The 72,089-nt window shown below is 37.4% G+C and overlaps 1 protein-coding gene across 1 annotated transcript; it reads left to right on the top strand.

Annotated features, from left to right (window-relative positions):
* The first annotated feature begins 12,936 nt into the window (after window positions 1–12,936).
* Window positions 12,937–66,219, top strand: epyc (epiphycan). Its single transcript, XM_028817382.2, has 7 exons — window positions 12,937–13,061; window positions 17,583–17,789; window positions 42,836–42,986; window positions 51,311–51,469; window positions 55,438–55,640; window positions 63,122–63,217; window positions 64,389–66,219. Exons 2-7 carry the CDS (start codon window positions 17,592–17,594, stop codon window positions 64,557–64,559), a joined length of 978 nt encoding a protein of 325 aa, XP_028673215.1. The 5' UTR covers window positions 12,937–13,061; window positions 17,583–17,591; the 3' UTR covers window positions 64,560–66,219.
* The last annotated feature ends 5,870 nt before the right edge of the window (window positions 66,220–72,089 follow it).

The raw sequence follows: 72,089 nt of genomic DNA, 5'->3' as shown, positions 1-72,089 counted from the left end.
ACAATTAAAAGAATGCAAACATATCTTCCTCTTCAAATGAGTGCTTGTCAGGAGCAGTGACTGTCACAGAGATAGAGAGAAAAGCAAACAGATCAATAGGGCTGTTTTTCTTTTAAGTATGTGAAGCACCGCGGCACAAAGCTGTTGAAGGCGGCAGCTCACACCCCCTCCGTCAGGAGCAGACAAAGTGAGACAGAGTTTGTTTTTCAATCAAAAATCAATACGTGCCCTTCGAGCTTTTAAGTATGTGAAGCTCCGTGCAGCATGTCGTTTCAGGAAGCAGCTGCACAAAAGATCACAACGTGAAGATAATCTTTCAGCATTTTTAGACGAGCGTCCGTATCGTCTAGGTGTGCGAACAGCCCCCCTGCTCAATCCCCCTACGTCAGGATCAGAGAAAGTCAGCGCAAAAGAAAGAGAAAAGTAAGCCGGGTAGCTTCTCAGCCATCTGCCAATAGCGTCCCTTGTATGAAATCAACTGGGCAAACCAACTGAGGAAGCATGTACCAGAAATTAAAAGACCCATTGTCCGCAGAAACCTGCGAAGCAGCGAAAAATCCGCGATATATATTTAAATATGCTTACATATAAAATCCGCGATGGAGTGAAGCCGCGAAGGGCGAAGCGCGATATAGCGAGGGATTACTGTACTAATATTTAAGTTTTAGCTTTTCACAGGGCCTTCATATGAGGCAAACTGATATGCTTCAAGATGGCATACTGAGGAGCTCACGGCCACTGGCTAAATGATAAAGTGACTTAGAAAGGCAATAATGACTTATAAGGTTGGTTTATTTATGTTTTGTGTTTTTTTTCCTGGTTAGGTGCGAAGACATTTGAAGACAACACCCAGATTCTACTTTTTCATGTATATAACATTCATAATTGTGTGTTTTAATTTGTTAATATTTGTATCGTTGGCAAAAACACCGTTTGACATCTTATTCTGAAAATGGTAAAAAAACATTCTCAGAACACATCTATTCCTGTCATCTGGAGACATATTAGAAAAGGGCTATCAGTCCTTAGCGATAAGTGGGGTGCTTATGTCAGGGCTATTAATTTGCAGGGATACAGACATTATTCTGTGACCCACAAGAAAAACTTTGTTGATCCAAGGAAATGATGTCTTACTCAACATATTGAGTGAGCACGGCAAACAAGTATGGACATAAAGGGGTAATCGTAGTGCAAATCTGTTAAAAGAGCACCTTGCATTCATTGAATGGACTTACTGGTTAGTCAAGAAAAAACAGAAAGGGATTCTTTCACAGCTTTTGTATTGGATATTCAGTTGATTCATACTGTATAAATAAAAAAAATGCTTATTAAAGTCAACCCACCAATAAACATTATGTTATTCATGCATCCATTTCAGGGTCCAGTGCAAACATACTTCTAGTATAATAATATAATTATTATATGGTGTATGACCCAACCTTTTCTGGAAAAGTTGAGCTTTGAAAATACATATGGAAATATTAGTGATCTATCTTCTATAATATAAAAATATTGAAAAACGCAACCCAGTATATGGTGTTTATTTTTGGTATAAGCCTGAAAACCTTCACATTTCATTTCTGTAAATGTAAATATTAAATTACTTATATGGATATAATCATGTCTCAATATGTTAGTATAATTAATGTATTTATTATTAATAAAATGTGATTTGATTGGAGTTTTGTATTTAACCCTAACCCTAATGTATTTTAAAAACAATATTTATATGTTTATTTTGTATGCTTTTTTTATACTGTATATTGTTTTTCATTAAATATTTGATTGTTAGCTTAAAATAAAATATATGGAGACAGGAAAGTGAAAATATACATTCAAGATTTAACAAAGGTGAAAGATACTTCTTTAGAGGTTATTCTTGCATAGGTATTGAATAAAAACACAGTAGCTCCATTCCGGGTAAGTACAGAATATGTACTTGGTAATTACATTCTGTTCCCAAAGGAGTTACATTTTACAAGTAGGCAGCTCCCAGGTAAGTAATGTACTGTATAATCACACCATGCTTACATTTACTTCCCAGCCTGCAAGTCCTTTCCAAGCATTAAGTAAGTACTTAAACTCTCTTCCAATCCAAGAACTTCCTGCTTATGCAGTACATTTTAGATGACTTCAGTGCCTGTCAGCAATCCTGTTGATGTCCTTTTTGAGTCTAAACACTGGAGCACATGCTTAAACCATTTTATGTTTGGAGCATCTCTGCTTGTACACCTTTACCTTTGATTACCAGCTATTGGAAAATGAATTCAACTGGATGCATATATCTACATTTGCAATAACTAACCAAACATACTTGAAAATCAGGCTTGCAGATATGTTGCTGTTGTATCAAAAAAAACCCTGAGTAATCATTTGCTCATTTCATCCTACCATTTGTAGTTGCAGTTAGAAACAGTACAGGCAGGCATTCTTAATTTTTGTTTAGTGCATCCTGAAAGATTACTGGTAGCTTAAACTGCTCCCATTTCACTAGAATTTCTGGTTTTTCTGACCACTGACATAAAATGTCATGAGATATGTAACTGTTACTTATGTTGGTAAGGTTTCTGAGAAGTCCATGTTAAATGATGGACACTCTAATGATATGTAAGGTTCTGGCTGTTTTGTATTATGTGCTTTATTAATGGCAACTTAAGAAGTGACAAAATCATAAATCCGATGGCTAGTGATTTATTATGGTCATAAATATACTTTTTCCCTGTAATATTAGCAAAAGACCTAAAGTAATTATATTATGATCACTGATCCTGCTGGTACAATTGCTCCCAAGAGATGACTTTATTGTTGAAAAATGCAAAATCTAGAGGGGCGCCTCCTTGATATATTTTATTAAAAAAAGCATTTGTCACATTCTTGTATTTGTGTTACACTATTTATTGTTGGATTTTTTTGGGCTATTAATATACCAATCCCTAACATAATATTGCCAAACGTACATCATTCAATTCAGGTTCACAGGGCTGCAGTGCCATTCCAAGCATCATCAGGTGTAAGGCAGAAAACAGCCCAGGATGGGGAGCCATTCCATTACAAGAACCACTGACAAACACACCAACACTCACTCCCAACTTACATGTCCTTGAGATGTGGGAGGAAAACCCACAAGGGAGACATGGGTAAAATGTACAAATCTCACATATATATCTCCTGACAGAATTCCAACTCGGGACACTGGATCCGTGAGGCAACAGCATCTACCACCTTTTAAAGTAGATTTTGAAAAATCATTGATAACCTATGCAGTTATTACTGTAATTCTTCACGAATTACAGTTTAAAAAAATGTTTCCATCTGGACTTATTCTTTGAAGATACTGGAAGGACAAAAAAAGAAACACGTAAAAGTCCTTACATAAATGTGTAAAAATAAGTCTGAAGGAAATCACATTTTCCAACTTTATATAGACAGTAAAAATGAAAGTAAAATAGAATCATATTTTTATTTAGACAGATAAAACACATTCCACTAATTAAACATACATTTCTGAAGACTCTTCAATAAACTCTGACAGTAATGTCAAAAACAATACTTATCATTAACTAGAAACCAAAGAGAAATAGGTTACATAGCTAATGCAATAAAAGCAGAGGAGACAGCAAACAAGCAAGTAATGTTTGGTAACCTAATCTTATTATGAAGATATACATGAATTATATTAGAAATTTTCTTGTAGATTCCAGACATGTTGTATTTTATATCTGAATACTGGACCCTGCTTCTCGCAGTCCTAACCTGACTTTTTCAAATCCCCCCTAAAAACCCCTCATTCTGTTCTGCTTTATTTCTATCTTTTCCGGGTTTCCATTTCTGGTACGATTCCATTCAATTGTTTTTGGAATATATTGGCATTTCTTGTATTTTTTTTTAGTTTGTTTATGTTGGGTTCTGTTTCCTTGTTTTGTTTATACTTTGTGTTGTTTGCAGAATTACATGTTGATAATGTCATCACTACATGCTGTGGGTGAATATTTCCATTTTACAGACATTTTTGTACAAAAAAACATTCACATGTGACGTCAAAGCTCCCAAAGTACAAAACTAATAGTTAATAATAATATTTAATTACATTTACTCTTTATAGCACTTTTTACACTACTCAAAGCACTTTACCTAGATGGAGTGGAACCACTTCAACCACCACCAATCTGTTGCACGCACCTGGATGATGCAACGGCAGCCATTATGGCACCAGTACATTCACCACACATTAGTTATTAGGTGGAAAATGAGTGAAAGACATAGCTGGCTAATTAGAGACAAGGATGATTAGTGGGCCAAAAAATTAGGCCATGGTGGGCAATTTATTCAGGAAGATGCACTGGGATCTTTAATGACCAGAAAGTGTCAGGACCTTGGTTTTACATGACATCCGAAGGCCAGTTGCTTTTTTACAGCGCAGTGTCCCTGTCACTGCCCTGGGGCATGTGATCCACACGCAGACCACAGGTTAAGCACCCCCTGCTGGCCTCACCAACACCTCTTCCATCAACAACCCATGCTATTCCTAGATGATCTACCATCTAGTGTAAGTACTGGCTGGGCCCAAACGTGATTAGCTTATGGGGGATGACCTGTACTGAAGTGCAGGTGGTATGGCTATTGAACTTGAAGTTAAATGTAATATTTGGGATGTTTGTTGTTTGGTAAAGGCCAGAGGAGAAACAGCAACTCTGTAAATAAATAACATTAAAGATTTTTTTTTATTATTTAGGGCGACCTATATTTATTTTAAAATAAAAATTTGTTTTACTTTATTCTGGGTTTATTAAGGACTTGGGCATTCTGGACTATATAGGATTGCTCAAGTGTCAGGATTTAACTTAAGCAATAATGTTTGTTTCTTTTTCTGATTTTTTTTTAATAGTTTTGATGCCAGAATAACTTTTAGTAGCAATATCATGTTTGTACCTGCATAGTGCAGGTAGTAACATCATGGCAGACAGTGGAGTGGGTATCTTTAAAATGTTTGGGTGTGAAATCAGTAGTAATTGTTTTAACACTTATACTTGTTGATATCTATAAAATATGACCACACTGGATTTAAAAACTGCCAATATTTGGAACACCATACCTGGTACTCATCATAGATTCATTGAGAGCATCCATGTTTTGTAAGACGTGTTTAATAATATATCCGTGGCTTTATTTTTTTTTCTATACAATATGGTAAGGTACCACAAAAAATTCAACAAATGCTGGATGAGGTTTGCGCCTCCAAGATTTATTTTGGGTTGTCATTCCTTATTCATGATTTATGAAGAAGAAGATGAAGAAGAATTAAAGTTAAATGGAACTGTTATGTACTAAATATCAATACCACAATATATCAAAAATAATTTAGGAAGCCGACTCACTTTCATTTCTATGGATTAATGATGTTGGTTAAGAGATTGGAGATTGATTCCTGGATACCTGGATATGTAATTGCTGCATCAATTCTCACCATATCATTTATTATCATTCAAATTATTGTGTTGCTGTAATGTATCTTAGCAATTATAATTGGCGAAAAACACAATAGCTCTTTGGACCAGAGGTGTTACAGCTCCACTCCCCCTATTAGGAATTAATAGGCCTGGCCACCCAACCCGATACAAACAGACGCAGGAAGCACACTTATAAAAGTTTTTATTTTTCTTCACTCATGGAGAACATCTTCCCCGTTCCCACGAGCCCACAACACAGTCTCAAGCACAAACACAATACACAATACTTTCTCTCTTTTCTCCTCCACTCCTCCCGGCGAGCTTTGTCTCCCTCCTTCCGACTCTGGCTTCCCGTGTAGTGTCTGCTGGCCTCTTTTATAACACCCCTGGAAGTGCTCCAGGTGCTTGATGACATATTTCCGGCAGCACTTCTGGATGTGGCGGAAGAACTGCCCATAAGGGCTCAGTGGTTGCTGCAGCATCCTCTGGGGGCACCCACGGATCCCAACACCAAACACCAACTCCCATGGAGCCCTGTGGGAGTCCTATTCACTGCTACAACCCAGGGGGACTGCCATCTAGTGCTCCGGGGGAGGTAACGCTCTGGCCATGCTTGCTCCCCTGGTCCTCCATCTGCCAAAAGACCAATATTATAACACTGATATCGGTGTACTGACTGACTAAGAGGCAGCAGTTATTACTTGAAATTGGAATCAGGAGACAGAACTTAGTTAAAAAAAATCCAAAGTCATAACCAGGGAGGATAAGAATCTAACCAAAGACCTTTATACCATTACAGTACAGATTTCACATGGGTTACACTCCAGATCATCCTGCCTAGCAATGGCATAGCAACCAAGACACAAAATGTCTCAAAATTGTTCTGGGAAAGAATGTGTTTTCAACAAAGTGCATCATAACAAAAAAATGGCAAGTGTAATCCCCAGAGAAAGTTGGAGAAATCCAGAGGAATAGTTTAATTCAATAGCACAACACAAAAGCAGACATTAAACTGCCATCTCAAAAGCTTCAATTGACTAGTGTAAAGGTTGCTCTCTGAGCAGATCAAGTTGGGAGCTCCTTCCTGTAGCAGTTTCAGATGCAATGTCTCCATCTGGGGATGTCTGTTCTTGTAAGGTTCCAGACCACGCCTTCTGGCCTTCTTTGCGTGCCGTGGGTGGGTCATGTCCCACCATTGGATGTCTTCTCAGAGCTGTGGATGAAAGAGTTAAGATGTTTAGCGACAGTTCCCCCTTTTGTCCTGGAGTATCACATATATTAGAGGAGCCATGAAGGTGATCCATAGGCACCCATGCATGGCACAAGAAATAGTTCCTAAAAAATTTTAACAAAAAACACTACGTGACATAGTTAATTTTTGCTGCTAAGAATACAACTTCATTGAGTGAGATAGGTTAAGTAAAGTTGCTTTTCAGTGGGCGATGGATGGGAGCACCACCTTTAATTTTATTTAATATGGAATAGGTTCCTTTTACAATAACCTGTTGTTTTCAGAGTTTAAGCATAGTTTTCAACTATTTGCAAAATGCCATTTGAATTGTTACTGATTTTATTTGTTGAGTGAGCCACAATTACACCCAGACAGTTGCCTCTCCTCCCATAGCAGCATAATATGATTTACTGCAAGAGTCCTTTGGATATGATGTCAACAAAGGATTTGAAAGGTGAAATTTTATCATGAAGATCCTATGTTGAACTGGGTGGGGTACTTGTTTAAGAAAGGTGAGAGGACGCTTTATTGAGAATAAGCATGGACTACATGGGAGCAAGAAGTTGAAGTAAAGTGAGAAGAGATCACCAACATATACTGCTCATTGTTATGTTTGTGTCAACCTCTGGTTACAGTATATGAAAATATGGCTATAATAGTAACGTAATCAAGTTCATAAAATAAGAAGTAAATATAAATATGGGACACTGCAAAACTGTGTAGAACAAATCCTCCATAACTGAATATCAAAGAAAACAGCTGTTCATTTGAAAATCAAAAAGGTTGTTTTCATAAAATTTTAAAGGAAAGTGGTAAAACAACCAAATAGCCACAGTTAGAAACGCTCACATTATATTTTGACAAAATAAGTAAAGGCATTTATAAGAAAAAGAAATTTTGGATTGATCAGGAATAACAAAACATATACAGTGGAACCCGGTTAACGAACTTAATCCGTTCCACGACTCTGTTCGCTAACCAAAACATTCGCTAACCAAAGCAATTTTTCCCATTGAAATTAATGTTAATATAATTAATCTGTTCCAGCTTCAGAAGTATTGTAATTTTATTTTTTTACGGGTTTTCCTGTGATGAAAAATATAGAAAAAAATGTATATATCATTAGTACAAACAAATAAACTAAATTAAATAAAACAGCACTGTATTTACCTTGTTTGTTGTAGTAGGTGGATGGTGGAGGAGGAGGAGAAGGAAGCTATTGCTTTGAAGGGGAATCCCCCTCTATAAAAACATCGGGTAACACTGATTCGGGTTTTTTTTCATGTCACGATTCCTTTTCTTTGGGCACAAAAAAGCGATCTAATGAGATTTTACTTTTTCTTTGCTGCAGAATTTTTCTAAAATGCGATATCGCATTGTCATTTATTATGTTAACTGCCCTATTAGCCACAACTTTGTTAGGGTGGTGCTTCTCAATAAATCCCTGCACATCATTCCATTTATTGCAGATTTTCTTTATCTGAGCACTGGTGGTTTCCTCCCTAACCTCCTCTTCCTCTGATGAATGCTCTTCCTGCAAGGCAACCAGCTCTTCTGTGGTTAGTTCATCTTGATGGTCCTCCATGAACTCCTCCACTTCAGCATCATTGACCTCTAATCCCAAACTCTTGCCAATGGACATGATTTCATTCACTACTTCGGCAGAGCTCTCTGCCTCGAAGTCTTGCTTTGGGACACAACTTGGCCAAAGTTTCTTCCAGGCAGATTGCAATGTGCGGAAGAGACCTCACACCCTCACACCAGACTTGTCAATGAGGTTGATGCAGTGGAGGATGTTAAAGTGCTCCTTCCAAAAAACTCGAACGGTCAAATCAGTGTCATTAGTGACCTGGAAACACCTGGAAAACAGTGCCTTGATGTATAGCTTCTTGAAATTGGAAATGACCTGCTGATCCATCGGTTGCAGTAATGGAGTAGTATTGGGTGGAAGAAATTTGACGGTAATGAAGTCATACTCAATATCCAGGTCTTCCTCCAAACCTGGTGGATGCACAGGAGCATTATCCATTAAGAGAAGACATCTAAGAGGAAGATCCTTTTCCTGAAGATAATTTTTGACAGTTGAGGCAAACACTTCTGTCGGCCAATCCATAAATAAGGTCCGAGTTACCCATGCCTTGCTATTTGCCCTCCATTGCACAGGCAGTTTAGACTTTATCACATTATTGCGCTTAAAGACGCGGGGATTTTCAGCGTGGTAGACTAAAAGTGGCTTGACCTTAAAGTCACCACTTGCATTAGCGCAAAATAAAAGTGTAAGCCTGTCCTTCATAGGCTTGTGTCCGGGTAGTGCCTTATCCTCTTGGGTGATGTAGGTTCTTCTGGGAATTTTTTTCCAGAATAACCCTGTCTCATCGCAATTAAAAACTTGATGCGAGACGTAGCCTTCATTTTCAACAAACTCCATGAATTCATCCACAAATGCTTTTGCTACTGTTTCATTTAAACTTGCAGCCTCCCCGTGCCTTATAACACTATGAATTCTACTTTGCCGGCGAAAATGATCAAAACCACCTTCTACTCGTTTTAAAGTATCGCTCGTTGGCACTTGCACTGGGTGTTTTGGTCAACAAATCACTGTGTAACTGCTTAGCCTTTTCACAAATTATTGCTTCGCTAGCTAACACTATCTCCAGCCAGCTGCTTTTCATTTATCCAAATTAACAGCAGATTTCCCACTTAATCTAGCACTTTAGACCTTTGTTTCGTTAACACAGTCACTCATTTAGCCACTTCAGCCACTTTAAATGCCTCTTTGCTCTTTAGAATTGTAGAGACTGTCAATTTTGCCATATTGTATTCCTTTCAGATGTCGGAAACATGAATGCCATTCTCGTGTTTTGCTATAATTTCTTTCTTTACTGCAACACTTAACACGTTTCCTACTGCCTCTATCACTAACACTTTTCTCTTTCTTAGGTGCCATAACGAGTAAATATGTACATAAAAAATAACATCGAAACTGAAAATATAACAAAAAAGTAACGTTAGTTACACAACACTCAGAAAAGCAGTGTTTGCAGCAAGCGCGCCAAAGCACAAATGAGCATAAACACACAAAAACCGGTCTGTGCTTGCGTTCGTTATCCAAATTTCGGTCTGTTAACCAAGACAAAAATTGTTCAAAACAAAAGTTTGTTAACCAATTTGTTCATTAAGTAGGGCGTTCCTTAACCGAGGTTCCACTGTAATTCTGACAGAAATGTTTAGAAAGGAGGAACATTTTTCTGAAACAAAGTATTTAAAAAAGAGCAAACTTTATGTAAACATTTATTTTAATCTGTTCATATTGATGCCATGTTATGAAAATGAAATATATTTAACCACTTATACACAAGATTGCTTGTGTACTTTGCAATAAACCCATAAGTCAATCAAAAAACAATAATGACATTTTTACATATTCCAAAGGTGTCTTCTTTCAAATAAATCATAAGTTTCCATGTTGTCCTCTCTCTTTCATTATTAAAATATGCAATTTGGACACATATATGTCGAGGTGAGCAGTGTGTCACAACTGAAAGAATCTGTTTTTATCAAAGATCCCACCAATGTTGAGCAACATACAATGAAAGGCTCCTTACCACTGGATAGCTGAGGTTCAGGGCATACCAATGATGTATAGTTGATCATTTATATTAGGTGCCACAGCTATGTGTAAAAGGCAGCAAATATATTGTGTGTGTAACAGCTCATCTTTACGCACTGTTACACACAAAGCTTGAGTCAGATTATTATTACAGTTTTGACTCTATTGAGAACAAGGCATTTGATAAAGGGTTTGATGTTGTGCTTGTAAGTACTGCTCATGTATGACTTTGAAGCATTAGGGCATCTAGCTTTACGGTTCAAATGCTATTGGATCAATTAACATATCTGGATGCTGTCTGCTGCACAGTCTCCCTATGTTAGTTTTCTGAGCAGTGGTCTTTCAATTTCAACTTAGAATACCAGCAATGTCTCTTAGCATACTGTTGATTACTGTTACACAGTACTTGTACCCCTTGAAGTTTCAAGTAAAGAACCCCCCCCCCCCCCATTTTGATCAAATTACAAATGGGAAATAAAATGAAAGAGTGGCCTTCAGAGGTTGAAGTGAGCGTGATTAGAACACAGCTCTGTCAATCCTTTTGAACAATTCTCACATTCTTGCAACCCAGCAACAGCCACCTGCAACCCAAAAGTGGCTAAGACACACAGGTTTGAGTGTTTGTGTGGTGTGTGTGTGACTAGCCCTGGGGTCCTGTCCACAGCTTTTCCTGCCCTTCACCCAGGGCTGCCAGCAAAGGCATTGTGTCTACTCCTATAACCCAGCACTGGAAGAAGCTGGTATGAAAATGTATGCATGTTTATTTTGGACTGAAATGCAGGAAAAAAGCAACAACAAGAAAAATAAATATAAACAAACTAAACCGTTGGGTAACTGCAACACAAGGCAGGCGTAGTTGTTTAAATTGCAGCAGAAAGAAACCAGTTTGATGTACAAAATGTATGCTTCCTCTGTATCTAGTTGTTTCAATGACTGGTATGAAAAACTATTTTGAAAGTAAAGGTTTGGATGAATACGTAAATATACATACATAGTTACAAATTGTGTACTTATTGCTTCAGAGTGATATGTACAGTACTACTACTTCTCCCGCAGATATCCCTAGCTAAGCGGAGGCAAGGTACACTCCAAAATGCAGAGGTTCACCGACTCAAACGGAGGCTCACGCGTGAGTGAGGAGGGTCCTTCCTGACATCATGCTTCCCCCTCCCCTCAGCCCGCAGCCTCTGTCTTGGATTAGCACAAATATATCACTCCTGTAACCAAACTATGATTCTTAGCGAGATGAGAGAAGTCGCAAAATAATAAAAAAAAATAAAACAGATTTAAATCTGTTAAGTAGTTCTGTCGTTCGCTAGCTAAACGGAAGTAAGGTACACGCCCTGAATCTGGCTCGCGAGTGAGGATGGCCCCACCCCTCCACCCCCTCGGCCTGCTTCATCTCTCTCGGATTCACACAAATAAATTGGTACCGCAAGCAAACTATGAAACTTAGTGCAATTAGAGATGCTGCAAAATCAACCAGAATGTTCAAGCAAATTATAAAAAAAACCCCAATCTAAATCTGTTTAGACAGACAGACATACAGACGTGGAATTTAAATATTTATATATATATATATTTTTTTTTTAAATAACAAAATAACTGCTACTACTTTTGAGAGATTGTTTAAGTGCAAAAAACTACATGTTTCAAAAATGGGGTGCAATGTTTCCAAACAGGGTTCTCCCTTGTGGCAAACAGAATAACTTTGTAAAGCTATGAGATACAGTATGACATGTAAACTTGGCAGAAGAATAGCTGAGATATTGGGGAACAAAAAAAAACCTGATTTCAGGGTTCTGCATCGTAAAATGTCTTGGTTATGTACTGTAAAATGCAATTTTTGTGGAGAAATCCTTAAAGCACCAGTTTGTTGTGTTTTATTTAGTTGTTATTGGTGTAAACAAAGGTTTTTAATGATATAAATATTTTCTTTCAAAAAATTGTAGTGTTGTACTCACTACTTTTCAGCCATTTGCAGCTTTTTGGCTACATAAGCAAAAAATAACCGTTTATTTTTAAGTATGCAATTTAAGCACAGTAATGCCAAAAACCCCAGTGGCATAAGGGGTTCATAAGTTTTATTTGAATTTAAATATAGGCAGCAATTCTTATGATATGAATGATTTTCAGTTATGTGATTTATTTATACCATTAAAGTTTCTAAATAGCAAAACTTCGAAATAAAATGTGGATGATAGTCTCTTGTTTTCAGTTTACATGAAGAATCAACTAAGATTCAACAATATATTATTTTTAATTATCTTTCCAAGCAATAGCTGTCAAAAGACTCCATTTTAAACTTGTTTTAACCTTTGTTCATGAGCTTTCACAATTTAAAGGGTTCTTTTAAAGACTATTTACATAAGGATCTATAGAAAGGCTTCATTGTTCTGTGAGCAATACTGATTTTAAATGGGATTGTGCATATGCTTCATGACAACATATTAGGGACATTCTTATTATAAACCATAAAATAAGGTACAGTCCAGTAAAGAATTAAGATTGAACTGCAATACTACAGTTTCTTTAGAGGCCTGACAGTCTATTTGTAAATGTGAGTGTGTGTGTGTGTTTTTTTTTTTTTGGTTAAAAAAAAAGCATCCATCTCCTTCCTGCATTTTAAGTCCTTCTTTCTTCACAGTAGGGCACATTTCAGGTCCACCACCCCCACACCAGACACTGAGCCCTTTACCATTGGCCAAATCAAAATACCCTGAGCTCCACAAGCCCACTATTCTGGACCAGTTGAGGAAAGTAGAAGCCAGAGGTAAGGATTTTTTTACTTTTCACATTTAATTTAGCTGAATTTTAAATTATAAATGATCTTTTCTGTGGATATTATTATTTTTTTAAAATATAATGTGGCTTTTATACCATAGGACCTGTTTTAATGATGAGACGTATCTCTAAGAATATGCTGAACATTATTAATAAAAGACGACCCAGCTTTTAAATGTTTCAGCAAAATTATGGGTGTTTGCTTGTTTTTGGAAATGTTTAGCAGAAATTTGTTCATAATAATGTTTTTTTGCCAAAATGTGTTTTAATTTCAACAAATATAGCCACATAAGAAGTGGCAAAAAATCAATCTGGTTATTATAGGGAAATACTGAAACACTATTATATAAAGGAAGGATAGCCTAGATAGTGGTTGGACAGTGTCATTTTATTACTTTTAGAAGCATGCATTTCTCTGTTTATCCATCAGGAATATTTATATTATACACACAGTATCATTAATATTCACTTCAAGGTTTAATTTAAATGCTATGATATATATATATCTCAACCATACACAGATATCACCTATATAATGAAACACAAAATTATACATGACATATATATTATACAAATTATATACATAAACGTATGTAGAGAGAAAGAGACACACACACACTCATATAGCATATATATATATAAATACATGTTCAGATATATGGTCAAACATAAATACGTATATAATATATATATTCATACACACACACATATATATAAACACACACACACATATCTAGACTGTATATTTGTTTATGCAGATTATCAAGTAGAGGTTTCATGTTTGCGTCAAATTAAAACTGCCTGTTACTTGTAGCCATCTGTGACTATCCTTGTGGGTGATATTGCATCTCATTTTATTGGGTATTTTTACAAATATTTACATTTATTTCTTGTGCAGTTGTACAAAATAAAGAGTCTGCAAAGTACTTTTCTTCTGATTGGATGTCAATACGCTATCAAGACGTTGTCAAACAAGAGGAGAAGCTTTTCACACTTTGAGAAACAAATGCAAAGTCATTTGAGAGTGAAATGCCAAAGTAAATGAAGTACACACATAATTTCCTCAAGTACAGGCGTTAATGAAAATGTAGCTGACAGTGGAATTTTACAACTCAACTAAATGAGAGCATTCCTTTAATCCACAAGATTCTTCAGATCCCTTTTTAAAAATGTAGCACTCTGTGTCCAAAATTGTCACACATGAAAATGAAGTTTACACGAGAGCAAACTACTTTGCAAATATTCAGCTAGACATTTTAGTCAGTTACCTCACATACCTTAGTAATTCATCCTACACATACAAACAAAATGTTAGTAAAATTTTAGTAATCAATGCTTCTTCTTTTTGAGTTCTTTTGAGCAAACATTTTCAGCTTCATAGCCAAATGTTTAAGTGTTTTAAGCATTCTGTCTCTCTGCATATTTTTTTTTCTCTATTAAAAGATCTTTTTGTTCAATGTTGCCAGTTTGGTTTAGGCTGTTTAACTGTCCCGTAACCTCAGTGGAATTTCGTATGTACGTGCTGGGACCTGCAGTCATAAAAGCCCTCTTTCAGTCCTTGGATAGCCAGTTTGCTTAAATGCTGTCAGCTGGATTTAGAGACTCCACTCTTTAGGATTTAAAGTGTCTCTGATTTCACATGTGGCAGAAAGGCTCGGTTTCAGTGTCTTTTTAATTCTGGCTTTAATGCTGTTGCTTTTTTTCACGTCCTACACCACTAGCATTGCTATTCCAGGCAAAAAAAAAAAGTTTCATTTTTAATTTGCAATGTATTATTTGCAACAGCATAGTGAAGATTTTGTTGCAGCAGGATGTATTAAACTGCTATTCGCTTTTACTTTGCAATGCTTTTATAACTATAGTAATGAGAAGTGACTACTACGTGTCTGAAGAAGAGGCCTGAGCTGCCTTGAAAGCTTGCATATTGTAATTTGAAATCAATTAGCCAATAAAAGGTGTCTTTTTGCTTCACTTTTCATTGCATCCATAATGGCTAACACAATACGTCATCCTACTACTACAGGTTTAGTACAGAGTCCAGAAAGTGGTGTGGCCAAGAATCAGACAGTGGATTCTTTTAGCTTGAAAACTCAGAAAGCAGGGGTCTGTCCTGGCACTAGGTCAGTGTCAGTGTCAGTCTATTGCAGCACATTCATGCAGCCTTCTAAACATATCCACACACTCAGACTGGGGAAATGCTGAGTCAATCAATTTAATCTTTGAGAAATGGTTGGAAATTGTGACAAAAAGGTATGGGAATATGCAAACTCTACAGAAAAGAAGCCCCAAGTGAGGATTCAAACTGAGAACATAATTAACCTGGACTCAATGCTATTCATTTTCTGTTTCCACAAAACTGTGACCAGAAGTGCTAACTCAGCATATACTAAGCAAACAAGTGACTTTTTAATTTTATGTAGTACCATTTCATACGAGAGTCCATTCACTTTTTAAGTGCAGTCGTTTAGTACAGTGGTTTACACAGACTTAGCGACAGTCATACACATGTCAGATGTAGAAAGTGAACTAGTAGCATTGCTTTTTTTTTTTTTTTTGTAATGGAGGCCAACAACTCGAAAGAAAGAGTGCGGTACCTCCCTGGTAACCATTTTAATATAAACATAAAAGACTTAAATCATAAGGGCGGGCATTCAGGAGCTCTGTTGGGCATTTTACGTCACCTTCTGGGTTCACCTGACTGTAAGGGGTGGAGCTTTCTCTGGGTGGCGGAGTGAGGTCAGTCATCAATTTCGGGCGTCTTTTCTTGGCTGAGGAGGAGGAAGGAGAAGATAATGTTAGCATCAGCACCCTCTCTCATCCTGGGGTGGAACTGCTTACCTCATCAGAGCCAGGAAGGTGGCCCCCAGACACACATGTATGACATGATAATTTTTACAATTTTGCAGGGTGTCACATTGAGAACCCCATTCTAGTTTTAGCATCAGCAAATGGAATGTTAATGAGTAGGTTTTCTGAACATTTTGTTTCAATTTATTTTGTTATCTTTGTGTATGCAGGAAAGAAGATAGCTGCATTCATTGAAACATTGCATTTGGTTAGGGAGCTATATATATGTTTGTACAGCTTCCTTCAAGTTGACACGTGAGGTGTGACATGTGGAATAATTTTCTCTTAGGAGTGGTCTTGTAAATTACATACAGCAATTCAGCGTTTGGTGAAAAAGTACTGTACTGTTGGTTCTGCAAACACTGCATTTAACCAATATACACTTCCATCCATACCCTTGAGTTTGTCAATGACATTCTAGATTATATGGAAAGAGGTCCACTAAGTCAGTGTGGAGATTTTCACAACAGATTTGTATTTTACAAATGCCACATCAGCTTGTACACTATGGTTTGCAGAGGTACTTTTTATGTACCTTCAATATGGATCCAGATGGTCGATAACTATAAAAACTTACGACTTGACAAAACAGCAAAATGCTGAAGTTTTTAGCAGAGAAGCTTGTTGCTGGTATCTGGAAGTTTCATGCAGGAAAATTAACTTAGGCCAAGATGCTACTGATGACAGTGCTTCGGTGCAAATCCTGGACATCCAGACTAAGAAAAATGCAAGACCTGCAATTTTCCATTGTCTCAAAGTCCAGATTCCAGCGTCACATTTCCACCGGATTTTCACTAAATAAAAATTTCTTTCACTTATTAACTTGTTTTAAATATTTCTCTCTCTCACTTTTGTGATTCTTTCAATACCAGCAGTTGAGCAACTGAAGGAAGACATCTTAATCTTGACCTTAACTCAGCCTTTCATTCCCTAAGCAAAAGGCGTTCTTGCCAGAGCACTGCTTTATTGTAACCTTTGCAATGACTAATGCTGTTAATGAGGCATTCATTTATTTTCTGACCCCTTTAATACAGTTCATGGCTGTGGTGCCTGTTGACAAAATATTTTTTGAGTCTTCACATACACCGAAAGAAAGAAACAACTGAAACTTTTGTTTTTTAAATATATGTTGAACTGACTTCTGTTTTATCCTTTTACTGTTGCAATCTCCAGTTTAAAAAAAAATTAATATGGAATGTAGTAGAACAAGCAAACTGTATGATTCAGTATAACTGATTGATCATTTACCATGTCAGTAATACTATTTAATAAGCTTGGGATGAAATGTGAGCCATAAAGGTGTTAATCATTTTACTTACTTCTTCCAATTTAGGAGATTAAGGTTTATCCCAGCAACTTGTGGCATCAGGCAAGAATCAATAGTGGATTTCATGACACTTCATTCCAGATACACCAACTCTTTTTCAAAAACTTGTTAATTTTAAGTTGCCAATCAACCCAGCATGTACATTTTTTGGGATGAAAACAGGAGTACATGAGAAAAAGCACACAGACACAGGCAAAACAAATGCCTCAAAGAACGTACACCATCTTGAACAGAGAGGCAGCAAGTTATTGAATATAACATTCTCTATTTTACAGAGTAACAGTTTCATTTCAGTGCTTAATAAAGACATCTATGTGTCTCACTCTCTCTTTTTAGGTTTTGATCATGAAAACCTTAGCAAATATTCTACTTGGATGTGTTATTCTGAAGGCAATTATTGCTGCTCCCTCAAGGCAAGGAAGACAGCTGGAAGATCTGGACACATATGATGCAGCAAACTATGATGTCGACCTAGAAAACCTTAATGTGGAGAATCAAGACATTTATGATTATGATGATGGGCTCACAATTGATGAACCCCAGGTAAATATATATAAATATATGTGAATTATTAGAGATTTTACAAGGAGCAAATAAGATTAAACAAAGTTATAGAATGTGTAATGTTGGTGCTTGCAACTTTTACCTGAAGAAAATAAATATATATGGAAAAGGTACATTGTCTAATGGACCTGACTACAAACACAGTAAAATCCCTGTGTTAAATTAACAGTTTCTAGAATGAGGCCAAAAAAACACTTGAAGTGTTAATTTAACACTAGCAGTTCTATTTAGTTAAGTACTGGTATGCACTAAATGTATTATTCAGACATTTCAAGTGTGGTTGAAACATAAGAAATTTGACAAACTAGAGGAGTCCATTCAGTCCATTAAGCTTGTTTATTTAGCTAATAGCTAAGCTTTCCCAAAATCTCATCCAGATGTTTCTTAAAGGTTGCCAAGGTTTCTGCTTCAACTCCGTGTCTCAGTAATTTGCTCCAGAGTCCCACAACTCTTTGCATAAAGAAGTGTTTCCTGGCTTCAGTGTTAAATACACTTCCCCTTAATTTCCACTGATGCCCTTGACTATGTGATTCACCCTTAAGATTAAAGCATTCTGCTGGATGTATGTAATTTATCAATGCCTTTGAGGAATTTGAAGACATGGATTAGGTCCCCATGCAGCCAACTCTGCTTGAGACCAAACAGGTTTAATATATTAATAGTCTGTCAGAGTAGAACATGTCCTTATGTCCCAGGATGCACTTGGTTGCTCTCCTTTGCACAGCTTCAAGTGCTGCTATGTCTGCTAGCTATTAGTTTTAGATACTTCCTCTTTTACATCCTCTTTGTCTAAGCTTTCATGCTGCAATCCCATCTGGTAGATTTTAGAGACAATCTATTATGTTTTTAGTCCAATAATATAGCACAAGATTTTCTTGTGACAGCTTTCAGGATAGATCTCTGCATAATAACATCTAAGGATTTTGAGAAGATATTAAGCACCTCTGGGTAGTCTGACTGTTTCAGCACATTTTATTTTTTTTCCTTATTATTTCAAAAAGCACTTATGAGTTGGTAAAGCTTTCTGGCCACTTCCCTTTTTCATACACAGTACATTACACAGCACAGTAATACAGTCTTCTGCATTTTCTCTCCAAGCACCTTTAAATGATCTGCCAGGGAAAAAGAAATCTGCTCTTTTCATCTTTTGAATGTAGATGCTTTATCAGTTCCTCAGCTTGTACTATTTTAGCTTACTTGTTATCACTTCTATTTTTTTCATGCCAATGTCATCTATTCCAGGTTTGTCATTTTGTTTTATAGTGGTACTTTTATTTTCAAGTTGAAGCTTTACTCCATATAAGTACTATTCTTTTTTAAAAATAAAGCATATTTATTTATTTACCCAGCCACAGGGGATGTACAAACCAGTATGTTTCTTCGTGCTGATCCCAAGGCCAGATAAATGGGGAGGGTTACGTCAGGAAGGGTATCCGGTGTAAAATTTTGCCAAATCAATATGCGGACAACAGTACAAATTTCCATACCAGATCGGTCGAGCACCGGGTAAACAACGACCGCCACCAGTACTGTTAGTCAACAGGGTGCTGGGTGAAATTGGGCTACTGTTGGCCGAAGAAGAAGGAGAAGAAGAGGGGGAAGTTGTGTCCGGAGGCAGGAGGAGAGGAGGAAGGTAAAGAGAGTGGAGCTGAGGGTAGGAACTTTGAAAGTTGGCAGTATGACTGGTAGGGGGAGAGAGTTAGCCGATATGATGGAGAGAAGGAAGGTTGATATATTGTGCGTGCAAGAGACTAAATGGAAAGGGAGTAAGGCCAGGTGGATCGGAGGTGGATTCAAATTCTTCTATCATGGTGTGGATAGGAGGAGAAATGGAGTAGGGATTATTCTGAAGGAACAGTATGTCAAGAGTGTTCTGGAGGTGAAAAGAGAGTCAGACAGAGTAATGATTATCCATCCATCCATTATTCAACCCGCTATATCCTAACTACAGGGTCATGGGGGTCTGCTTGAGCCAATCCCAGCCAACACAGGGCGCGAGGCCGGAAACAAACCCCGGGCAGGGTGCCAGCCCACCACAGGGTGCACACACACACACACACCCACACACCAAGCACACATTAGGGACAATTTAGAGAGTAATGATTATGAAGTTGGAAATTGGATGTGTGATGATGAATGTTGTTAGTGCATATGCCCCAGAAAGAAGATTTTTGGAATGAGTTGGATGCAGTGATGAACAGTGTACCCAAGGGACAGAAAGTGGTGATTGGAGCGGATTTCAATGGACATGTTTGTGAAGGGAACAGAGGTGATGAGGAGGTGATGGGTATGTATGGTGTCAAGGAAAGGAATGAAGAAGGTCAGAGGATAGTGGATTTCGCCAAAAGGATGGACATGGCTGTGGTGAATACGTATTTTAAGAAGAGGGAGGAACATAGGGTGACATACAAGAGTGGAGGAAGATGCACACAGGTAGATTACATCCTATGCAGAAGAGTCAATTTGAAGGAGATTGAAGACTGCAAAGTAGTGGCAGGGGAAAGTGTAGTTAAGCAGCATAGGATGGTGGTCTGTAGAATGACGTTGGAGATCAAGAAGAGGAAGAGAGTGAGGGCAGAGCCAAGGATCACATGGTGGAAGTTAAAAAAGGAAGACTGCAAGGTTGAGTTTAGGGAGAAGGTGAGAAGGTGAGACAGGCACTGGGTGGTAGTGAATACTTACCAGACAGTTGGGAAACAACAGCAGATGTAGTAAGGGTGACAGCAAGAAGGGTGCTTGGCGTGACATCTGGACAGAGGAAGGAGGAAAAGAAATCCTGGTGGTGGAATGAGGAAGTACAGGAAAGTATACAGAGGAAGATAATGGCAAAGAAGAAGTGGGATAGTCAGAGAGATGCAGAAAGTAGACAAGAGTACAAGGAGATAAGGTGCAAGGTGAAGAGAGAGGTGGCGAAGGCTAAAGAAAAAGCATATGATGAGTTGTATGAGATGTTGAACACTAAGGATGGAGTAAAGGACCTGTACCGATTGGCTAGTCAGAGGGACCGAGCTGAAAAAGCTGTGCAGTAGGTTAGGGTAGGATAGGATGAAGATGGAAACGTATTCACAAGCGAGGAGAGTGTGTTGAGCAGAAGGAAAGAGTACTTTGACAGGCTTATGAATGAATAGAACGAGAGAGAGAAGAGGTTGGAAGATGTGGAGATAGCAAATCGGGAAGGAGAAAGTAAGGACAGCTATGAAGGGGATGAAGAATGGAAAAGCCATTGGTCCAGATGACATACCTGTGGAAGCATTGAGGTATTTAGGAGAGATGGCAGTTGAGTTTTTAACCAGATTGTTTAATGGAATCTTGGAAAGTGAGAGGAGGCCTGAGGAGTGGAGAAAAAGTGTACTGGTGCTGATATTTAAGAATAAGGGGGATGTGCAGGACTGCAGTAACTACAGGGGAATAAATTGATGAGCCACAGCATGAAGTTATGGGAAACAGTAGTGGAAGCTAGGTTAAGAAGTGAGGTGATGATTAGTGAGCAGCAGTATGGTTTCATGTCAAGAAAGAGCACCACAGATGTGATGTTTGCTCTGAGGGTATTGAAGAAGTATAGAAACGGCCAGAAGGAGTTGCATTGCATCTTTGTGGACCTGGAGAAAGCATATGACAGGGTGCCTTGAGAGGAATTGTGGTATTGTATGAGGAAGTCGGGAGTTGCAGAGAAGTACGTAAGAGTTGTACAGGATATGTATGAGGGAAGTGTGACTGTGGTGAGGTCTGCGGTAAAAGTGATGCATTCAAGGTGGAGGTGGGATTACAACAAGGATCGGCTCTGAGCCCTTTCTTACAGGTCGACAAACAAGATTAGACAAGAGTTCCCGTGGACTATGATGTTTGCTGATGATATTGTGATCTGTAGCGAGAGTAGGGAGCAGGTTGAGGAGACCCTGGAGAGGTGGAGACATGCTCTAGAGAGGAGAGGAATGAAGGTCAGTAGGAACAAGGCAGAATACATGTGTGTAAATGAGAGGGAGGTTAGTGGAATGGTGAGGATGCAAGGAGTAGAGTTGGCGAAAGTGAATGAGTTTAAATACTTGGGATCAACAGTACAGAGTAATGGGGAGTGTGGAAGAGAGGTGTAAAAGAGAGTGCAGGCAGGGTGGAATGGGTGGAGAAAGGTGTCAGGAGTGATTGTGACAGACGGATATCAGCAAGAGTGAAAGGGAAGGTCTACAGGACGGTAGTGAAACCAGCTATGTTATATGGGTTGGAGACGGTGGCACTGACCAGAAAGCAGGAGACAGAGCTGGAGGTGGCAGAGTTAAAGATGCTAAGATTTGCACTGGGTGTGATGAGGATGGACAGGATTAGAAATGAGTACATTAGAGGGTCAGCTCAGGTTGGAAGGTTGTGAGACAAAGTCAGAGAGGTGTGACTGCGTTGGATTGGACATGTGCAGAGGAGAGATGCTGAGTATATTAGGAGAAGAATGCTAAGGATAGAGCTGCCAGGCAGGAGAAAAAGAGGAAGGCTTAAGAGAAGATTTGTGGATGTGGTGAGAGAGGACATGCAGGTGATGGATGTAACAGAACAAAATGCACAGGACAGAAAGATATGGAAGAAAATGATCTGCTGTGGCAACCCCTAACGGGAGCAGCCGAAAGAAGAAAATTTGTAATTTTTTTTCAGTTTATTACAGTGATCTTAAATTACACATTAAAAGAGACAAATAATCTGCTGATGGCTATACAGTCAGGAGATGTGCAAATGCTCATTTTGATGTAGCTGAGTGCTGCTTTTGCAATAGTTTGTCATGCTGTATTTCTTGAAAGTCTGAAGTCACTTTTATGTATTACTAACAATATTTTCAACCTTTTTAAGGCCCTGTTTATCTGATAGACAACAGTTTGTTGCATTGGGTTTCCATAAATCTTCTATGGTACCCATTACTCAGGTTGTGCCACCAGCTTCAGTTCTAGGGACTCTTTTTTTATATGACTTCCCTTATATAATATTATTTGTGTACATTGTTCAGACTATCCTGTTTATGCCAACTACATTCAGTTCTACATAAAAATGTTCACATTCCTCCCATGAACTCTTCTTATTGATTGCGTGTGATTGGACATCATGGCTGATATCTATTTTTTTTAATTAAGCAGGGAAAACAAGTATTGGTGCTGCAAGTATATCTCAGTTGACTAAGATCATTTTAAATTATTGGTAGATGGTATTTTTTTCTGTCCAGCTTATTTAGTTAGAAGTCTAAGAATTACATGTGATTGATTCTTCCTTGTCATTTATCTCACATGTTAACAGTCCATTGAAGATATCTTTTTTTCATCTAAGAAAAATAACCACTCTTTAGGCAGTTTTGATTTTGGCAGACGGCAAGTGTTTAATCTACACTTGTATAATATCAAGTACTGGACTCCACGCTATCAACTTCCCAACCGTGTTCAGAAGCCATTAAGAATGCAAATAAAATGTTAGTTTATATAGCACAATGTGTTGAGGACAAGTCCAAGGAGGTTATACTTAAGCTTTATAATGCACTGGTGAGGCCTCATCTGGGGTACTGTGCGCAGTTTTGGCCTCCAGGCTACAAAAAGGACATAAAAGTGTTGGAAAAGGTCCAGAGAAAAGCAACTAGGCTGATTCCAGGGCTACAGGGGATGAATTATGATTAAGATTAAAAGAGCTGGGCCTTTTTGAGTTTAAGCAAAAGAAGTTTAAGAGTTGATATGATTGAAGTGTTTAAAATTATGAATGGAATTAGTACAGTGGATCGAGACTGTTATTTTAAAATGAGTTCATCAAGAACATGGAAACACATTTGGCTACTTGTTAAGGGTAAATTTCACACAAACCTTAGGAAGTTTTTATTTACACAAAGAACAATAGACATTTGGAATAAGCTACCTGGTAGCGTGGTAGACAGTAAGACTTTAGGGACTTTCGGAAGTAGACTTAATGTTTTTTTTAGATTAATTATGTGGAAAGGACTGATGAGCTTTGTTGGGCTGAATGGCCTGTTCTCGTCTAGATTGTTCTAATGTTTTTGTATTTTAATTTTGGAGACTTTTTTCAAATGTAAAACAATGTCTCATTTAAAAAAAATGAGTTTCAATTCTTTGAAAAAACATCACAAAGAGTTAAGTTTCTGTATAGGATTTATTTTGGAAAATTTGGAAAATTACTTTTAAATACTTTTGGATGGTTTATGTCATTAACATACACTTAAATAGAAGCAGAGGTGTGGTAAGATGGACACTGCCAGAGATGAGTATGTTCCTTGTGTTATCTAGTAGTACCAGAAGAGCAGTGGTCAGGGACAAAGGTAAAAGAAGAAGGAGAACACAAAATGTGGCTGAAGAAAAACTGGACAGATAACCTAGGCAACTGCAAGTGTTTCCTGACTTTGAAGTTGGGCAAAGGACCTTAGTGTGTTAACAGTAGGATGGAAAGCTGATGGATTGGTTGCCCCAAGAAATTACAAAGACACATTTATCCTGTAAATAATTTTACATTTGGCCATTTCATACAAGAAATATCACACATGGTCTCACAGGTGGAAGAAAAAGAGGTCTGGATAGATAGACTGTATATGAGAGAGAGAGAGATTTTAAAGGAGAGAGATGGGAGTCATTTTTTTGCATACTGTGAGTTAGACATGAGGCCTTCTACTCCACCAAGTAGAGAAGGATAGTAGACCTGTACAGGTAGGGCCAAAGGGGTAGCAGGGTCTTATTTTGTTTCTCTTTACATTTGTACTTTGCGTTTTACTTGTATTGATGCATCTTTTTCATATTTTGATTAAGTGAACTACTTCTGCATTATACTAGGTAAAATGGACATTATAAGAATACTTCTCTTCCACTTAGCCTTACCAAGTATCATTACTAGTTATCATTTATATTGTAGCTATGTTTGCTCATTAAGAATTACCTATTTTTTGAAAGTCAATTTAGTAAAAAAGATACATGCTTTACTATACACCAGATGTATAGATGTGTGTAAAACTAAAATAGCACTTTATGAGCTTGCAGTGGTAAATTTTTTAGCCACATATTGCTGAGAAATGTTAACCTTTGTTAGGGTTTTGTCTCATAGTATTGAATTACTAAGAGACAAAAAAATATATAACCCATATTTTAAAGTGTAATTGGTGCCTTTTAAATCTTAATAAAAAAAAAATAAACTATTTAATATAGCTCTTTAAATACATGTTTACTGATTATTAGGTATTTTAAAGATATTTCATAGATCATAATCTGACCTAAACATCCTTTTAAAAGTTTTCTCCCCTTTTTGAAAGTTTTCATCTAGTTTTATGAAACTTCTATGTGATGACGATGGCTACAACACCAGAGAGGTATAAAAACAAACATTATAGATTACTTCCATCTCTGTCACTGCTGAGTTTGAATGTAGAACTGGTATAACACGGCTAGCGATGTCATTTTTTTTATCCCCTGACAAAAGCTCCTCCACAATTGACTGTATAGAATTCTTAACCAGCTCAACATAAAAAATATCTTTAGTTTTAAGGCTAAATACAACATCATCCTTAAGGATGTAGCTTTGGTCATTATTATTATCCCACAGTCATGATGTGATGAATATGACAATAACTTTGCAAATTTCTCCAGATCTGATCAGGAATCTCTAAACATATCCAACTCTACCTATTCAAATCAATCCTCTATTTTTAACATATTCCCTATTACTCGCCATTGTACTGGTTTTGCTATGCCTTACTCTCATCTAGAACGGCATGGATGCTGTGGAGAGAACCATAAGCTTTAAATATCAACAGCAATGACGATCTAATGTGAGCACAAAATATTAAATCACTTGATTCAGGGGCACTTGTTATTCCGAGCTTATATGGCTACTCAACAACATTCTTACTGACTGCCTTAGACAGTGGGCTGGAGATCCTGGCAGTGCCTTGAGTTGTTTTCACTCTTATGTAACAGGAAGAAAATTCTTTGTCAGTTGTTGTGATTATACTGTGCATTAGAGATCTGTGATATTATATATGATATGATATGATGTATGGGGTGTCACAAAATCTATTTAGGGCCGTTATTATTGTCAATATACATGCTTCCAATAGGTCTGATTATTTCAAAACATAAACAGCCACTTGTGCTGGCAAGTGCATGACATTACTTGATGCATGTCCTTAATTTTTTTTAGTCTGATATTTTATTTAACATACAGTGTTGCATTCATTCTTTCTGTAGTGTTCACTATACTTTTCTGTATTCATTATTTTTCTTTGTATTATACAACTGCTACTACGCTTTGGGTAAGGCCAGGTTTATTCTTCATGCAATGCGACACGTGTTCCTGCAGATGCTGCTGCTACACAAGCAGGTCACTGTGCCTTCTGTTAACCTTGCAGCTCCACTGCCTTTCTCCTGGACTTATACTGCAAATTGTTACATCGAGCAGTGCGTCACTCCAGGTTTGTGGTCACTCATCTAGAGTAATCTACTTCAGCCCCTGAGCATTGGATGCACATTCCCCTAGGGACTTCCTTCTGGCTGCCTGCCTTCTCGCTCTGTCACACCAACTCTCTCCACACCCTGCCTTCATCTCTCCATTCTTTAACCTCCATCTCCGATCTCATCTCTGTTCTTTCAATCTCTCAGTCTTTTATCCCTTTCTGTCCCATGCAGGCTCCTTATATACTCTGCTGCCTGATTGGGCATGGGTACAATAAGCTGCTCCCTCCGCAGCATCTTTGAGGCGCCTGACTGATCCACCTGCCTCCGCACGTGTATACGGAGCAGTCAGCCAGCTCAATTAACCATACAGCCAAACTCACTCACACACACCCATGCCCAACTGGTGCCTGCACTTTCTTGTTGCACGATTATTTATTTTAAAAAAGACCACTGATTTCTTAGCTGCAGACCCACTATTAGAATACTTGTACCATGCACTCTACGCATTCTTTGGAATTCTGGTGAGCAGTTGGATCCCAGATTTGGCCTTCATCCTGCCGGTTTATGATCTCTGCAGTAAAGTTCTAATTTCACTCACCTTGGTTTGCTAGAATTTGGATGCAAGGTACAGATTCTCCCCAATCCAAGTTTTGTGCTAATATTCATCAACAATGCAGTTCCACCAAAACAATAAACAGTCTAAAGAATTGGACATATGTATGGACAAACACTCTTTTCTATTCAAACCACTCTGATAACTTAGAATATGAGCATTTACATTTTGTAATATTTCAAAGATAAAGAAAACAGATTTTGTGTAGTATTGGAATGTGACATGAAAGGGTTAAACCTTTGTCAAACATAGCACTTAAAGTTTAAATTCATTGCTTTAGAATTTATCAGTATTGTGTTTTTGGGATGAATAACTACAACCACAAAAAAGAATATTTGGGTGTTTTGAAAATATTGAAATTCATTCATCTTATTAAAGCAGTTCTTAACTTAGCAATTACCAACAATAAGGACGTGAAATAGGTTAACCATACATTTTTAATAATGAAATTTATATGTTTAAGAGTAGGACCTTTAGCAGTTAAACAAAAAACTCATACTATGACTATGGAAGGGGTTACCACACGTCTGTATTGACAAAGAAACGTCCTCAACTGGCCCTTTGTCAACTGGCCCTTTGTCAATGGTGCTAGTCTCTGTGATTAAGCAAAGGTACTGTTTATAAGGTTGGGGAAACCTGCAGTCAATTGAGACTGAGGAAGAGACTTGGATAAGTCTCGAAATATTTCTCCCACTTAAAAACTTTATCCAGATGAACAGAATCAAATTTCTAGGATTTCCTTACCTGGATTATTGAGCATGCATCGAGACATAATATATGACAGTTAGCACAATTATCAGTATAAACCTATGCCCATTATAATTATTTCATTACAAAAGTCTAGTCTTTACATTGAAATTTATAAATTACTGTAAATTTTATCATATGATTGTTTGAAACTACATTTTATAAAATGTGAAAAAGCAATATGATTATAGTTCTTTTTCATAGATATCAATTCTTTCAAACAAAATTAGATTAGATTAGATATAATTTATTAAACCCAATTAGATACAATTTATTAAACTCAAGAGGAAATTCAAGCTCTATTAATAAAAAGAAAAGTCTTTTTAAGCCTTCAGAAAAAAAAATATATTTTTTGGCCTGGCGGCTTAGATAAACAATAAATGAGTAAATGTGCCTTAACTCATTGGAATTCTTTCTTTAATAATTTTGCTCTGAACAAAGAAAACTTTTTCCCAAAAAGAACGATTCATGTCAGAACAGGCTCAAATGTGTGTCGTTAAAAGGGTGATTAGGGTTTTAGTATTAACAACTGGAATTTGCAGAGAAGCTACAGCAAAACATTCTATAAATGGCAAATAATAATGCTGCTGCCCCTTGGCTATAACTAAAGAACCTTTTGACCTAAGCAATCTACCAGAACTTGACATAATAGCAACTAAGTCTACCTCAGAGCATAACTATGGGTTATTTTATTTTCAGTACTCTTTAAAAATTAGCCATAGCAAACTTATCTCTTCATACTTATTTATTTACAGTATTTCACATCACATTTTAATGATTTGCTTTAATAAACACTTCACACTTAGCTTCAATTGTCAGTCAACCACAGAAAATCTTCATAATGAGGATCATTCAAACCTAACTTAGAAAATATTATTTGAACGTGTATCTGGGTCATGGACAACATGGCGGTGCAATGATTAGCACTGCTGTTTCATTTTTCCAGTGTAGTAGATTTACATCTCACACCCAGCACTTGCCCTGTGTACATTTCATGTTTTTTCAGTGTTTTCATGGCATTTCCTTTGAGTAGGCCATTTTTTCATCCATGTGTGAGGGAGCGAGGATGTGTATGACCATGTGTGCACTGCGATAGACTGACATTTTGTCTATGGTTGCTTCCTGCTTTCCACCCAGTCCTGCCAGAATTAACTCTGAACCCTTCCCTAAATTGGATTAATTGGAGTTACAAATATATGTATATATGTATGTGTTTAAGTCATCAGTATATTAATTAGCATCTGTAAATGCAAAAATAATCACAAGACAAAACAGAGTGAATAATGAGTACAATATAAAATGGATACAATCAGAGAAAAAATTAACTGCAAACAAGCAAAAACTTGAATCATTTCTTAAAATAGTAAACTAATAATTAGTTCTTATGAAAAGAGAAATATATACAGTATAGTTACCATGAGTGTCCTTGTCTCACAAGGACCATGATGAAGTAGAAGATTCACTTTTCAGTAAAATTATTCAAGTACTTGCCAGTGGCGAGGTGTGAGTTTCTAGTGCCACCTTGTGGCCAGTCATATAAATTAACTTTTAACGCATTTAGAGGCAAGCTGAAAGTGGCACAAAAAGCACTAAAAAACAAATTATTCTTTTATTGTATATATATATATGTATATATATATATATAGTATTGGGTAGCTTAACATACTCTAAACTGCTTAATCCAATTCAGGGTCACTAGGAACTGGAACAAGGTCATACTTTTTCATAAATAAAATATCAGAAAAACTAAATTCAAAACTGTGCTTCATCTTTAAATGTTAATGTTGAGTTGTACTCTCACATGTCACAGAAATCTGGAGGTATGACTCCAAGACCAGAAGAAAGTTGTTTAAAATGTCAAATGTTGTTTTATACTCCTCCTTTTTTATATTTACTGTATTAGGTTGCTTAGGGTGAAAACTGCCTCTGGTTAATTATTTTTTAAGCTGTTAGAGTAAGTCAGTAAACAACTTTATTGCCATTACATGGCAGTTGCATAGAATTTGGTGTAGTTCTGACAAATAAAACAAAAAATTATCATTCCCCAACAGCCCACAAACACCAATTTAATACAGACATATGGTTATTAAAATATTGCTGTAGAATCTTAACATCAAGATGTAAAGTTCATACATCTCACAGCTATTTAATCCCTTTTATGATATCTGGTAATTCTGATGTTTATTGTCCTAAGCAGTTTACCAGATGGAGGAGAGTGAACAGGGAGTGGGTATGTGTGGTGGTTCATAAAAGATCTTAATGGCTTTAAAATTCAGTGTTCTAAAATTAGGTTAATCCACAAATGGGGAGGAGGCAGACAATGATTTTAGAAGCAGTGCATGCTACTCTGTCCATTTACTGACTAGCCTTTATATAATAATAATAATACATTTTATTTATATAGAGCCTTTCCCATGCTCAAGGCACTTCACAGAGTTTAAGAAAGAACGGCAGGGTATACAGTATATAGCATTGTACTAAACCAGATAAATAAATAAAGAAGAGTAAGATAGTAAATTCAGAGAAAAGCCTAACAGACAACATAATTGATGGTCTAGCACACACACACACAGGTTACATGCGCATCTTGACATAGAGGTAAACTGAAAGAGGGGTAATAAAGTCAAGTAGAGCTAAAAGCCTTCCAGAACAGATGAGTTTTGAGTTGTTTTTTAAAAGAATTCATGGAGTCAGCTGACCTGATTAATTTCGGTAGGTCATTCCAGAGTCTGGGCACTATGCAGCGGAAGGCCCTGTTACCCATAGAGTGTAGATTAGTGTGGGGTACAACAAGATTACCAGAATCAGAGGACCTTAGTGGGTGGACAGGCACATAGTGATGGAGAAGGTCACTGATGTAGTTTGGTGCAAGGTCGTTTAAGGCTGTTGTAGGTTATTAATATAATTTTATATTCGATTCTGTAAGACATAGGGAGCCAGTGAAGGCGGGGCAGGATGGGTGTGATGTGCTCGCTGCTGCTGGTGCGAGTAAGGACTCTTGCAGCTGAGTTTTGAATAAGCTGGAGCTGTGATATAAGATTAGAAGGGGCATCTGCCAGTAGGGAATTACAATAATCGATGCGGGATGTGATAAAAGCATGGACAAGTTTCTCAGCGTTAGAAAAGGAGAGGAAGGAGCGAACACGGGATATGTTACAGAGGTGAAAGTAAGAAAGTTTCTTAATGTGATTTATGTGGACGGAATAAGAAAGGGAGGAATCAAAAATGACACCAAGATTCTTTACAGTAGAGGCAGGTCTGATGAGATCACTGCCAAGATTGACAGGGAAGGAGCTCATTTTCTTAAGTTGCACTTTAGTCCCAATTTGCAGGGGTTCCGTTTTGTTGCAGTTTAATTTTAAAGAGTTCTGCTCAATCCAGGTTTTAATTTCACTGAGGCAAGTTGTGAGCTGAGAAAGCTCTGATGAAGTTACACTTTTAACATTGAAATAGAGTTGAGTGTCATCTGCATAAAAATGATAACCCAGTCCATAACTATGAATAATATGGCCAAGGGGAAGCATATAAATACAGAAGAGAAGAGGGCCGAGGACAGAGCCCTGATGGACTCCTTGTATGACTGGCACTGTGCTGGACCTGCTGTTGCCAAGACTAACAAACTCTTGCCATTCAGTCAGATAGGACTTGAACCACAGGGGGGCAGTGCCAGAGATTCCCAGCATGTTCTCCATTCTGGACAGTAGAATGTCATGTCTGACAGTGTCAAATGCTGCACTGAGGTCTAATAGAATTAATATGCTGGTTTGTCCAGAATCTGCTGCCATAAGCAAATCATTGACTGTGCTGTGCTCTGAAAACAGACTGAAAGGGTTCCATCAAACTATTAGAAGTTAAGTAATTGGTGAGTTGGGAAGCTACAACACGCTCAAGAAATTGTGACAGAAAAGGTAAGTGGGAAATAGGCCGAAAATTGTTAAGATTGTCAGCATCAAGACCAGACTTTTTAACATTGGGGTTACAGAAGCGGTTTTAAAAGTGAGCGACACAAAGCCAGTGTCAAGGGATGAGTTTATTATTGTTGTAATAGTCGGGGTTATGGCATGAAGGCAGGATTTAAGAAGTGTGGTGGGGATGGGGTCCAGTACACAATATGTAATGGAGAAAATCATATTCTTTTAACTAAGGGATTTGTAGTAATGGTTATTGTTTGTTCTAACACTCTGAATTTCTTTAATTTCTTTAACTGTTTTAGAATGAATAGCCTCTTGTGAGCTTTATTTGACCCTAATAGATGTGTTGACCTATCAGGTTAGAGTACTGGAAATGGGGGTGCCAAAGAATTTCAAAGTTTTCACTTAGAATATTAGAACAAGAACAGTCCATTAAACCCACTTTAGCTTGACAATCAACCTTCAATTGAGATCTGAAGGTCGCTAAATTCCTACTTTCTATCAGATTTGTTCTATTTAACTGTGATTCTGATTGTAAAGAAAGGCCTTGTGTCATGATCTTGTGTCCTACCTTCTTGCTAATTAACTCATTTTAAAGTAACAGTCTCAATTCGCTGTACTAACTCCATTTGTCATTTTAAAAACTTCAGTCATGTCACATCTTAATCTCTGTTTGATTAAACTGAAAAGGTTCAACTCTCTTCCCTTCAGTCTTTCTTCATGGCTCATACCTTGCAGTCTACCTGCTGTTCTCTATACTTTTTTCTAGTACTGCTGTCTTTTTTATTGCCTGAAGACCAAAGCTACAAAAATTACTCCAAATGAGGCCTCATCAGTGTGTTATAAGGCTTAAGCATAGCCTTCTTTGACTTGACTTGTATGGTACCATCCATTAGCTTTCTTTTGCTCTTCTGTGCACTGTCTTGATGTAGATAGTGATGAATCCATTATGACTCCAAGATGCTTCTCATAAGTTGTACTTTCAAATTCCAGACCTCCAATTAAGTATTCAAATATAACATTTGTACTTTGTACATGTAATACCTTACATTTTATTAAATTAATCTTTATCTGCCTCAGATCTACCCAAGACTGTACACTGTCCCAGTCTCTCTATAATCAGTCCGCTTTTTCTACATTATCTGCCAAAACACCTAGTTTGGTGTCACCTGCAGACATAATCAGGTTATTGTTTATATTCTTATCCAGATCATTGATATGTATTAAAAAGAGCACTGATCCATGAAGGACACCACATTTAACATTAACTACTCGCAGAGTTTGGGACTAATTTCATACCCTTCTAAACTCAGTGTCCTGCATTCCTTCTTTGATGCCTAGCTTTTCATGTGACACCTTATCAAAAGCATTTAAGTATCATCATATGCACCTCTCTTGCCATTTACTTTTGTTGCTTCCTCATAAAATTCCAGCATATAAGTGAAACATGAACTTCCTCACCTGAACCCATGCTGACTGTTCAGTAACATTCCTGTTCATACAATGTGATGTTCAGTCATTTCCTTAATAATTCCTTCCTTTAATTTACATATGATGCATGTTATGATGCATGTTAAGAATACTGGCCTTTAGATGTTGGGTTCAGCCCAGTAATGCTTTCTATATGATGGGATAATATTTGCAAGCTTCCAAATTTTAAGGATTTTCCCTACGTGCAGGGATTTTCAAAAAATATGTCTCATATCCCAGAGATTTCTTTCATTTCAGCCTTTTTAATCTAAGCAGCACTTCTCCCTCAACAATTTCCAGAACATTAAGAACCTCCTTTGGAAAGGCATTATATAAATAAAGTGTATCATCTTCAATATTATGATAGTCATTGTTACTTTTTAGTGGTCCTTCTGTATATTTTTTAATTCACCCTTACTTCTCCTAATACATATCACCTTCTATTTGACTGTTATTTTACTACTAAAATAATCATTTTTGTCTTTTCTGCAACATTTCTCTCTAACTGACCTTTAGAGTTCTAAATACCAATTCCTCTCATGGTATCACCCTATGGTTAGTGGTGGAGTTATTTATATATATATATATATATATATATATATATATATATATATATATATATATATATATATATTATACCTTATACAAGATTTTTTTTTATTCTTAGCTCTTTACCTATCCAAAATGGACTTTATTTTAATTTTCTATTGCCTCACAAAATGCATTTAACGCTGTTCAATTGCTCCTCGACTGTGACCACACAAATATTATGAAATGTATTTTATTATGGTCACTTGATCCTAATTGGAAGTTTGCATGTTCTCCCCGTGTCTGCGTGGGTTTCTTCCGGGTACTCCAGTTTCCTCCCACAGTCCAAAGACGTGCAGGTTAGGTGCGATCCTAAATTGTCCCTAGTGTGTGCTTGGTGTGTGTGTGCGCGCCCTGTGGTGGGCTGGCGCCCTGCCCAGGGTTTGTTTCCTGCCTTGTGCCCTGTGTTGGCTGGGATTGGCTCCAGCAGACCCTCGGGACCCTGTAGTTAGGATATAGCAGGTTGGATAATGGATGGATGGATGATCCTAATTGTTCAGTCACCTCAACTCCCTGAATTCTATCCTGATTATTTCAAAAAACTAGCCGGGTAGGCTGGCTTCTCCTCTTGTTTAGCTGGCATGACGGCAGATATGGGTGTTGTGGGTCACGGCTCTCTTTTTCGGTTGCACTTTTTTTTTTGTTTGTTTAGTATGTTTACATACAACTGTGGAAATTGCTGCTACAACCTCCATCATTTACTGGATATTGGTTTTCAGTTAAAATTTCCCATTATAGACAATTCTCATTGCCTTCACAACATTCCCACTGACCTTGCAAAACCACTGGGATCAGCAAGGATTGTTATTGAGTCTGGCAGATGCCGCAGATGGCGGAGGGGCGGAAGCAGAAGAGGGGATGCCATTCCGACCAACTTGAGAGGCTCAGGAAACAACCACATAAGCCTCCTATGCTGAGTGTGTTTCTCACCAATGCAAGATCTATACTTAGAAAATGAATGAACTGGAACTATTACTTGTTGGAAATCATTACGTTCATGACTGCTGTTTAATGATAATAACTGAAACTTGGCTTCACCAAATGATTCGGGATGCAGCAGTGCAGCTAGCCGGCCACATAAATAAGCATAGGGATAGAAACAAAAACTCTGATAAGCGCTGGGGTGGGTTCTTTGTAACTATGTGCATAATGACTGTTCAAAAAAAACAATATAATCATAGACAGCCATTGTTCTCCTGACATAAAGTTTATTTCAGTTAAGTGCCAACCATTCTTTCTTCCAAGAGAGCTACCAGTAGTAATTATCACTGCTGTTTATACACCACCCGATGCTAAAGTTAGTATACCTCTCAATCTATTAGTAAACGCCATAATCAAACACCAGGAGGTTTACCCAGGTGGCTTTCACATCATAGCAGTGGATTTTAATCAGGCAAACCTGAAGCTGGTGCTTCCTAAATTCTTTAATCATGTGAAGTGTCTGACAAGGGGTGAAAATACACTTGATCATGTCTACTCCAATATTAAACATGCATTTAGAGCCATACCTCTCCCCATTTTAGGCCTGTCAGACCACCTTCTCTGTTCCTCATTCCCGTATACATCCCAATTAGGAGAAGAGCAAAGCCACACTGCAAGTCTGTTAAACCTGACCTGAGGATGCACTCTCTATGACTGCAGGACTGTTTTGCAAATGCTGATTGGGGCATATTTGAACATAAGAACTTAACTGAATACACAGAGTCGGTTCTGTCCTATATCAAGTACTGTGGTGAAAATGTCATGGTAGAGAAGTGTATCTGTGTCTTCCCTAACCAGAATCCTTGGATGACCAGCAAGGTCAGGACCATCCTCAAAGACCGTGACTCAGCTTTCAGGTCAGATTACAGTGCTCTGTATATTGATGCTAGAGCCAAGCTGAAGAATAAAAGAGGAATAAAAGAAGCAGAGTCAATCCATAAAAGGTGGATAGTAGCCCACCTCTCAGAAAATGACCTTCAGTGTGTGTGGCAGAGAATACTGGACATCACCAACTACAGGGGCTGCGTTATAACACCTGCAGATCTGGGGGCCTCACTAGCAGAGAAGTTGAACTGCTTCTTTTCATGCGTTGAGACGGAACAACCCAGTCCCATTCTGTCGGCCCCCCTTACACACTGGTGCTCAGACACTTACTTTACTTACTTTATCACCCCCCGAGACAAGACTTCATTCCATTCTGTCTGAAGTCAACAATCATCATTCCTGTTCCCAAGAAATCATCCACTGTCAGTCTCAATGACTATCGCCCAAGAGCACTAACATCTCTTGTCATGAAGTGCTTCATGAGGTTGATTTCACACTACATCAAAGCTTGTCTCCCTCCCACTACTGATACACACCAGTCTGCTTACAGAGAGAACCGGGTCACCTGAGGATGCCACAGCCATAGCTCTCCACACTGTGCTGAGCAACTTGGAACACCGGGAGAACTATGTGGAGATACTTTTTGTTGACTATAGCTCAGCATTTAATACTGATATTCTGTATATTCTGTAGCCCTTGAATACTTTACTATTACTTGTATAAATGTTTGATTGCTTTTTTGTTGCCTCTGAAAGGAGAGCCTGCTTTGTAATTTTGTTATACATGGTATAATGACAATAAAAGCTTCTAAAATTTTAAATTTAACACAGCGATTTAAAAAGCAGTCATTGATTACACCTATAAACTCTTGTACTCAACTATTTGTAAGGTTAGACGAGTTAATATTTGGGTAAATGAAGTCCCCCATGACTATAAAATCCCCTCCACACTACTTTTTGTAACATTGCATTTTTTAAAAATGCACTTTGAAAAGATACCTGTTGAAACTATAGCACTTTGAAACTATAGTCTGTATTGGGGGTCTATACTGTATATCCCAATATCCCAACACACTCAGACTATCAGGCCTCTGTCCCTCATGCCTTCTAGTCAAATCCAGACATTATCACTCAATGTGTAGCTCATCACACAATTGAAGACGTACATTCAAATTATATTTACAATGTGTGGCAACACCCTAACCTTCATTTTTACAAATCTTTTCTATCTATATTATCCCTATCTATATTGCTTAGCCAGGTTCCTGGTATTGCTAATTATCATAAATATGTTAAGCTGCATACAACTCCAACTCACTTGTTTTACTTTTTTTGCATACTCCTAGCATTTCTGCAAACAATTTTTTAATGCATTAAAGATTTTAATTTGTCTCTTAAATAAGAAATATGGGCGTTAAAGAATTACAGAAATGTAAGGGTTATTTTTTTTAACAACAATTTGATAAAAGACTGAAGTGTAATGATACAGGGAAATATGAATAGGTACAAGCAACCCACACAAGTTTGTGCGTCTGAATATCAATCTCTTGCATTTTACCTCATTTAGTGTGAAGCGACCGTCTTCTTAATAAAACTCCCCTCTATGCAGTACCTCTCTCTGCCCTTTCTATGCCTGCAAGTGTGAAATAACTTTAAAGGGCTTGATAAAAACACGCTTTCAAAAGGCATGTGGCTTTGCCTGGAAGGGGACTGGAAATTATATAGCAATGACCTGTGAACACCCCCTGTCATTTTTACTTGAAATCACAGTTCGTGAAGCCCTGAAAGACAGCTCAAATTGTGCTTCTAATATGTAAGTTAAAGAAAAAATGAATATGTAACTCTACAAGGAAGAATCAACAAGAAGCAATATGGTCTGGTGCTTCAGAGTGTCATTCAGTTTCTCAAAATAAAAGCCTTGGACACAGAACAAAAGCACAAGTTTTAAAGATTTTCCTATTTTAAATAGTTGTAAAATGTAATTATAGGAGTCAATGGCTGCCTGTTTTGAAGGAATTATTTTCTGGTAGAGTGAAAACAGAAGGAATGCTATCACAAAAAGAATTTCCCTGGTCATGTTTTAGATAGATAGATAGATAGATAGATAGATAGATAGATAGATAGATAGATAGATAGATAGATAGATAGATAGATAGATAGATAGATAGATAGATAGATAGATAGATACTTATTCCCTAATCATATGATTTAGCATGTCTTTCATCTTTGTCTTGTGCTAAATGACCAAAAAGGTATGAGTGTCCTGGCAGCCTTACACATACTCAGCTTCAGATTACATTGCAGAGATGTCAGATTTGCAGGAATGAGGTTCAGGATTTATACGATTGCAGACCTCCAGAAGGAGGTTTTGCTTGTGAGGTTTGATCATCAATGGTTTGGACATCTGTACCAGACTTTCTGGATGGACTGGAGAGCACTATGTTAGACACATAACATGGAGCTCATATTAGATGAGAAGGAACAATACTTTGTTCCACTTTTAATTTATAATTCTAAATACTATAACATCACTTTATAAAATTTCATTTTGCAGAAGTGCATGGTAGAACACATTTTCTTTTTTTTCCAGTGCTATTCCTCTGTTTCCACAACACATGACAGTACAGGAAGTGATCATTTCTGCATTCTTTCTGTTACTTTGCTTTCTTTTGCTCACTGTGATGTGCAGTGATGGTGAAGTGAGCAATTGCAGACTTCTCCTGGAGTATTTACAGACAAACCAAAGATAGTTAAGCCCTAGTATACCTCTTGAGGGAGGAGTCCATGAAGAATTCTAGGTACATGCCCAAGTTATATCAACTGGCTTCTCTCAATCCAAATAATCAGCTCTTCTATGCCAAGGTCCTCTTGTATGGCAGATTTCTTCAAATTATGGCAGAGAGTGAGCCCAGCAATTGTCATATTTTATCCACAGTGTGTTTCCTGACTTATGTTTGTTTTCTTCGTTTATTTTTCATGTGTTTTTATATATGTATTTTTATAAGTATTGTTCTACCTATTATTTACCATTTATGCATTACATGTTCTACTGTGTCTCTTGTATTTTGTGGGTGGAACCCCAAAAGGTAGGGCTATTCCAACAGCACAGCTGAAAGACCACACTCAACCTATATATTGGATGAGGAACAGATCCTTATGTGATTCATTGATTGTTGTTTTTTGTCATTTTGATTGTGTTTTTCTATGTGTGTATTGATTTTCTTATTTCTGATTTTTTATTCTGTTTTTTCTTTTGACTGTTATGGTTTGCTTTTTTTGCCTTCTCTGAGGTGTTTCCTGAAAATATTTTTAACCCTAGGATTCTGACCTTAGCTTGCACCCAGAAAGTGTTATTTAAAAGTTTGCCATCTTTTCTGCAATGCAGATTTGTTAACACAGATGCCACCAATTAGTGGAGTAATTGTCGTTGAGATCCTAGGGAATGACGCGGTAGTGGGCAGCGTTGACATCACAGGTTCACAACAAGGACTTCCTATTTAGTTTGCAGAGAAAAAAGAAAGTTATTTGGCAAACATAGAGAGATTTTTTGTTAATATGTTTTCATGCTATGATTTTTTGACTTTGATTTAGAGGTTTGTTTTGGTTTGGACAATCATGTTGCTGACTTTCTGGTTGTAAATATCATCTGTCCCTCAGTTCATGGCTTATCTCCTGGTTATTTTCTACAGCAATTGCTGACATTCTCATTCTGGCAGTACATCAATTGTTTGAATATCTGATTGGATTTGATAGCTGTGGGTTGCCTCATTTTCTGTCTTTGCCACTTTTGTCCTTCTTTTGTCTATTTTTCAAGCAGTAGCTGAACCCAGTTTTTCAAAGAGTGGGCCTAAATTAGTCACAAGTGGGTCTAATATTGGTTTTATCACTGTTATATATGCATTCATTTCAAAAATAAAAACATTTTAGAAGTCCAGTCATTCTAATGTAAACAGCGTTTTTATTATTTTTTTTTGCATATCTAGTTTGAATGGTGTTTGTTAACGCTATTATAAATCCACTTTCAAATGGTGAAGATAAAGTGAATGCCTGTATTTACATGATACATAAGACATTCCAGTCCACTGAAACACACAAATGGCCAAATAAATATCCATTATCATTTTGACCAGTATAAAACAGTAAACAGTCCAATTTTGGTTTTGCCATTCCTTGCAATCTGTGTATGCATATCTCATCCAAATACATGACTGAATCTGTCCTCAACTAGATTGTAACAAAAATGACAACATCGCATCTTTCGACATCTCATAATCCAGCCACATATTGTAATCTGTTGTATCAATGAACTGCAAAGCTGCACTTCTTACTGGCTGTAATAGAAGTTGGAAACTTTAATACCAATTGGGTTGGTGGTTCGTAGATATGAAACAAATCCGCAACCTGGCTGATCCTTTAGCAATTGGTGACTGGATGGTTGTAGATTTTCCAGCAAACTCAGTAATAGCATTGATAGCACACACATTGCTAAAGTCAACATTAAACTCTGGCATGTTTTGCACTTCTTCTTGTTTCCTTTTACTAATAAAGCCTAAAACTGCTATTTGTCAAGACGTTGTTCACATTTCCCTTCAACAAGACATATCCCAACAGTGATACTAGTGATGGGCAATTTACAAATAAATCGTTCTTTTTACTGAATCATCAGAATTGGTTCAGTGGAGCTCAACGGGAGTGTTAAATTAACTTTAGTAAGTTACTAGTCGATAACCTCCTGTTAAAGTCACATGTTTTGAGTAGCTGCGATTGGCAACATTTTAAGTCAATCAATATCATACAGTATTCCCTCGCTATATCATGCTTCGCCTTTCGCGGCTTCACTCTCTCGCGGATTTTATATGTAAGCATATTTAAATATATAGTGCAGATTTTTTGCTGGTTCGCGGATTTCTGCGGACAATGGGTCTTTTAATTTCTGGTACATGCTTCCTCAGTTGGTTTGCCCAGTTGATTTCATACAAGGGATGCTATTGGCAGATGGCTGAGAAGCTACCCAACTTACTTTTCTCTCTCTCTCTCTTTTGCTCTGACACTCTCTGCTCCTGACGGAGAGGGTGTGAGCAGGGGAGCTGTTCGCACACCTAGACGATATGGACGCTCGTCTAAAAATGCTGAAAGATTACCTTTACGTTGCTCCCTTCTGTGCAGCTGCTTCGTGAAGCGACATGCTGCATGGTGCTTCGCATACTTAAAAGCTCGAAGGGCACGTATTGATTTTTGATTGTTTGTTTTTCTCTGTCTCTCTCTCTCTTTCTCTGACATTCTCTGCTCCTGACGGAGGGGGTGTGAGCTGCTGCCTTCATTGCAACTGCTTGTGCCGCGGTGCTTCGCATACTTAAAAGCCAAACAGCCCTATTGATTTGTTTGCTTTTCTCTCTCTCTGACATTCTCTGCTCCTGACGCGCACTCCTTTGAAGAGGAAGATATGTTTGCATTCTTTTAATTGTGAGATGGAACTGTCATCTCTGTCTTGTCATGGAGCACAGTTTAAACTTTTGAAAAAGAGACAAATGTTTGTTTGCAGTGTTTGAATAACGTTCCTGTCTCTCTACAACTTCCTGTGTTTCTGTGCAAATCTGTGACCCAAGCATGACAATATAAAAATAACCATATAAACATATAGTTTCTACTTCGCGGATTTTCACCTTTCGCGGGGGGTTCTGGAACGCAACCCCCGCGATCGAGGAGGGATTAATGTATATCTAATCCTTGTTATTGCAGATGTATGCTGTATAATTGCCATCCATATATGCACGGTTCAAATACTTTAAGAGTTAAGTTAACTTTTCTGGTAATTAAGTTAACACTGGTGATTTTGTTGTATACATTTATAATCAATTGATGTTTTAGTAAAGGGAGATGTGTATTAAAGTACATGTACTGTATGCAGTATATTCTAATTTTCATTTGAGGAAAAAAAAAGTTTGAAAAGCTAAGCTATGGGATGACTCAATTAGAAAAGGGTGTGGGCCCAGGAAGAATTTCAAGTAAATCCATAATGTATAAAGATTACTGCACTTGATGGACTTGAATCTGTTGACAAATGTTTTTCAGTTCCTCTACCTACAGGGACATTTTTTGGTGTTTTCTTGAAAAATTTAACATACATTTTGAACTTTTGAAGACAGATCCTCTTTTGGGCCTGTGTAGGCCTAAGCCTGCCAGTAGCATTTGGGGTATGGCTGCCTAGGGTGGGGCCTGGTTTATGGGTTGTTTGGGCCTTATACCACTTTGCTGTTTTGGTGTTCGCTGAATCATAACAACAACCTTGACAATCAAAATGTTATTACTATTTCAATTACAAGTTCAACACAGAACCCCTTCTTTTGAAATCTAGAGCTGAACACCAGCAGCTCAGCGCCTTGTGACTGAACGATGGATTCTGTCAAACAATTTCAATTCCCTTGGTACTATGATTGCCATCTAGGTACATTTTTAGTCATATAACTCTACTCTAGTAAAGAATTTCTCCTTGTGTCTCCTTCTTTCTCTCTTACTAGGCCTGTTTGTGAGACTTCACATATAAACTAAGGCTAATAAGCCATTTCTTCACTTTTCCTCTCTCAAACTGTTCCTCAGGGATCAGTTCTAAATTGAACTTTCCCACAATTTACTATGGTAAAGTTTCTCTAATTTGAAATCAATTTCTCTTTTTCCACAGTACAACTCTGCTTTTAAGTTTAGATTCCTCCCTTGCACCTACCTTTCCAGAATTCCTGCTTTAATATGTATCATTTTAAAATATTTATTTTGCTCATATGCTTGCAGTCTTGATAATATATTGACAACTTGTTTGCCCTATAAATTAACTAGTTATTGGGAATGGCTGCAGTCAATTGCACTACTGTAAAATGTTAAAAATGTCCCCATGGGTGCTTTCCACTAAGGTTTTTTGGGTTTGGCTTAATAGAAAGAGACCCTGGTGCAACACGCGAATATAATATAAAGAATGCCAGGATGCCTAAGAATCCCCTCAGGGAATCTGAAAAGATAATGTGGGCTGTTTTATCTAACTATCATTAACCATCACATGCTATTTAAAAACAAATGATTATAGTAATACTGTCAAATTACACATTCATGTTATTTTGACATCTTTCAAGAAAGATACCACATTACTGTGAAGACTGTTGTATTCATTTTTTAGTTCACATGTGTGCTGCAGAAATTAAGATCTTATTTTTTTAATGCCAAATTAGGAATATCATTTTGTTGTAATAATTTGTTCAATGTCAGAGCATTGTGCTCCATTTCATAAATAAAAAGGTTTCTGAGATAATCCTTAATTTTAAACATCAAGTCCTTTGGAAAATACACAGCAAACAAACCTTTACAATAAAACTTTGCTGAGTGTTTACTGCCCTCATGTGGACATTAGACAGAACACAAACAGATCACCTCCTTACTTATGTCTACAGTATGCATTTTCTGAAAATGACTGCTATTTGTAATGTTTATTTTGCAGATTGAAATTGGAACACTTCCACCCATTGTTGATCGACGCCCACAGCCCAGACCTTCTCGGGTAGATGAAGAAGATGAGGTCCCTTTGAAACCTTTACCTCCAGCACAGAGTTCAGGAGGGTCCGAACTACTTGGTCCAGATACTCAGGGAGGTCAATAATAAATTTACCATTTTTTATCATGCATTAAATTTAAATACTCACTGAAACACTGTAGCACAGAATATATGAATTGCACAGTAGATGAAAAGATTACCTTTTTAAATATTACTGAAGCTACGCTTGCTGAGGGTTTTTGACCAGTTCAAAAGAGTTCTAATTACCAGAAAGGCATTCCTGCAGATAATATAACTCTATTTACAAAAATTATTTTAAAAAATCCACAGTCCAACTATCTTTGTTTTAAAAGTTTTAGTGAAATTTACAGGAAACAGTTCACACAAAAAGTAAAGAAAAAGATTGATAATACTTCACTCTGGGAGCATTCTATTTTCTAAATACAGAAATATACTATAGAATTAAGAACATTCCATTATATTGTTAGCTTATAGGGGTAAACAGAACTTTCCATCATCTATGTGAAACTTATGTTTCATTCAAATTAAGCAAAAACTAGTATTAAATTTACCATTAACATTAACTTAAAAGATTTGGCTTTTGCAATCATATTGAATCAACTTTATTGCCTAATACAGTTGCTAACATGTTAAGCATGAACCAAGAAAAGAGACGTTTATGAATATGGTGCATGTCTACCACTGTAATACTGTGCCTATAGGAGAATCTTGCTCTAGAGTTACTCTGTACAAAACATTTGTCTGCACTGTATAATGTATGATGATGTGGCTCAGGTAAGGTTTCTTGCTTATAACTATTTAAAGCTTATGATATAGGTTACATATTCTTTTTAAGAAAATTAATACGAAGAGATTTACATTATGGCGCAGTGGGTAGCGCTGCTGCCTCGCAGTTGGGAGAGCTGGGGACCTGGGTTTGCTTCCCGGGTCCTCTCTGCGTGGAGTTTGCATGTTCTCCCCGTGTCTGCGTGGGTTTCCTCCGGGCGCTCCGGTTTCCTCCCACAGTCCAAAGACATGCTGGTTAGGTGGATTGGCGATTCTAAATTGGCCCTAGTGTGTGCTTGGTGTGTTTGTGTGTGTCCTGCGGTGGGTTGGCACCCTGCCCGGGATTGGTTCCTGCCTTGTGCCCTGTGTTGGCTGGGATTGGCCCCAGCAGACCCCCGTGACCCTGTGTTCAGATTCAGCGGGTTGGAAAATGGATGGATGGATGGATTTACATTAATTTTATACGGCTAGTATTTCAAAACCAGGCTTGTAACACTGGATTAAAATACTGGGCAGCTTCTTGGTTAGTCGTGAACATTTCACAAAATTAATTTGAAGCTTTACAGGAAAATTTGAAAAACAAATGATTTTTCATCACAAGTAAAACCTGCACTATTAGCACATATATTTTTAAATCATCTACAACATTTTTCTCCATATATTGTTGCAGAGTGTAGAAACAGTAGTCAGCTAGAGAGAACTTCTCTCTTGCTAATGTCTACTGGCCTGGTTATGTGCTTGCTGGCAAGTCTCTGGAAGTATTGAGAATTAGATACGTTGTATAAAGTTTGGGAAAAGTGATTGCAAATAATGTGACTCCAGATAAGCAGTCTTTCTTGGTGTTTTTTTTTTGAGACACTGAATCAATTTCTATATTAGTTTAACTGGATTTAGCAGTTTTAGACTTCTAAAGAATATTTTATTTCTTAATGCAACGTGATTTTGTTTTTCATGGGCAAAGGACTTTTAAAGGATGCTGGCTGAGATTTACAGATATGCAGATTATTCCTAAAAAGAAATAAAAATTAATTATAATTAATTATAAATGTTTTTGTGTGTACTTAAAGTTTCCTAACTGTTTCTGGTCATTTTGATTTATAAAAACATTTTGACGTTGGAGCTTGTTTTTTTGACTATCATGGATGTCTATTGATCTGACAATGACGCTGTTCATCCATTTGTCCATCTCAGTCATTTAACTCCTGTGTTTGTGCTGGTGGTAAACCAGGCCAATTCGGGAAAGGCAGACCCAGGGTTACGATGAGCAAGGTTTGGTTTTGATGGTGATGTCTTGCCATTCTCTTCTCTTCTTGTTGATGTGTCAGTTGTTGTTCAAATTGATGGACTACTTCATTTATTTTCCATCTCCAAAGTGTGCGGTCCTCAACAAGAGTCTAAAGCTGCATATGTGGAATGGAGCAGGCCATGAGAGAACGTTTCAAGTAGTCCTTCCATGTTTTTATGGTCCACCTTGAGGTTGGGATTCTTCAGCAATTGCACCATAAAGAACCATCCGGGGAAGCTGAGACTCATCCTTGCGGATAACGTTGCCCGATCCAACAGGGGACACGGTTGAGCAGCATGGCCTCAATGCTAGTTGATGAACAGCATTCCAGAATTTTAGTGTGTGGAACCCTGTCCTCCCAAGTGATGTCCATGATCTTCTGGAGGCTGTGAACGTGGAATGCTTCTAGTGGGTGGATTTGGTTACAGTAGGGAGTATACGACTCGCATCCATAAAGGAGTGTTGATACAAAGACATTCGCTGTCATTACGCCATGGAAACGTTGAAGCGTAATGAGAAATTTTGGGGGACATCCAAACTTACAGAGTACTTCCGAAAGTATCTCACAATTGACGGTGTTAAATGCTTTCCACAGGTCGATGAAGGCAAGGCTGATGTCTCGCTAGTGTTCCTGAGAATTTTCTAGGAGTTGGCAGATGATAAAAATCATGTCAATTGTGCTGCATATGGGACGAAAGCCACCTTGCGACTCCGGAAGTACTCTGTCTGCAATGTGATGAAGCAGCCGGAGAAGCAAGACACAGTCAAGGATTTTCCCAGCAACATCCAGCAATTCTCAAAAGTGCTGTGCCCAACGATCCAAGATCTATTGGTTGTTTTTAAGGAGTGTCATACTATGTGCAGTCTGGACTAGAGCTACATTAGGTCGAGAAGGACAATAAATTCCTTTGATGGCATTGTAGAACTCATAAGTCTTCTTTTCATCTGCATAGCATTGGATTTCAGTGCCCTTTTAACTCACCAATTGTTCTGCCTGTGTTATGTATATGATCCAGTTTTTTCCATTTTTGCAATAGTGAAATAGATGACAGATTTGCAAGATGATCTTGGAATGCTGCATTCTTAGCCTCCAGAAGGGGAAGAATCTTTTCTATGGCCTCTTCAAACAAGTCTGGATTCTTCCTCTTGGAGAATCTGAGGACTTTCTTAGAGGAAGACTGCAGAGCTGAGAGTCATGATGTCACCATCCATGGTTGCAATCTGGATGTGTTCATGCTGCTGGTGAAGATGATTTGTGAGTGCATTTCTGGTTTCAATGGTTGCATGGGATGTAACATTGAGGTGTGGCTTGGGGGATTTTCTTCTGGTAGATGGTCCAAGTACAGTGCGGAGGATGGACCGGACAAGTCTATGGTCTGTCCAGCATTCTGCTTCTTACATCACATCTGTGATCAAGATATCCTGGAGATCACGCCAAGGAACAATCATATAGTCCAGAAGGTGCCAGTTCTTTGATCGAGGATAAATCCATGTTGTCTTGTGTTTGTTGGGGAGCTGAAATATATTGGTAATGGAGAGTGGGTGCGCCACACAGAAGGAGAAGAGATGTAGCCTATTAGCATACATGTTTCCAGTTCCATGTTTCCTGATCACATTATTCCAAACATCAGAGCTTCTTCCAAATCATGCACTGAAGTCTCCAAGTAAGGCGAGCTTATCTGAAGCAGGAACATTCCGGACTGTTTTGTCAAGGGAAACATAGAAGCTCTCCTTTTCTTCCTCTGTTGAATCCAGCATAGGAGCATATGCACTGATGAATGTCATATGGGAATCTTTCACCAGTGGAACATGCAGGGTCAATAAGTGCGAGCCGATACCAACAGAGGATTTTCAGGAGGAGTTCATTCTTTACAGCAAGGCTGATTCCGTGGATCTGTATCTCTGACTTTGGTTGGCCTTTCCATAAGAATGTATATCCAGCTGTGGTTTCAGTAATGGATCCTCCATCAGCGAGACACGCCTCACCTAGGGCACAGATGTCCACCTTGTAGCGTTGGAGCTCTGAGGCTACGTGGGTTTTTCTCCAAGGTGGTTGGTCGGTAGTGGTGGAATCCATGAGTCTGCGGACATTCCAAGAAGCTAGGATAAGAGATTTTATACTTTGTCAAACTGTGTATAGAGGGGTGACTCACCAGGTGTGGTTTCCTCGCCGAGTACAGATGGGACAAACTTTGTTTTGGACACCTTTTATTGTCACCTCTCCATTAGGAGTAGGCAGTGCCATTCTTGAAAAACGACAAGGCACTTGTCCCGGGTGTGCTCTTTGAACGGCCATCACACCAATGCCTCTATATGTGTGGGTTCCATACTAAGAACATATACCATCACCCAATGGTAGTTCTCTTCATCTGTTGCCCATTGCTGTAGGACTTTTATGCAGGAGAAAGGATGAGTAAGAAAGATGGAAGGAAGAGCCTGTGCAAATGAGTTGATGATATTGATGATGGTGAGGGTGCGCAGTCCTCAATCACACTGCTTCTTTTCTTGTCAGGAATACACATGGCAAGCCGAGTGCAAGATGACAAGGAACAGCAGGAAGTTGCACCACTTTGGATGAACCCTTGGTGGGATGGGGTGTGGGTGGTTAAGTTAGTCTTAGTCAGGACCTCTCCTCTGACCATGCAACCATGTGTGGCACTACCAGGAGCTCATGACTCCTGATTAGCTACATATATGATGACACCTATCTCCTGATTCCTTTTAACAAGCCCATATGCCATGCCTTTCTCATTCTGAGCACAACACAAATGAGCAGTAAGAGGCAGAACTGGTGGCGTGAATGTGCAAACAGACAAAGCACAAGGCAGAAGAGAGGACATTGATTGCCCATTGCTCCTTCCATGCGACTTCGAGTGGCAGCAGCAGCAAAGGAAGATGACTGTGGATAATGACATCAGTTTCAGCTGTACAATAATCCTTAGGATCCAATATTCCTTGCTTTCTATCACCCATAATTTCAAAACCCAAAAACACTAAGTGAGTTTTTTTTGTTTCACGGTTAGAAGATTACATGAGAAACACACTTTAGGGGTAATCCTCTAAACTGTATACAAAACTTGGCTAATCGCTAGTGATTAGTTCTATTGTTTCTTAAGTCCAGGAGCCAGAGTTTGTTTTCATGTCATTCATTTTCCGTATGCAGTTTCCACAGTTTGTTTGGGTACTTTTCCAGGCACTCCATTTTCTTCCCCAAATCACAAAGATGTATTTTATAGGCTACTTGGACCCTCAATTGACTCTGTATAAGTGATAGTGCCTGCGTGTACCCTTCAAGGCACTGGCACCATGTCCAGGAGTGGATACCATTGTGCCCAAAGCAACCAGGAGAGGTTTCTGTAATTGATGAAAAAAGATTTGGAAAACAGGTGTATTGATTATTATTGTGCTTGTGATTTGACTGAAGTACAAGGTGTCAGCTCTTAGCTGTTTGTTAGTTACACATTTCTTAAAGAAGTTAAAACTTTAATACAAGCATGACATGCTTATGCGTGCTGCGACATTTTTCACATGGCTGCCTATTTAGGGTTTAAATCGTGAATTGAATTGAATAATTGTTTAATGGGTTAATTTTCACAGTTCTTTAGAGGCATAAACATCTGGGTTATTCACTTTTGTCTGTCTATGCTTTCTGCCAACTTTCATCCTTATTTAAATTCACGTTCTTATAAAGCAGTCATTTTTTCCAAATCAATTTTGTTAATATTAACAAACTAAGAACCTGCACAGACTAATAATAATAATGATGCATTATATTTATATAGACATTTCCCATGCTCCAAGTGCTATAAAGAGATGTGACATGTTTATTGATGTTCCATTTTTTTCTTTATGTCATTTACGCCATACCACCCCATGTTCCTTTTCAAATCAAAGTGAGAAAAATTGATGAGACTTGGCAGATCAAACTACTTAATTTCTACACTTCAATGTGTAATACAAAGCTCTGCATAAATGAATAAGGAGTTATCTCATGTATTGCTTAATTCCAATAGTGAATATGTACTATTAAAACATCACCTTTTTTAAAAACAAAACATTTTTATTTTTTATCTTCCTCTTTATTACATCAAATCAATTGAATTTACATGAGGTGCTGCCAGAATGTGGTTTCTTATCAACACTAAATCTTAGTTAAAAATCATTTTAAAGGACATGTATTCCATATGTATTCATGTATTCATACCTCAGTGCCCCTGCCTATTCACAAAAGGATTTGAAATGAAACTTGAATTTTCTGTATTGTTTATTCACATATGTGCCCTTATACACCTATTTTGCTCAAGCAGGTGTTTCTTTTCAATTTATGTTCCACATATTCCTTAAAAAATAGAAAATTAGATAAATGATTACACTGTTACACCCTCTTCAACCCTCTGAAATAAAGATTCAATTTGCATTAGAACTGGTATGGAACTACAATCACTACCAAAAACCTGCAGAAAATGCCATAAAATAAGAACTAGACAGTGACAGGGTTTCCTCTGATGCTTTTACTATGATTACAGCATAACAAAATTTAATCTATGATGCATTTCACAGAAAAACCATTGCAGTTTGCAAACGACCAAATTATTGACTCCTCATGCTATGTTGGATGAAGCACAAAACATTACAGATATGACACCATGCCGAGACATACTTGGTCTAGATTTTGAACATTTCTTTCTCAATTCTCAAATGTTTTCTAGTTCAGTGTTAATAGACAGAGGGTTACTATTTCTGCAGTGCTTTTTTTGTCACTGAGGATTATTGCTGTTACGGCTTTAAATATAACAAAGAATAATTGTGCTCTATTTTACCATGTTTATGTCATAAAACTGCTAGCAGTATCATGTCACAACATAAACTATCTATTGTTTAAGAACTTTTTTAGAATACAATTGTTACATTTTCTCCCAAATCAGTTGTACTCTAAGTTGGGAAGGTCAAAAACATTAAAACCCCTTCAAAACTCAAAAAGCACTAAATGATTCTTTAAATATTTAATTTATTATGATTTATTAAACAACAATTAAACACAAAAAGAAGAAGAAATAATTGAGTAATTAATTGAGCTAAAAATACAGTTAAACAATTAAAGGGCGCAAAGTTTTACAGCACATCTAATTGTAATGATTTAATGGAGTTTGTATATCTTCACAAACAAACATAAAGTAATGATTTGCCATATTCTCAGATTAAGATGGAAAGGACATACATAATATATGACCTGAAAGGAGTCACCACCATTCTGTGACACTGTGGTGTCAGAGAAACAAGATGGTTATCACCTTACAAAATACACATGTACTCCATTGTCACTGCACAAAACACTGTAGTGGCAGACAAGGCAGGAACATGAACTCAAAACAAAAGCTCTCCACTATATATATTTTTAGAGGCTCTATTCAGTCCAAGTCAGCAGGTCCCTTAAACTAAGTTGTTTACTTGCTGTTTTCTAAGCAATACACTAGCAAAAGTCGTGTGCATTGAATCTAAAACTAAAAGTTAACAACACAGAAAAAGGTAAAAACAATATGAAAACTCCTACAGCATCAGAAATTAAGACAGCATATAGTTAGCAGGTCATTTAAATGAGCAATTTTATTTTATAAAAGTATAATTTCACAGTCTTTTCACTACATTTTTAAAATTATTGCAGTGCCTCAGCCCTGTTTTTTATTTATCTTTGCATTTTTAGTCTCCCCTACTCCTCTTCTATTGCCCTGCTTTTGTTTTGTGTTGTGTTTGTTGTTTCACCCATTTCATTACTCTTAATTGCATCCATTGGGAGATAAGGACATATGGCTATAAGGTGCTGTGGCAGATAAATACAAAAAGTAGCATCTGTGAACTAGAAGAGGTTTGATTTGTGTAAAACTACCCTAGCTGCGTTAAGTGACTGAGGAGCACAGTGTTTACCTTATATATATAAGCTCTCACAATGTTTAATGTAAATGGTAAAAGCCTGTAATAGACATGAACACTACAATGATGTCCACAGTGGACAATTCCTACTGTACTCCAGGAATGAAGAGTTGTACGATATAATTCATATCGGCCATTAGACTGTAATACATACTTGAGTTGCTCATAGAAGACAGGTCCTGTTTTCACTTCCTTCCTTTAAATATTTCTTCATTTTTTTTCCTGGGATCCATTCCTCACATATTTTATGATGAAAGGTACAGTTGTCTAAAAACCTTAACAAGATTGACAATTCTGAATGGCATAAGTAATAAAAGTAAAGAAAAGCACAACTAACACATATTAGAGCATTGTCTCCTATTTTGTTTAATGAAAAATAACAAAAGACTGACAAACTGAATAAACATTTCTTTCCTTTTCAGGACTTCCTACATGTCTACTGTGCACGTGTCTAGGAGGATCAGTCTACTGTGATGATGTCAAACTGGAAACAGTGCCTCCGCTACCCAAAGATACAACCCACTTCTATGCTCGCTTCAACAAAATTAAGAAGATTAACAAATCTGACTTTGCAGAAATGAGTATGTACTGTACTGCTACTGGGGAGCAATACATCTAAATGTATTTAATTTAGCCTTTCAGTTTACAAGCTTTTCTTACTCTTGGGTTTCTAGTAAATTCTTCCCTTGCAGCACAAAGACAAAAACTCATTGACTTACTGGATTGATTTAAATGTTTTGAACTGAAAGGTTTTATTTTTGATGATACCATGCATGTCAATGGTGCATAGTGGTCACTGTTACTGCCTCAGGACTCCTGCGGTGGCCCAGTCACTGTTTATGTGCTGTTTATGCTTTTTCCCAATCTTTATGTGGGTTTTCTCTAAATCCTTAAGTTCTTCCTATATTCTTCTTTCTGTGTTTCAAAGATGTACTGGTTAAATAGTTTGTTGATTTCAGATTGGTTCTAGAATGGTCTGATGTTTTATTCATGCCCTATGACCAAAGCTGCCAGGTTTGGTTCAAGCTCCCAATGACCCTGAATTAGAATACGCTGTATTATCGTGGTTTTAATCGGAATAACTAGATATCTTATTGATTGACCTACTCTCAAGTACCTTAAACTTAATACACATAGGACCCACACACTTAAGAACTGATTATGAGTGATGTCTGCACAGCTTATCACTCCTCAGTACTCCGGGAAGGCATCTCACTATAGAACAAACAGGTATCCTCAAGACAATGAAGGCTAGTGCACCTTGTACTGTCACTTCCTAATGGCCTGTTACTTCTTCTCATACTGCTTAATACTGAGAGCATCTTCCCACACCAGCTTACCAGTGAGAAAAAAGTGAGAGTCTACTCACATTAGAGTATCTTGTATTTGCTTTCTTACCTCAGTCACGCAATATATGCAGACAAAGCATGGAAGTTGTAAAACAATAAATTAACTTCTGAAGGATAAAAAGTGCATTTCTGTGAGTGAGACAGAATGTATGACAGAGGTAACTTTTTGTAATTCAGAAGTAAAGATGATGCATTGATGGTATGCCTTTGGTCCAGCTAGATGGAGTCTCTCTGATGGAACAGAGTCTCTCCCCACTCATTCTCTCTCTCACACACACTCAGCTAGTCCATCCTTTATGCTAATATCCTCATGTGGGAACTTGAGCTGTGTGATATTTCTCACAGGTAATCCACGAACCACTCTGATGATGGACAGCTCCATCTAAAAGGTTTTATCATGAAGATATGTGCCGACAGTGAATAGTATCCAGTTTCCCTTTGAGATGGATACATCCCATGTAGCATTTTACTCACAAACAAACCCGTATCATTCTAAACTAAGATTATAATGTGTGTTAAACCAAAATACAAAGCAGAGTTCCATAGCTATTGTCCTGTGTATGAAACATTTATGAGAAAAAGTGTATCTCAAAAAGTTCATATACAGTTTATCATGGCAACTAACATAAGCAAGTTTCAAAAATTACACCCCACTGTTGAAGGTAGGAAAGTTAGGTTCTGAATTTAATAAAATATAATGGAACCTTGTTATGCCGATTCCACAATTAGAGAGTTTGAGCATGTTGATGCTTGTAGATTAATGATAACTAGCCAACCCGCGGCGTAATCACATAATTATGTATTGATGGGATAACACTTCCAGAAAGACACAGTTGTCCAAATGGGGTTGGTTTTGAGGATACGACTGTAGGTGAGTGAAAAGATGGAACTCTGAAGAGGGCAACATACAATACAGCGTTTTACATGCTGCATACAGCGATTCACATCGAAGTATAGACACTGCTAAGACCATGGGATACCCCTCGCAAACTGTTTTACACGCTGCATACAGCGATTCACATCTGCGACAAACAAATTGTTTTACACGCTGAATACAGCGATTCACATCCGCGACAAATATGATTCTTCTTAGATGATCCTGTCGCGTCCACCCTCACTCTCGAAGCATACACACTGCCTGGTCATGTGCCCGCTCGCAAGAGCAACTAACAGAGACCCGCCCACCAACTGTAAGACCATGGGATACCCCTTGCAAACGGTTTTACACGCCACATACAGCGATTCACATCCGCGATAAACAAACTGTTTTACACGCTGCATACAGTGATTCACATCCACGACAAACAAGCTTCTTCTTATGGGGTGGGTTTGAGGATACGACTGTAAGGCAACTCTGGAGAGAGCAACATACAATTGTCCGTGACTGAAAACTGGAGGACCTCCGCCACGCCCCCACCTCCCAGAGCGAGGGATGGGGCTGGACGGCAGTCACGCACGGAGGGCAGAACGGGGTGTGAGGGGAAGGATGCCCAGTTAGGATGATGTATTGATGGGTGAACAGTCATCTCTTAGTCATCGTTCAGTTCACACTGCCTGCTCATGTGCCTGCCCCCAACTCCTCACCTGAATTGCTTTTGCCTGTGTACAGTTCACATGCACTTGTGAGTCACATTAACTATTCATTTTCCAAACACCGCCCCAGTCAGTTTCGCATCTGCTACAGTCTACATGCACCTCTGAGCCACGTTGACTTTTCATTGTTCTGTTTGTCCGGGCCAGGTGAGGTTTCCCGTGTTGAGTCTAATTAAGCCAAAGGCTGCACACCTGGTGGTGCTCTTCCGTCAATTCCTTCAAGTTTCAGCTTTGCAACCATACTCCCCCCGGAACCCAAAGACTTTGGTTGCCCGGCGGATCATGGGAATAATGCCGCTGGATCGCCAGTCGGCATCCTTTATGGTCGGAACTACGATGGTATGTGATCGTCTTCGAACCTCCGACTTTCGTTCTTGATTAATGAAAACATTCTTGGCAAATGCTTTCGCTCTTGCGTGAATTGTTGGTGGGCGGGGCTCTGACGTGCGTGTGCCATGGTCGGCTGCTTAGTGAATTGTTGGTGGGCGGGGCTCTGTGAGTTGGCGTGCGTAGCTCCGTCGTGCGTATCACACGGTCTGTCTTGCGTGCTGCTTCTTGCATGCCCTGGTTGACAAACAAACATTTTTACACGCTGCATACAGCGATTCACATCCGCGACAACCATGCCGACTGCCCAGCGGGTCATGGGAATAACGCTGCTGGATCGCCAGTCAGCATTGTTTATGGTTGGAATTACAACGGTATGTGATCGTCTTCAAACCTCCGACTTTTGTTCTTGATTAATGAAAACATTCTTGGCAAATGCTTTCGCCCTCGCGCGAATTGTTGGTGGACGGGGCTCTGTCGTGCGTGTGCCATGGAGATGAAAGCAACTTTCGTGGTGTTTGTTGCCTGGAGGGCGAGGGTGGACGCGGTCCAGGGAATAAGGAGTATTGTGTAGACAAACATTTTCCATGTTCCTGCAGGACCTTCTAAGAAGAAGCATGTTTGTCACGAATGTGAATCGCTGTATGTAGCGTGTAAAACAGTTTGCGTTGGTGGATGCGGCCGTGCGTCGTAACCGAAAAGTCAACGTGGCTCAGAGGTGCATGTGGACTGTAGCAGAGACGAACGCGAATGACGCCGTGTTTTGTGAGTTGCTGCGTCCGAGTTGGTGGGCATGGCTCTGCGAGTTGTCGTCGTATCCAATGGTCTTAGAGTTGGTGGGCGTGGCTCCGTCCTGCGTGCTCCATGGGTGTCTTGCTTGCTGGCGGCTTAGTGAATTATATATATAGATGTGGAGTAGAGCAGCACTGCAGATGTGTGCTCTTCAACTGCTACATACTTCAATCACAATGCACATGTGTGTTCATGCAGGAAAATGATATAATACTGTGACTATGACAAAACAGTAAAAAGAGAATTTAGATTTACATAGATATTTAAAGTTAGGTTTCGAGTAACTAGGCTTTTAAAATGACCTCATTTTTATTATTAGTTTTTGTTGTTTCTATGTATGATTGAAGCCATGCTATGTTCACAAGCACTGTTTTTATGATCTTTCAACTGACTGGCATACAAAGTTAATATTTTCTCTGACTATGATAAATGCACTTGCATATCAGATACATAGAACTACTGAGAGTAATATGAATTTCATTTTTCAGATAAGTTAATGAGAATTGATTTAACAAGCAATCAAATCACGGAAATTGACGAGGATGCTTTCCGTAGTTTGCCTGCATTGGAAGAACTAGTGGTACGGGAGAATAAGATTCGCCAGCTTCCAGAGCTGCCCCATGGCATGACCTTGATAGATGCCAGTCACAACAATCTTGGAAGCAAAGGGATAAAGCCAGAAGCCTTTAAAGTAAGTTTTGATAAGAAAGTTTCATTTGTGAATTGACCGACCATCTTGTACCTCAATCAAAAGTCTCACCTGGAGGGAAACACCAGCTCATTCGTTTTTATATATCATTAATATTTTTCTGTAAATTGCATCTGTACACTTTCTTTATGATAGTGCTCACATGTTCAGAAGTTAAAAGTTGTATCCATACATCCATCTATTTTTTTTTCAATATACACTGAATGCCAGTAGGTTCTAAAGGGAGGGTCAGCTGAATTCAATTGAAATCACACTAGTTCTGGATTCTCAGCCCATGTACTGTATGTTTATTATTATTTAGGCAGAATTTCTGCTCTATGTTAGTTTAGTATCTACTCTCTCAGTTCATTTTTATATATTTAAGACAGAGTGGAACTTGGTATTTTGTTTTTCCTCACTGGTGTCAAATTCAAATTTCTATGCTATCTTGTAGCCCCTCCAAGTTGTGCCCTAGATACTTGTGCATCTGGCTAATTGCTGATAAGACTCCAAGCCATTCAGAGCTTTTACAACACTCCTTGTGCTCCCAGAAGTTCCAGGACACCTAGCTTGGGCAAACTATGACGTTATTTGACTGAACACAACAATAAAATCTGTGAACCTTCTTTTCTAAATACATAGTCTCAAGCCAGAGTCCATGCTGGCAATAATGATCTGGATATCAGTCCAATGTAATATTCCGAAAACACTTTCACAGTGGTCTTATTAAGTGTTGGAGTCCAGAAAAACAAATCAAAACAAAACAAAAAACCTGCTAACAATTGCAACACTATGCCTCCTAAATCCTAGATAAGTGAATGGGAAATACTGAAGCCTGGATAGAGCATGTTCCAAAATCAAAATTAAATGTAAAATTGCTAAATCAATATACTTAGTTGAGTGAAAATAAGTGTTCATAGAGTACAGTAAGATCAGTATGTGCAATATATACAAAAAGGTCAATTTTAAAATAATTAAATCCAGGAATAAATCTAGTATGATACAAATGATGGGTTTTCAGAGTAGGAGCCATAAAGGCAAATGAAAATCACTGAATTATATGAGATAACTTTTGATGGAGTAATGGCTGGTGGTAGATGTCAAACTGATTATAAACTGTAAGCAGCGACTACAGATATTTGTTGGTGTTAGCGCCATAGACTAACATACAAACTAAACTGAATTGAATTTATTTATTTTTATATAGTTGTCTTCTCAGAAGTCAGGATATTATTGATACCTGCATCATCATTATTTAACACAGGGTCAATTACCCTAATATACTGTAGATGTCTTTGGGATGTATATGGTTTATACGCATAATTAACATGTTTAGGTGGTATAAATACAGCAACAGAAGTTTATAATATCATAAAGAACATTGTGTTAGGCATAGATTTAAATGCTGAATCCAAACAAAGAATCTCTTGTAAAGATCATCAGACAAATCATCTCAAAGCTTGGAGACTCACTACGTAAGAGAAAACAAAAGTTCAGGCCCACTGGCATTTACAGACGATAGAATCTTTTTACAGTTTGAACTCAATAGCAGAACTGCTGATGTTTAAATCAAAGCACTTATCATTAATTTACTGTGTTAATTTGTAAAAGCAGTCAATAACAGAACCGGAGGAAAGCCACTGGGTTCATGTGATTGGTACATACTTTATGTTTGATGTCTTTAATATACATTTGTAATTATGGTCAAGTACATTGGGCTGTTAAGATGAAGTGTGTTTAATAATGGAATAAATTGAATTGAGTTAAAGTGAATCAAACTGAACTAAATTATTAGGAAAATGTAGAGTGCTGAAAGCTGACAGACCCAATATCCAATGTCAGAATTGAATAATGAAGTACCTTTTCTGCATTTTGATGAAGTATAAACTGTGTGTTTAGTCTGTTTAGTTTGTTTCCCATGTTATCATGGACTTTTTTCATATGCTTCAGTTTCCTTCCACATTCCAAAGATGAACTAAATCCAAGGGTGGTCTGAAAAGCTTAGACCCCTCTTTAAGGCTTTGGCTGCCAGTTTAATTCTCACTTCTCACTCACTGTATGACCCTGATCAGGCCTGATTTTATCCTGGCTTTATACAGTATTAGCTATAAAAAAGAAAGAATTATTATTTATGCCTGTAAATGTAAAGGACCTTGCGAAGGCTATTTGTTTGTTTTTCCTGAATGCTGTGTGCAGTTTTTGTCTCTGTATTACAAAAAAGACATAGAAGTATTAGAGTAGCTCCAGAGAAGAGTAACTGGTCTGATTCCATTATTGTGAAGTCTTACTTAAGAGGAAAGAGGTGTTCAAAATTATGAAGCGTGGCTGTACTGTCAATCTCAGTTTAACTGGATTAAATTTTATTAAACATAGCCGAATAAAGATTCTAATCTATGTTGGTCTGAATGACATGCTTTTGTCAAAAATATTTGCATGTTCTATGTGCAGACTAATTTGTGTGGGTATTTTAAATTAACAAGATATAAAGATTAAGTTTAAATTTAATAGAGATTCTGCCTAACTATAGTTTAAGCCCATTCAATTAAGGTTATAAAGATCACTTCTCTTTCCAGAATGTTGATGCATTAAAATCTTTTATTGTTAGGACTCAAAATAAGAGTCATTTTCACACATCTTCTTTTTCACCTCATGTAGTAACAAAAATAGAAGAAATGTAATTTAGTTTTATTTCTAAACACAGCTGAGCATCATTAACAGAAAAATTATTTTAGATATTTGTAAAAAAAAAAAAAAAACTAATTATAAAACAGAAGTCAGGACCCACACCACTTCAACATTTCTATCATGCCACCTACTATTCTCCACCCATCCATCCATTAGCCAACCCGCTATATCCTAACACAGGGTCACGGGGGTCTGCTGGAGCCAATCCCAGCCAACACAGGGCGCAAGGCAGGAAACAAACTCCGGGCAGGGCGCCAGCCCACCGCAGCTACTATTCTCCTTTTGACTATAATGAAAAGGTTCATCTTCTACAATCTTTCCTCATACCAGTTCTGAAATAAGTCTACCAACTCTTATTTGAATCTTTTCTACCACTGTCATGTTCAAATTACATAAAATTCAAAACTACACAAAATGTTCCAGATGTGGCCTTGTAAGTGCATTTACCTCTTTTAATCTATGTCTCACATAGCATGCTGTGTGGCACAGCCTGTCAGGGGTCTAGGACAGTGGAAGGTTTTATGAACTGATTGGCTCAGGCTCTGGGGGTGTAGATGCATGCTGGTGAGGCCACAGAGTGTTTAATGTGAGAATTGACTGATTGCTCATTAATATGTGAGCATGATCAGCATATCCATCTGGCATTCACGCCCTGTGGGTCATTAAGAAAAGAACATACACACATAAGGATAAAAAGGGGTCTGAGTAGGAAGGAAAGTAGAACAATAAGTAAGAAGAAAAAAAGTGAGGTGAATGAGAACGAGAGAGACAGAGATGGAGATGAAGATAGAGAGCACATAATAGGGCAATCAAACCAGTGTGTGAGTGAGAGGCAAAGTGGTCAACGATGCCTCACAAAGAACTGAGAGAAACAGCGATCCAGGGGCAAATCAGCCCTGCTGAGCAGTATAGAGCAGGGGCGACTGTGTGCTCCATGGTCTTGGGGATGCCGAAGGAGACAACATGACAAGGAAATCTGGTTCCAAGCATTCCAGCAGTTACAGGGATAGGTGACAAGAGCAATATACCTACTGAAAAGACCCTGAGGGTAAGCGGGGGAGACAGGGGAGAGAGAGAAATGGTGGAGAAGAGAGGATCAATTCTGAATAATTTTAACTATTTATTGTTTTTTGTCTTATTCACAAATGCAGTATTTTACAGATTGCTTATTGGAAAATTTTGCTCCTGTACTGCACTTTGGATACGGCTTGACTTTTAAATGTTTTCAAATAATGCACTTTTGTTTGTGTCACTCTAGTCATCTTGGTTATGACAATCAATGTCCCAGATAAAAGCACATGGCTGCAGGAACCTGGGGCATCACATGCTATGCAACCCAACATCTCGTTCCAGTCCTTTTTCTCCATAAATTATCTGCTTATTAATGATAAATTTGGTTGAAATTCCAATCTGTTTTAACTTATATGTAAAATTTTACACTTACTTGCATTAAATGTCATTTACTACCAAAACCATGTAAAGTTGGGGTGCTAAGGGGGCTAAAGCATATTTCCATCATGTAGTGACCATTTTGAACCAAGTGGCACAAAAAGGTACAGCAGATTTCTTTGCAGATCCATCACATGCTAAAAAAAAACATATATGAAAACCCACCAACATATGATTTTACCATCGAGGTTTATTGTATAAACCTGGCTGGCGTTCATAACAGCTGTAGACTTCAAAGTACGTCATTGATGTGAAAAAGTAGACTAGCTAACTGTAGCTGTTTATGCGGGTGGCACTGAATTGCTTCCAATTTAAATTGAGATTTTGTACAATAGTGAGGTCTTGGTTAAACAAGATTTAATGTTTATTACTTACCTCATTCCTTGCCACCCGATGTAACCCTCCATGCACACATACTTAAACATGTTCCCATGGCTGTGTTTAGCACATATCTAGCCAGATGTGAATCTTGCTGTATAAGTGCCCTACAGACAGTGACCTCAATGTGAAGCAGATGTGGTTCTTGAAGATATTAGGCAGCAGCATTGATCATTTAACCACCATACCACACCTGCAGTTAAGCATCCTTTATAAGCTTTATAGCTATTACTTTATTGAACTTTACTGGCTGTATTACTGCGGTGGGTTGGCACCCTGCCCAGGATTGGTTCCCTGCCTTGTGCCCTGTGTTGGCTGGGATTGGCTCCAGCAGACCCCCGTGACCCTGTGTTCGGATTCAGCGGGTTGGAAAATGGATGGATGGATGGATGGATGGCTGTATTAAGTTTAAGCATATTTTGAGCCCTTTCATCTGATTATATTCATTTTTGAGATTACAAAATATTTAAAATAATTTTTAGTATTCACAGAATAGCCTATAAATAAATTAATCATTCGTCTTATTCTGTAGATGTCCATCCATCCATCCATCCATTTTCCAACCCACTGAATCCAAACACAAGATCACGGGGGTCTGCTGGAGCCAATCCCAGCCAACACAGGGCACAAGGCAGGAACCAATCCCGGGCAGGGTGCCAACCCACCGCAGATTCTGTAGATGTTCCTCTGTAAATTCCATATTGAGTTTGATTGTGGGTGACATTTTGAAATTGGTGTTTGTATTTTAGAGAAAATGAAGATCATGTGTCAATTTTTGAACCAGTTCAGGAACAAATATGGCTGAAGTAACATCACTGAGGACAAGAAGCCAGACCACTGAAAGAGACACACAAATTAAAAAACACCTTCAGTCACTCATATGGTGACAATTTAAAGTTGTCCATGAATTAAACATGAACATATTTAGGATGTGGCGGGAAAGGCCATGTACACATGGGAGAGAAACAAAACCTTTGTCAGATGGTGTTTGAGCCAGAATTAGAGCTTGGCACTCCGGAGCTGTGAGACAGCAGCAACATCTTACCAGTGCACTGCTGAAAAAATGTGGATTTTTCAAGAGAAAATGCACATTTTATTCAAAGTTAGACTACTCTCAGTTGGCCCAGCATGAGTTAATGAGGGTGTGTGCTTGCATGTACCCTGCAATAGATTGGCAACTTGTCCAGGGTTGCTCCCCTCCATGTACCCACTGCTGCTGGGATTTGCACTGGCTTCCTGTGATCCTGAACTGAATAAAATCACACACAAAACCAATATTATACACAAAAACAATACAGTATCCATGAAGAATCAACATAATTCATACATTAAAAAGGAACAAACAAAGATTATATTAGATTAAATTAGATTAGACAAACGTTATTAATCCCATAGGGAAATTCAGATGCCTAAAGCACCAGAAACATAAAAAATAAAGATACAGACTCACAGGACAAATAATACAGCCAATCAATCAATCAACCAATCAATCAATAGGTAAACAAATAAATAAAAATAAACTTAACATTGAATTGCCTGATAGCATTGGGCAGAGGCGCTTCTTAGCACACTGTAGTGGAATGAGGCTTTAGCTAAAAGAGCTCCAAGAGAGAGATTTCTGTAGGGTATGGAGGGGATTATGAAACTAATATAGAACATACATAAAACCAATGCTACATGTATGCTAATATATAGAATATATAATCAAATCAGTATAGTTTAAGTAATTAGCAATAACATTTGAACTGAAATTAATATAGTTTATTCACAAACCATTAATATTCTCACATGGACCAATAATATACAATTGAAAACCAATAATGTGCAAAGAAATGGTATATATGTTTGTAAATATATATAGTTCTCACACAAAACAATATTATACACATATAAGCCAATAAGGTTCAAATCTATGAAACCAGAAGTATTAAATGCTAATCAATATTGTATGCATGAAAGCCAATATAAAGTGTCCTATGTCAGTAGCATAAACATACAAATTGACATATTGCTGCCAAAAATGTATGAATTATAGCCAGTTTGTCCCCTTAAGGAGGGATAGGAGCTGACATTAGTGTCTTCTGTCTCTTTCACTAATCTCAAAATGATCACAGTCCCCATATAATGTGATCTTCGTCAGGGAGTGGAGGTATGAGAAGCCCTAGTTTGACTTTGTTTTACTGATTTCTTTAATGTGTTGCACAATGCACATTGAATCATTGCCTTATGTAGTTCCAGTGGAAAGTGTCTAGAAGACATATCTATATTTATAAAGTGATAAAACATCCAGTGTCCTAGCCTAGGCACAATTTGCCTAGTGTCCACAAGAGGGCGTCAATGTCCAATGAACAATAGCAACAAGATGCACAAAGGAAAAGGGACACAAAGGCTAGCATACTGATGATGATGTGATCTAAACAGACAAATTTACCATTGTAACATTATGCCCATTTCACAAAATAGGCGTTTATTATATTTTGATTATATTTTTAAATGCATTGTGCAATTTTAAAGATATTTTATGTGATGCAAAAATGATAAGAATAAATGCCTTAAATAATACTAACAAAAAAAAGTACAGAATGAAGTGGTTCTTTTATTAAAATTCCAATTATGATATGCAACATTTATAGGTATGTCAATATTGTTATTTGAAAAAGAGTTGTGAAAACTGTGTAATTTTTATGTCATGCCATAAATGTACTGCCTCCGTGGTAATTAACGTATATATTTTTTATTTACTAGAATATACAGTTAGATGTATTGTAGAATACAAGAGGAGACAAATTCTCTCTAATCTTTATTATGCTTACTCTCTGCACTGTGCCTATAGAGGTACTGCATTCCCATTAATTCTGTATTTTTACCTCTTTGCAATAGTTAAAATGTTTTGACATGTTTAAATGAATTTAAGTGAATTATATTGTAGTAGATTGTTTTATAATATTTTTGGCCTTTCTTTTTCCGTTTAGGAAATGAGCAATTTATTATATCTGTACCTCACTGACAACAACCTGGACCACATCCCTCTTCCTCTACCTCACACCTTACGCTCACTTCATCTCCAGGTGAGTTACCTGCCATACAAATTCATGGAAAGTGCCAGTTACAGTCTGTTGTGCATATTCAAAATGAAAGTTTACAAAGTGCCACCTACTTGAATGTGTAGTAATAATATGCATAACATTTTTATTCCAACATTAGCACTGTTGTTGAATCCTATAGCAAATGCCATGTAAATGATGCAATAGACGAACTAACATTCCAACTTAATAAAGGAAAATGTAAATAGAAAAAACATAGGAAATTAAAATGAATAAGGGACTATTAATCTCAACTGAGTCCATTAAACATTATGGTGATCTGTACGCATTAATGCTGCAAAATAAGATCAAGAATAAATTGTTTAATATCATCAGCAACTTCCCCTGTATTTGACAGTCAGTGGACTCCAATGGGATTAGTACTTCCTCAATCAGCCTTTTTTATTTTCTATCATTTTGAATTTATAATTTCCATTATTAAGTTATAGTGTGAGTTATATACAATATATGCCTTTTGTTGCAAAGAACAGTTCAATGCATTTTACCAGTACATGTGATGAATGCCTTGGATTGGGTGTAACAAGAAAGACACCCTTGAGTGAGTGACGTTGAAGGTTGTGTGGACTACAGTTACTCTCAGTTGAATTTATTTCAGTTAGATGATGGTTCTATATTTAGACTTGTAAGGTGGAATGGTGGCTCTGAGGTTAAGGGTCTGCGCTGCTATCTGAAAGGTTGCTGGTTCAAATTCTGTTACTGCCAGAAGGGATCCTACACCATTGGGGTGTTGAGCAAGGCCCATAACATGAAAATTGCTCCAGAGGGACTGCACAATGGCTGATCCTGCGCTCTGACCTCCAAAGGTCATGCCAAAAGACAATTTCCCATTGGGGAATAATAAAGTACAGTATATAATCAAATTTCCATTAGATGATACATCCACATTTAAACTTAAGTGCTAGACCAATAGTCCATGATTTGTTGGACCAACTGGCATGTCTTCATTCTTGAATTAAATTCTTCTGCCAGTTTACACAAAATTAGTAAATGAGCCCTTGTGAAATGCGTGCATTCTTCTGACGTTCTTTAAGTCATACTTAATGTTAAGAAAGATTTTGAATTTATGTTTGGCTCAGTGAATTCTGCTTTTCATTTCTCCTTTCATATAATCGGATTCTTCTCTTTTCCCTTGCAGAACAACAATATCCAGATGATTCATGAAGACACTTTCTGCAATTTAAAAGACATTAACTACATCCGTAAAGCTCTGGAGGACATCCGACTGGACGGCAACCCAATAAACATTAGCAAAACTCCACAAGCCTATGTCTGCCTTCCCAGAGTGCCAGTTGGCAGACTTTATTAATTATTTGTTAATTTTTATCAAAAGCTTTAATTGAAATAAATAAATTACATACAGGCCCAAAGTCAAAACACAGAAACTGATCAGAACCTTAACTTTGTGGTCATATATTCTACTTAATTAAAAACACACAGTATGCTTTTATTACTGTGATTATAAAGATTTTTGGTTCTACTTTTTACTATTTTGACATAAAAATGTGTAATTAATAATTGGTTGATAATATCAAAACATTGTAATAACTGCTTCAATAATAAAAAATAAATTGTATAGTGTAAAAATGTTGAATATGTTGGCATAATCATACACTTCTCAAAAATTTTAATATTTTATAACAATCATATATAGTAGATACATTCAGTAGCCTATGTATGTGTATGACTGCAGAGGGCTGAATGGCAGGCTGCTGAAGGTGTCGTTTGTAAGCACTTTTTGGCTGTATCCATGGTTGAATAACCCTAACCCTAAATGAAATACTGTCCTTGTATAGAAATTTGTTTGGTATTTATTCTTATGCTCGGAAAGTCACAAAATATATACTACCTGACATATTCAAATCATTCAAGATTTCTGACATATTGCTATTATAAACATCACTTACACGTTTTGTTTAAATGGCCATTTTTATTGATAACTCCCATGATCAAGAAGAAAGAAGAACATTATCAACAGTAAGTTTTTCTTCTGGAGCATGTGAGTTAATGGTAAATTTGCGTACTAGAACAAAAATGTGTGAGTGTCACATTTGAAGACTTTTAAAAGGTTTGAATACAAGGCAATGTATTTTGGGTTTGTGCACCATCTGCATTAAGTGTGACAAAAATTACTTAGCAGGGGTGGCACTCTGTAGTTCGGAAGAGCAACAAATGTGTTCGGTTTCACTGAAACTTTATTTTTTATTGAACTTTAAGCTCATTATACCTGTATTTGCCTGTTGAGATGGAATTCCCTCTCATTTTCTTATTTCAAATTCAAGCTTGAGAGATCACACATCAAAACAGTAAAACAGATTTCTTTTAAGTAATTCCGTATACATCTATTATCTGTCTGTTTCTCAATCACATCCTCTTTGCAAGGCAGAAGGGATTTAGAGCCTATTCCAACAGAATGAGGTTTTTAAGGCATAAACCAAAGCCCCATAGATTTTTAATCGTACGCAGGACATTCTTACATACATAATAACGCTCTCTCAAGATGGTAGTTTGAAATTACACAACTTTTGGATTTGGTGGACACCTATGGGAAAAAAGTGTAAGGTCTACTCAGACAATTACTAGACCAGGAGTTAATTACAAATCACTGGAGGTGATAGGCAACAATGCTAGCTACACTCTTAAAAATAATGATTCTTTAATGGCACTTTACTGGTTCCTTGTAGAATTATTGTTTGACAAAGAACTAGTTCTTCCTGGGAAGGATTCTTTGCATATGAAATTGGTTCTTTGTGCTTTGAGAAACTTCCCAATATGTTGAAAAACACTGAAATCTTCAATGTATGTTAGGCTACAGTAGCAGGGCACTAATAAATTATGAATACCTTGGCTTAGCCTGTGTTATTGCATGCAGCAAGAGTCCTTTAAACATCAAAACCTATTGGTATTTCACATATCTGTTACTATCTATTCATGGTTAATTGCTATATGAAGTCTGTTACGGATCTAAATAAATAAAGTTTCTTTCTGGAACTTTTGTTTGGATGAGTCTTTTGGGAACCCAAAATGGTTCCTCTATGGCAATCCACTCTGGCACCTTTATTTTTAAGAGTGTCATGAACTACTTTGTTGCTCACCAGTACTGGATGATTTCCTTAGCTGCATTTTGCAGTACTTTTCTAAGAGAGACAAACCATAGACTCCTTTGGTGCACAATGTTTGGGCTTATTTCTGCAAGACAATACAAAATGTAATCAAATGCTTCTCTATTTACTGTTTATAAACAAAACTAATGCTGACCAGGATAGCCTCTGGGTCCAATGAATGGGTTTGAAGTTGATGGTTGGATGGGTGAGTAGATGAAAGAGTATCACAGTATATATATAGTATGCTTTAATTGCATTTTGGTATTAATGGACTAATTATAGCAATTTAAGACAGTCTATTTTGAACTTCCAGTTCAACATCTGCCCACTTCTAGTTAAGAATTTACCCAGCTCATTTTCTAACCTCTTCAACCTTGAGAAAATCAGTGAACTTTGTGGTGTCTCCACATTAGGAATTTAGAAATATTAATGTAATGTACAGTATATGCTGGTGTAGACAGAAGCATCCGTTAAGTCACTACCTTTCCAGTCATTTGTTATTGATATTGCTGCATATTTTAGTCTTTTACAAAGGAACATGGTGATGTGTAAAGACACTTCTCAAAATGTTGCTCTGAAAAGCTGAAACAACAATCAGAAAAAATGTTTCTAAATATCTGATCAGTAAAGTAGAGGACATGGAGATATCTTTGTACACATGAAGAAGAAAAGATGATTGAGACAAAGGAAAAAAAAGAAAAACCTCATTGAAATGCAGACTATCAGTCTAATTTTGGTGGTCATGGAAATAAAAACTAAAATCCTTTAATTAGCTTTCACCAGGTCCAACTGCATATAGAATGAATCTTTCATTTACACTCTATTAATTTTAATATGCTGCCTACAATTTAGAAATAATCTGAATCAATTTCTTTATTGTTAAAAAAATGTGGTTTGATTTCACCCAAATATGGAAATCGTATTTCCATTTTCATTTTTGTTTTATATGACAATGGTTAGATGCGGTGACTTGGACTGTCTTTTTGTTGTTGTGTTATCTTGTTTCTGTTTACTGATCACTGATTGGATAACTTTTCATTTTGTGTTGTATGCTTTAAAGGTTTTTAGATATTTACAGTAGTTTGAATCTTGTAAATGGTTTCCTCATTTTCAGCAATAAACACAAAATTTGAAAACAAAAGAGTACTTATTTTTGTAAAATGTGAACCAGTAAAAGTATTTTGAAAAAATGTACAGGAGTTCTAAAGTTTAGCAACATTTTATCATTTTGTTAATGTGAAAACTGAAATCACAAGACCATTTTATGTCAGAGATGTTTTCACCTTCATTAAGATCTTGTAACCAACTATATTTAAATAAATGAAATGGATTAATTTTAGGAAGAATATGAAGAAAAATAATCGTGAGTGATCTCCCTTAGACTTTCTCATATACTCAGATATGGGGAAGGATATTTGAGAAGTTAAACCACAAGACAATGATTATATTTTTATATTATGTACATTAAAGAACCATCAACAACAAATCAAATCAAATTAATAATATATTGAACAATTATTATAAAAGTAAAGTTGAATAAATCGGACTCAGCAGCTGCATGAGTAAAAGGTAAAATACCACTTCCGGTTAATGGAAATACCCCAAAAGTTTCATGGAAATCTATGTTTTGTACCTATTATTTGTATGTAAAATTTGGTTGACCTAAGTGAAAGAGTACTCAGGTTATCATGTTTACATTACAAATACAGAGACAGACAGACACACAGACATAACTCCAAAAATGGTATTTTCGGACCGAAAATAAAAACATTGAGATTCATCAAAACCTCGACCTCGAATCTTTGGACGATTACAATTCCCTATAATTTGTATACGAGAAAGTAAAAAGCAATCGATGCCTTGTGTTTGCACTCCCTTTCCAATGAGATTGCATGCAACTTTCTCCTGAATCAACCAATCGATTTCTGTGCAGAAGAAAGTTACCTCCACCTGACTGCTTGTGAAAAGATTAGGGTTTCATGGTTGGGTAGTTCAGGAGAATTTAAAATAATATTCAACGAAATAACATATTTTATGGGATACTGTGAAGGCCATCATTAAGAAGTAGAAGAAATAAAGCACAACCAGGATATTACAAAAATAGGAAAAGAAGTATGCTTAATCCAGTATATAAAGGAAATTGTGATCCATTGGAACGTGGGTCATACTGAGTGATCAAAGTTTTGAATGTAAAGCGGTTGAGTGCTAAAGAAGAGAATTAGGGATAAGGACAAATTTGGTAAAATGCAGTTTGGCTCCATGTATGAGAAAGTAAAAACAAATGCAATCTGGGATGCAGAGAAAGCATCAGACAAAAGGAAAGAGATCATGCATTTGTATATCTGGAGAATGTATCTGAAAAGGTGTCACAAAGAGTTGTAAGGTGGGCAAAGATAAGGTTAGAGATGGCTGAATACTTACTGTCTGCATTGATGTCAAAGTACTTCAATAAGTAAATAAAATCTAGATCATTGTGGTTAGAGTTCCACTCTTTGGGTATAAACTGGCCATGCCACGAAGCAGCTATGTGGGAATGGCTCGTTACAATGTTTGAGGCTCTGGGCGTAGCGAGAATACTTATTTTGTTCCCATGTATCTGTGCAAATGTTTAGCATTTTCTTCATTCTATCAAGAAGAAAGAAACACCTTGTAAATGGTAACAAATCTTTTGTGTTTATTATTTTACAGTATATCCTGTGTTTTCTGATGAGGGGATGGCTCCTTTAAGGCTTATTTTGAGATCATTGTTATGTACAATTATGTCTAATTTGCATATATAATTAGCCATGTGGTACCCTACTGCAAGTGCTTATGTATTCAATGGAAATACACAAAATATTCTCATTCTAGTCAGCCAATCTGTCCCTCAAATGACAATACTTAAGGTTTTTAGTTTATTTTTTAAAGACATGGAAATTCGGCAGTGTTTTTCAACCTTTGTGGCTTTGGGACCCATTTTTACCCTTTATTTTTTTTTTTTAATTCAGTCATGACCCGCATATAGTAATCAAAGTCAAAAAGCGGGTCTGGGAGGTTGAAATGGCTCAAGTGGAAGTGGTAGGTTTCCCCTTGGTAAAACGAGTGTGGTTAGAGTTGGGAAAAATATCACCCAACTCTCTCAAAAGGCTCAGTGGACAGAAAGGTAGGGGGCGATTTTTTCCCCTTATGTGCTTGCGACCTGCTGATGGCTGTTTTGTCATTGAGCCAAAAGCTGATGTTGCTATAAAATTTCATTGCGCATCGATCACAGTATATTGTACATTGAGTATTACCATTGGCATGCTTATTTTCACATTTTTGATTAAAATCATAATATAATATAGCAACACAGTTAGAACTAAATGGCCAATGACAAAGGCATCAAAATCTTTACTGGAAGAAACTGAAATAAACACACACAACAGTAAGTTACATATATTATAACGCTCCAGTTCTTTCTATAGAATAGACAGACCATATTCTCCAATTCTCAGCTATCAGTGTGTCCAGTTATGGCTTTTTCTTTTCTTTGTCTATTCTGAGCACTGTACAACAATAGGCACGTACTTATTAATACAATTTATGTATTTATTAATACTATTTATTTATTTAGTATTTATTAATAATTATTATTAAATAGCCCTCTACTATGCAGTGGTGTGCAGGGGAGCAGCATTAAGAAGAAGGATGCCTCACGCCTGGACAAACTGGTGAGGAAGGCAGGCTCTATTGTAGGCATGGAGCTGGACAGTTTGACATCTGTGGCAGAGCGACGGGCGCTCAGCAGGCTTCTGTCAATTATGGAGAATCCACTGCATCCACTAAACAGTGTCATCTCTAGACAGAGGAGTAGCTTCAGCAACAGACTGCTGTCACTGTCCTGCTTCTCTGACAGACTGAGGAAATCGTTCCTCCCCCAAACTATGCGACTCTTCAATTCCAATTATGGGTAAAGGTTAACATTATTCAAAGTTATTGTCTGTTTTTACCTGCATTTTTATTACTCTTTAATTTAATATTGTGTTTTTGCATCAGTATGCTGCTGCTGGAGTATGTGAATTTCCCCTTGGGATTAATAAAATATCTATCTATCTATCTATCTATCTATCTATCTATCTATCTATCTATCTATCTATCTATCTATCTATCTATCTATCTATCTATCTATCTATCTATCTATCTATCTATCTATCTATCTATCTATCTATCTATCTAACATTTTGAGAAGTTTTTTGAATGGGTAAAAATGTCCATTGGGGTCATGTACATGTATAGTCTGAGCACCCATGTCAATCAGACAGAACATGCTCGCACTGTTTGAACTCATATACGGCTGGTGACTCGTGCAGTGTGAGCAGTTCCTTGTCCACGATTTCTAAAAATTGCACAGTGTATGCCTGGCATTACAGTAAGCATGCATGAAAGTTGTGCACTTGGCTGCTAAAGCTCTGTCATGTCATGCTGGCCTCGCAAAGCATTGTGGAAACGTGAAAAAAAAAGTTTGCTTAAGCCAGCCATAAGGTGGGTTTCCAGGAAAACATTTGGTGAACAAGATCACCAGTGAACACACCATATTTGCTGCGAGAAACATTTTGACGAATTTTGCTAATCAATGGTATTTCTCAAAAAGTTCCATTCCATTTTTGATGTTCCATCATGCTTCCAAGTGCATTCCTGTTTTCCCCGCTAAAAGGCACATGAACTGGGTACAGAGCCTAAAGTGGGTTCTTAAAATAGCAACATCTACAAGAGAAAAAAAAAAACAATAATCCAACCAGTACCCACTATCGTGCATCAGCCTTCACAAGCTGCTAAACATATGCTCCACAGTGTCTGTAATAATTAAAAAACAGACAATAAAACACACAATAAAACACCACTACGTCACAGATGCATGCATACTATCTTTTTTTACCTTTGTGACTTCATGTGTGTTTACATTGAAACTATTGAATAGAATATTGATTACATTATATTCATTTACTTTTCAAGAAGCAGTTTTCGCAGAGGTTCATCTACACTCGGACCATCTGCTCCCGACCACAAGAATAAAGGCAGCTCTTAAATTTTTTCCTGCACTACTAAACCTTGAGGTCTCACAGGGTTTCTGTGGGAATACTGACCTCTAGTATATACTGCCACAACACTACCCAAACATTTGTTGATGATGTATGCTTCAATAGTATAAGGCTGTGCTTTCAGCTTGTCCATATGTGATCAGTCTGCATCAGCCTTTCCTTTCTTTGAAATTTGCTGAGCAACAGCAATCAAACTACCATTATATAATGGTGAAGTAAAACATGAAACCTGCAGTTTCCTGTTGCTTTGTTCCTAATAAATTACCTTTGCTACAGCTTATAGCTGAGTAGCCCTATTGTTTAGAGTTTAACCTGTTAACACCTCTTTGCCTTTTATCTGGTGTTTTAAAATAACATTGTTTCTTCTTTCTTACCATCCTGTGGTATATATAAATACTGCATATTTGCACACACACAGGTTGAGTATCTCTAATCTGCAATGCCTTGGACCAGAACTATTTCAAATATTTGTGGATTTTGAAATATGTGGTGTGTGTACAAAATGATGATATATTTTGGGGACAGCCTTGATCTAGTAGTGAATTCCAGCCAAACCTGCTAAACGACAACTCACATGTATGATAATTCATATCACTGAGGCATAATTAGAATATGTGTTGACATGACAAACACATTAAAACTCAAAAGAGATGAATATGATGTATAGACTGTACTTTA

The sequence above is a fragment of the Erpetoichthys calabaricus genome, chromosome 1 (assembly GCF_900747795.2).
Source record: "Erpetoichthys calabaricus chromosome 1, fErpCal1.3, whole genome shotgun sequence".
Taxonomy (NCBI): Eukaryota; Metazoa; Chordata; class Cladistia; order Polypteriformes; family Polypteridae; genus Erpetoichthys; species Erpetoichthys calabaricus.
The sequence above is the reverse complement of the archived record's forward strand: the minus strand, read 5'-3'. Positions and strand labels throughout refer to the sequence as shown.

What these genes read in the sequence shown, in the direction of transcription:
- epyc (XM_028817382.2), top strand. Translation starts at nt 17,592, where the DNA reads ATGAAAACCTTAGCAAATATTCTACTTGGATGTGTTATTCTGAAGGCA. An exon ending in TGGTCCAGATACTCAGGGAG is followed by an intron (nt 42,987 to 51,310) that starts GTCAATAATAAA and finishes TTTCCTTTTCAG; the next exon opens with GACTTCCTACATGTCTACTG. An exon ending in ATCTGACTTTGCAGAAATGA is followed by an intron (nt 51,470 to 55,437) that starts GTATGTACTGTA and finishes TTCATTTTTCAG; the next exon opens with ATAAGTTAATGAGAATTGAT.